Raw genomic sequence first — 71,188 nt, 5'->3', positions numbered from 1 at the left:
ACGGCCATTCTGAGAAGTACCCGCCCCTTGAAAAAAACCCACTAAATATTGATTACTCTGTTGTCTCCACTGAATCCATATAAGCCCTCGCCTTGCTTCCCTTTTCAAGTCAGCCTTTTGGAGAGGCTTAGTCCCCCACTGACTCCTTTTACTTGACTCAAGCAAAATAAAGCTTACTGAAGATAAAATTTGTCTTTCTCTTGTATTCTTACTCGGGAAAAGACAGGGACAGGGACCTTTTGTGTCAGATTGGCGATTGGTAACACTCCTAGATCAGCAGATGGGGAATACCTTGTCCAAGGGTGACACAGACACAAGGGACCCTTTACCAAGGTTCTGGAGGCCCTGATAAAGCCCTGAGATGCTAGACAGCATGTAGCACAAAGAAGGGCTGGCCTGAACATCCAGGCTCCCATTCTACCCCTGGAAAAATCACAGGCTTTGGCATCAGGCAGATCTGGGTTTGAATCCTGGCTCTGCCCCATCTCAGCTGTGTAACTGGGCAAATCACTTCCCCTTTCTGAACCTCAATTTTCTCATATGTCAAATGGGGACAATAATAGTACCTATCTGATGAAGTTGTTTTGACAATTCAGGGAGATAATTCAGGTAAAGCAGAGGTCACACATTGAATCTAGCCTACAGAAAGACTTCCTTTGGCTTTCACAATGCTTGAAAAATATCATCTAACATTTAAAAATAACACAAAAGTCTACAGCGATGGTGAAAAGCAAAAATTCCTTCTAGTTGTCAGGGACAAGACAGGGAGACTTGTTATCATGGCTCCAACATTATGCTGGAGACCTAGGTAGAGCAATAATGCAAGAAAAACAAGTGGCAAGAGGATCATAACAGATTATATAATAGCAACGATGCTGGATTCAAGATAAATGTATAAAAGTCTACTGTGTTCCTATACTCCAGAAGCAGTTAGGGAATGTAATGAGAAACTGGGAGGTTTCACATAAAAATCTGAATTTCTGACTTCAGTTGAAAAAGGGGGTATCTAGCACAGTGAGGCAGCAGTAGGTTGAGCTGTGCTAGGCCAGGTCCTTTAGATGGACATAGGCATTCTGGATGGTGGTAGTCCCTACTCTTCTCCACTGTCTCCCTGACATTACAGCTGAGTGTCAGTTGCTATTCACTGTACTTATGTTGGTTTATTTTAGAATAGAGAAATATTTCTAATTTCCCATGTGTTATGGATTGAACTGTGTCCCCCTAAAATATATGTTGTAAATCCTAACCTCTGTGCCTGTGGTTATAATCCCATTTGGACTGAGTTGTCTTTGTTAATGAGACAGGAGTAGTGTAGGGTGTGTCGAGTCAATCTCTTTTGAGATTGATAAGAGTTAAACACAAGCTAGCAAGGATAGATGGGGAAGAACAGAACAGATGCCCAAGAACAGAAGCTCAGAAGAAACAAGGACCTTCCTCCAGAGCTAACACAGAGAGAAAGCCTTCCCCCTAGCCTTCTGAACTGTGAGAAAATATATTTCTGTTTGTTAAAGCCACTCGTGGTATTTCTGTTATAGCAGCACTAGATAACTAAGACACTATGTCTATCAAAAGTGGGAAAACAAGATGGCCAGCAAGGGCCACGTGATTTTTCATGTTCCTGGCCCACTTTACTCATCCAACTTAGTGTCTGGACCCTGGGTGTTTGACTTCAGGAACCCTGTAAATACTGTTTCCTTTCCTTCCAGTCCTCAGTCTGTTTCTAAGCTAGCTGGCCTCCGTTTCCTTATCAGCAAATGAGGAAAGTTGAGTCATGGCTAACTTTATTAAGTGCCGACTACGTGCTGAGCCCTATGACCTATGCTTTATTACATGTCATTCAATCTTCAAGACAACCTTAGAGGCAAGTGCTTTCTTTTATCATGCTTATTTTACAGATGGGGAAACCAAGTCTCAAAGAGATGAAGTGACCTGCCCAAGGACTCACAGCCAGAATATCTGGAGCTCACATTCAGACTCAGGACTGACAGAGTCCAAAGCTCATGCTTTGCCTTAAACCAAACCAAAAACCAAACTCATTGCCGTCCAGTCGATTCTATCCCGTGGCTTTGTGTTAGGATCTCTGGAACTCTGGCTAGCTCCAATTGGCCGGGATTTCACTTGGAGCCATTTCTCCCAGGCTCCAATCACTGTTCTTCTTCTCACTCAACACCATTCTGGTCCAGGCCACCACCCTCTCTTGCATGGACGACTGCATCAGCCTTCTCTCTGGTCTCCCCGCTTTCTCCCTTCGCCCACCATGGTCCATTCTCTTGACAGTGGTTAAGGGATCTTTCTAGAGCCCATATCAGATCATGCCACTTTCCTGTTTAAAACCCTCTGGTGGCTTCCAATATCTCCCAGAATAAAATTCAAAAATTTCCCTGTAGCCCTCAAGGTTCTCCATGATCCTGCCCCCATCTATCTTTCTAGCGTCATCTCCTGCCATTCTCTCCCTCTGCTCCAGCCACACCTGCTGTTCCTATACCATATAAGCTAGTTCCTGCCACAGGACCTTTGCTCTTGCTGTTTCCTCTGTCTAAAATGTTCTTCCTTCAGATTTTCACATGGTCAGCTCCCTCCCTTCGTTTGCCTTTGTTCCAAAAGTCATTTTCTTCAGAGAGGCCTTCCCTGGCCAATCTGTCTAAAATAGCCCCTGCCCTCACCCTAACTCTCTCTAATTCCTTACTCTGCTTTATTTTAATTTATCGCCATTGACATCATATTAGACATTTCTTTATTGCCTGTTCTCCTAACTAAAAATAAAAGGCCTACAAGGTGTAAAACTAGTTCTACAGTGCATAGAGCTGTGCCTAGTGCACAGTAGGTGCTCAATTAATGTTGAATAAATGAATTACATCAGCAATCTGAGAAAACAAGGTTCCCTCTACCTGTCTCCTCCTCCCACCCCAGGGAGGCCAAGGGTGAATTTTCCCCGTTAAGAATCTGCTATGTAGGCTAAGAAATGGCTGACCCAGAGCCCTGGGAGGCAATGTCTGATATAAAATACACTTCGTTTGTTCAAATACAGAGCTGAGAATATCTGGGACAAATGCTGAAGGCTGTGGCCTGGAAGTCTCAGCTGACACAGCAGGTGTCCGTGTGGCTCAGGAGGACCGGTTGAACCAGTTTTATCTCTTGGTGAAGAAGGGGTGGAGGTACAGGTGCTCCCAACCCCCAAGGCTCCCAGCATGTTGACTCCCTGCCCTCCCTGCCCCCCCCCCTTACCCCCCATGGCTTCTTGTGAGACTAAATCAGGGAGGCCAGCTGATTCAGACTGAGGGTTGGAGGTGGCTCTCTAATTGCCAAGGGTGGCTGGTGTAGATCAGGCACAGAACTCTGAAGCAAGAACCGAAGAACCTGAGAAAGGTGAGTAGAGGGATGGGACAGACTGCACTGGAGGGGGTCCTGCACTTGAACTAATGATGAATTATAAAGTCTACTCCATACCCATTCAAGTGACCATGTGCAGATCATACAACAGGCAGTGTGCCCTAGAGGGCCACACAGCTTCCCATAAATAACTTGTGACCCCTGGGACTTCACCTTAGAGAAATCCACATTCCCACCCAGGCCACGGGGTAGTTACAAGGGTCCTTATAAGAGGGAAACAAGAGAGTCAGAGTCAGAGACTGGAAGATGCTACCCTTCTGGCTTTGAAGATGGAGGAAGGGGCCACAAGCCAAGAAATGCAGGCAACTTCTAGAAGCTAGGAAAGGCAAGGAAACAGATTCTACCCTAGGACCTCCAGAAAGTATGCAGCCCCCGCGAACAACTTGATTTTAGTCCAGTGAGACCCATGTCAGTTTTCTGACCCCTGGAACTGTAAGATAATAAACATGTTGTTTTCGGCCACTAAGTCTGTGGTAATTTGTTACAGCAGCAATAGGAAACTAATACACCTCGTCACCTGCCTTCTTGTCACCGCTGTAACCCCTCAGTTCATTTTTCCACATGGCAACTAAAAAACAAACCCATTGCTGTCAAGTTGATTCAGACTCGTGGCAACCCCATGTATGACTGTGTAGAACTGCTTCAATGGGTTTTCTTGGTTGTAATCTTTTTTTATTATTACTTTTTTTTCCAATTTCTTTCTTTTTCTTTTTTGTAGTTTAGATGAAGGTTTACAGAATAAACTAGTTCTCATCAAACAGTACACACATTTTTCTTCGACATTGGTTAACAACCCCACGACATGTCAATAATCTCCCTTCTCAACCCTGGGTTCCCTATTACCAGCTTTCCTGTTCCCTCCTGCCTTCCAGTCCCTGTTCCAGGGCCGGTGCACCCCTTTAGTCTTGTTTTGTTCCATGGGCCTGTTCAATCTTTGGCTGAAAGGTGAACCTCAGGAGTGACCTTATTACTGAGCTGAAAGGGTGTCCAGGAGCCATATTCTCAGGGTTTCTCCAGTCTCTGTCAGGCCAGCAAGTCTGATCTTTCTTTTTGAGATAGAATTTGTTCTGCATTTTTCTGCAGCTCTGTCTGGGACCCTCTATTGTGATCTGTGTCAGAGCAGTCAGTGGCGATAACCGGACACTATCTAGTTGTACTGGACTCAATCTTGTGGAGGCCGTGGTAGATGTGGTCCATTAGTCCTTTGGACTAATCTTTCCCTTGTATCTTTAGTTTTCTTCATTCTTTCTTGCTCCGAAGAACTCAGTCTGTAGGTTCTCTTTTTACTCTTTTGGTGAAGTCTTTTGAAGGGGTGAGACCAGTGGAGTATTCTAGATGGCCGCTCACAGTCTTTTAAGACCCCAGACACTGCTCACCAAAGTAGAATGTAGAACATTTTCTTTATAAACTATGTTATGCCAATTGAGCTAGATGTTCCCTGAGACCAAGGTTCCCACAGCCCTCAGCCCAGCAATTCAGTCCCTCAGGGAATTTGGGTCTGTCTATGGAGCCTCCATGACCTTGCCTTGTACAGTTGTGCTGGCTTCCCCAGTATTGTGTACTATCTTACCCTTCACCAAGTTTCTACTTATCTATTGTCTATTAAGTGTTTTTTCATTCCTGCCCTTTCCCTCCCCTTCCTTGTAACCATCAAAGATTGTTTCTTTTTGTATGTAAACCTTTTCATGAGTTTTTACATTAGTGGTCTCATACAATATTTGTCCTTTTGTGATTGACTTATTTCACTCAGCATAACGCCCTCCAGATTCATTGATGTTATGAGGTGCTTCACAGATTCATCGTTGTTCTTTATCGCTGTGTAATACTCCATTGTGTGTACATACCACAGTTTGTTTATCCATTCATCTGTTGATAGGCATCTAAGTTGTTTCCATCTTTTTGCTATTGTGAACAATGCTGCAATGAACATGGGCGTGCATATGTCTATTCGTGTGATGACTCATTTCTCCAGGATATATTCCTAGGAGTGGGATTGCTGGAACATATGGTATTTTTATTTCTAGCTTTCTAAGGAAGCGCCATATATATTTTTCCAAAATGGTTTTATCATTTTGCATTCCCAGCAGCAGTGCATAAGAGTTCCAGTCTCCCTGCAGTCTCTCCAGCATTTGTTATTTCCTGTTGTATTGATTCGGGCCAGTAATGCCGGGGTGAGATGGTATCTCATTGTGGTTTTGATTTTCATTTCTCTAATGGCTAGAGATCATGAGCATGTGTCTGCTGGCTGCTTAAATGTCTTCTTTGGTGAAGCGCCTGTTCATTTCCTTTGCCCGTTTTTTAACTGGATTGTCTTTTTGTTGTAGAGGTGTTGGATTTTCTTGTAGATTTTAGAGATTAGGTCTTTGTCTAATTTGTAATAGCCAAAATTTTTTCCTGTCTGTAGGTTTTCTTTTTACTCTTTTGGTGAAGTCTTTTGATGAAAAAAAAAAAACAAAACACTTTTTTTTTTTTGATGAGCATAAGTGTTTAATTTTTAGAAGATTCCAGTTATCTAGAGTATCTTCTAAAGCTTGTATGTTGTTGGTTGGGTTGGTATCCTGTTAATATTATGTATTAGGGCCTCTAGCATTGATCCTATTTGTTCTTCTCTGAACTTCATGGTTTTTGGCTTTATATTTAGGTCTTTGATCCATTTTGAGTTAGTTTTTGTATATGGTGTGAGATATGGGTCCTGTTTCTTTTTTTTTTGCAGATGGACATCCAGTTTTGCCAGCACCATTTGTTGAAAAGACTGTTTTTTCCCCATTTTATGGACTTTGGACCCTTGTCGAAGATCAGGTGACCATAGATGGATGGGTTTACATCTGGGTTCTCAATTCTGCTCCATTGGTCAATGTATCTGTTGTTGTACCAGTAGCAGGCTGTTTTGACTACTGTAGCTATATAGTAGGTTCTGAGGTCAGGTAGTGCAAGTCCTACTTATTCTTCTTCTTCAGTAGTGCTTTACTTATCTGGGATTTCTTCCCTTTCCATATAAAGTTAATGATATGTTTTTCCATCTCTCGAAAGAATGTTGTTGGTATTTGGATTTGTATTGCATTGTATTTGTAAATTGCTTTGGGTAGGATTGTCATTTTCACAATGTTGAGTCTACCTATCCATAAGCATGGTATGTTTTTCCGTTTACGTAGACCTGTTTTGATTTCTTGCAGTAGTGTTTTGTAGTTTTCCTTGTATAGGTCTTTTATATCCCTGGTTAGATTTATTCCTAAGTCTTTGTTTTTGTTTTTAGGAGCTATTATAAATGGTATTGTTTTCCTGATTTCCTTTTCATCATTCTCTTTATTGGTGTATAGGAATCCAACTGATTTTTGTATGTTTATCTTCTATCTTGCTACTTTGCTGAATCTTTCTATTAGTTCCAGTATTTTTCTCGTGGAGTCTTTTGGTTTTCTAGGTATAGTATCCTATTATCCGCAAATAGGAAGAGTTTAACTTCTTCATTACCAATTTGGATGCCCTTTATTTCTTTTTCTTGCCTTGTTGCTCTAGCTAGGACTTCCAACACAATGTTAAATAGGAGTGGTGAGAAAGGGCATCCTTGTCTTGTTCCTGTTCTCAGGTAGAATGGTTTCAGCCTCTCTCCCTTAAAAATGATGTTGGCCCTTGGTTTTGTATATATGCCCTTTATTATGTTGAGAAATTTTCCTTCTATAACTATTTTATTGAGAGTTTTTTATCAGGAATGGGTGTTGGACTTTGTCAAATGCCTTTTCTGTGTTGATTGAGATGATCATGTGATTCTTTTCTTTCTTTTTATTCATGTGGTAAGTGAATTACATTAATTGATTTTCTAATGTTGAACCATCCTTGCATACCTGGTATGAATCCTACTTGGTCATAGTGTATTATTTTTTTGATATGATGCTGAATTCTGTTGGCTAGAATTTTGTTGAGAATTTTTGCGTCTGTATTCATGAAAGATATTGGTCTGTAATTTTCTTTTTTGTGGCGTCTTTGCCTGGTTTTGGTATCAGGGTTATGCTGGCTTCCTAGAATGAATTTGGAAGTATCACTTCCTTTTCTATGTTCTGAAATAATTTGAGTAGTACTGGTGTAAGCTGCTCTCTGAATGTTTGGTAGAATTCTCCAGTAAAGACATCTGGGCCAGGGCTTTTTGTTCTTGGGAGTTTTTTTTTTTATTACCTTTTCAATCTCTCCTCTTGTTATGGGCCTATTCAGATTTTCAACATCATTTTGAGTTAGTTTGGGTAGGTGGTGTGTTTCTAGAAATTTGTCCATTTCCTCTAGGTTTTCGTTGGTTGTACTCTTTATGGAAGCAAATTGCCAGACCTTTCTCCCATGGTGCTGCTGGGTGGGTTCAAACCACAAACCTTTAGGCTATTAGTTGAGTGCAAGCCATTTATGTTACCCAGGGACCTTATGTGGCAACCAGAGGAGGTCCTTTTAAAAATGTATGTCAGATATAGGCACTGCACTGCTCAAACCCCTCCAATGGCTCCCCATGTCTCTCAGAATAAAAGCTGAAGTCCTTTCAGTATCCCTCAAGGGCCTACATCATGGGTCATGATCCTCCTGTCATGTCCCTGCCCTCTTTCTTCCCAACTCCCCTGACTCCCTCCAATCCAGCCACACTGGCATCCCTCAAGCACACCAGGTGCCGTTCAGCATTAGAGAATTTCTTTGGGTGGCCTATACCCTCTACCTGCCACACTCTTCCCCCAGATACCCACATGGGTCCTTCCCACTTCTCCTTCAAGTCTTTTCATAATAACTAAGGTTTTATTTATTCAGCTTTTCTTGGCATGTTGCATAAACATATGGCTTTAACCATGTGAATATGTGATTTTTAACCACGTGACTTTGGGCAGTTCCTACTTCTGTGGGTTTCAGTTTCCTCAACTATAAAATAGGGGGTGGTGTAGTAATACTTACTTAGTGGGACTGTGATGGATGGAGACAGGATGAGATTTCATATGCAAAGGTAATCTGCAGACAAAAAAATACATTCTTCTATTGCTGTTCTAACCAGAGGTTTTTTTTTTTTTTAATTAACTTTTATTAAGCTTCAAGTGAACGTTTACAAATCCAATCAGTCTGTCACATATAAGTTTACATACATCTCACTCTCTACTCCCACTTGCCCTCCCCCTCTTGAGTCAGCCCTTTCAGTCTCTCCTTTCGTGACAATTTTGCCGGCTTCCCTCTCTCTCTATCCTCCCATCCCCTCTCCAGACAAGAGTTGCCAAGACAATCTCAAGTGTCCACCTTATATAATTAGCTCACTCTTCATCAGTGTCTCTCTCCCACCCGCTGACCAGTCCCTTTCATGTCTGATGAGTTGTCTTCGGGGATGGTTCCTGTCCTGTGCCAACAGAAGGTCTGGGGACCATGGCCGCCGGGATTCCTCTAGTCTCAGTCAGACCATTAAGTTTGGTCTTTTTATGAGAATTTGGGCCTGTATCCCACTGATCTCCTGCTCCCTCAGGGGTCCTCTGCTGTGCTCCCTGTCAGGGCAGTCATCTATTGTGGCCGGGCACCAACTAGTTCTTCTGGTCTCAGGATGATGTAGGTCTCTGGTTCATGTGGCCCTTTCTGTTTCTTGGGCTCTTAGTTGTCGTGTGGCCTTGGTGTTCTTCATTTTCCTTTGCTCCAGGTGGGTTGAGACCAATTGATGCATCTTAGATGGCCGCTTGTTAGCATTTAAGAACCCAGACACCACATTTCAAAGTGGGATGCAGAATGATTTCATAATAGAATTATTTTGCCAATTGACTTAGAAGTCCCCGCAAACCATGTTCCCCAGACCCCCGTCCTTGCTCCGCTGACCTTTGAAGCATTCATTTTATCCCGGAAACTTCTTTGCTTTTGGTCCAGTCCAATTGAGCTGACCTTCCATGTATTGAGTGTTGTCTTTCCCTTCACCTAAAGCAGTTCTTATCTACTGATTAATCAATAAAAAACCCTCTCCCTCCCTCCCTTCCTCCCCCCCTCGTAACCACAAAAGTATGTGTTCTTCTCAGGTTTACTATTTCTCAAGATCTTATAATAGTGGTCTTATACAATATTTGTCCTTTTGCCTCTGACTTATTTCGCTCAGCATAATGCCCTCCAGTTTCCTCCATGTTATGAAATGTTTCACATAATCGTCACTGTTCTTTATCGATGCGTAGTATTCCATTGTGTGAATATACCACAATTTATTTACCCATTTATCCGTTGATGGACACCTTAGTTGCTTCCAACTTTTTGCTATAGTAAACAGAGCTGCAATAAACATGGGTGTGCATATATCTGTTTGTGTGAAGGCTCTTGTATCTCTAGGGTATATTCCGAGGAGTGGGATTTCTGGGTTGTATGGTAGTTCTATTTCTAACTGTTTAAGATAATGCCAGATAGATTTCCAAAGTGGTTGTACCATTTTACATTCCCACCAGCAGTGTATGAGAGTTCCAATCTCTCGGCAGCCTCTCCAACATTTATTATTTTGTGTTTTTTGGATTAATGCCAGCCCTGCTGGTGTGAGATGGAATCTCATCGTAGTTTTAATTTGCATTTCTCTAATGGCTAATGATCGGGAGCATTTTCTCATGTATCTGTTGGCTGCCTGAATATCTTCTTTAGTGAAATGTGTGTTCATATCCTTTGCCCACTTCTTGATTGGGTTGTTTGTCTTTTTGTGGTTGAGTTTTGACAGAATCATGTAGATTTTAGAGATCAGGCGCTGGTCTGAGATGTCATAGCTGAAAATTCTTTCCCAGTCTGTAGGTGGTCTTTTTACTCTTTTGGTGAAGTCTTTAGATGAGCATAGGTGTTTGATTTTTAGGAGCTCCCAGTTATCGGGTTTCTCTTCATCATTTTTGGTAATGTTTTGTATTCTGTTTATGCCTTGTATTAGGGCTCCTAGGGTTGTCCCAATTTTTTCTTCCATGATCTTTATCGTTTTAGTCTTTATGTTTAGGTCTTTGATCCACTTGGAGTTAGTTTTTGTGCATGGTGTAAGGTATGGGTCCTGTTTCATTTTTTTGCAAATGGATATCCAGTTATGCCAGCACCATTTGTTAAAAAGGCTATCTTTTCCCCAATTAATTGACACTGGTCCTTTGTCAAATATCAGCTGCTCATACGTGGATGGATCTATGTCTGGGTTCTCAATTCTGTTCCATTGGTCTATGTGCCTGTTGTTGTACCAGTACCAGGCAGTTTTGACTACTGTGGCGGTATAATAGGTTCTGAAATCAGGTAGAGTGAGGCCTCCCACTTTCTTCTTCTTTTTCAGTAGTGCTTTGCTTATCCGGGGCTTCTTTCCCTTCCATATGAAATTGGTGATTTGTTTCTCTATCCCCTTAAAATATGACGTTGGAATTTGGATCGGAAGTGCGTTAAATGTATAGATGGCTTTTGGTAGAATAGACATTTTTACTATGTTAAGTCTTCCTATCCATGAGCAAGGTATGTTTTTCCACTTAAGTATGTCCTTTTGAATTTCTTGTAGTAGAGCTTTGTAGTTTTCTTTGTATAGGTCTTTTACATACTTGGTAAGATTTATTCCTAAGTATCTTATCTTCTTGGGGGCTACTGTGAATGGTATTGATTTGGTTATTTCCTCTTCGGTGTTCTTTTTGTTGACGTAGAGGAATCCAATTGATTTTTGTATGTTTATTTTATAACCTGAGACTCTGCGAAATTCTTCTATTAGTTTCAGTAGTTTTCTGGAGGATTCCTTAGGGTTTTCTGTGTATATAATCATGTCATCTGCAAATAGTGATAACTTTACTTCCTCCTTGCCAATCCGGATACCTTTTATTTCTTTGTCTAGCCTAATTGCCCTGGCTAGGACTTCCAGCACGATGTTGAATAAGAGCGGTGATAAAGGGCATCCTTGTCTGGTTCCCGTTCTCAAGGGAAATGCTTTCAGGTTCTCTCCATTTAGAGTGATATTGGCTGTTGGCTTTGCATAGATGCCCTTTATTGTGTTGAGGAATTTTCCTTCAATTCCTATTTTGGTAAGAGTTTTTATCATGAATGGGTGTTGGACTTTGTCAAATGCCTTTTCTGCATCAATTGATAAGATCATGTGGTTTTTATCTTTTGTTTTATTTATGTGATGGATTACATTAATGGTTTTTCTAATATTAAACCAGCCTTGCATACCTGGTATAAATCCCACTTGATCATGGTGAATTATTTTTTTGATTTGTTGTTGGATTCTATTGGCTAGAATTTTGTTGAGGGTTTTTGCATCTATGTTCATGAGGGATATAGGTCTATAATTTTCTTTTTTTGTAATGTCTTTACCTGGTTTTGGTATCAGGGAGATGGTGGCTTCATAGAATGAGTTGGTAGTATTCCGTCATTTTCTATGCTTTGGAAGACCTTCAGAAGTAGTGGTGTTAACTCTTCTCTGAAAGTTTGGTAGAACTCTGCAGTGAAGCCATACGGGCCAGGGCTTTTTTTTGTTGGGAGTTTTTTGATTACCGTTTCAATCTCTTTTTTTGTTATGGGTCTATTTAGTTGTTCTACTTCTGAATGTGTTAGTTTAGGTAGGTAGTGTTTTTCCAGGAATTCATCCATTTCTTCTAGGTTTTCAAATTTGTTAGAGTACAATTTTTCATAATAATCTGAAATGATTCTTTTAATTTCATTTGGTTCTGTTGTGATGTGGTCCTTCTCGTTTCTTATTCGGGTTATTTGTTTCCTTTCCTGTATTTCTTTAGTCAGTCTAGCCAATGGTTTATCAATTTTGTTAATTTTTTCAAAGAACCAGCTTTTGGCTTTGTTAATTCTTTGAATTGTTTTTCTGTTCTCTAATTCATTTAGTTCAGCTCTAATTTTTATTATTTGTTTTCTTCTGGTGCCTGATGGATTCTTTTGTTGCTCAGTTTCCATTTGTTCAAGTTGTAGGGACAGTTCTCTGATTTTGGCTCTTTCTTCTTTTTGTATGTGTGCATTTATCGATATAAATTGGCCTCTGAGCACTGCTTTTGCTGTGTCCCAGAGGTTTTGATAGGAAGTATTTTCATTCTCGTTGCTTTCTATGAATTTCCTTATTCCCTCCTTGATGTCTTCTATAACCCAGTCTTTTTTCAGGAGGGTATTGTTCATTTTCCAAGTATTTGATTTCTTCTCCCTAGTTTTTCTGTTATTGATCTCTAGTTTTATTGCCTTGTGGTCTGAGAAGATGCTTTGTAATATTTCGATGTTTTGGACTCTGCAAAGGTTTGTTTTATGACCTAATATGTGGTCTATTCTAGAGAATGTTCCATGTGCGCTAGAAAAAAAAAGTATATTTTGCAGCAGTTGGGTGGAGAGTTCTGTATAAGTCAATGAGGTCAAGTTGGTTGATAGTTGTAATTAGGTCTTCCGTGTCTCTATTGAGCTTCTTACTGGATGTCCTGTCCTTCTCCGAAAGTGGTGTGTTGAAGTCTCCTACTATAATTGTGGAGGTATCTATCTCACTTCTCAATTCTGTTAAAATTTGATTGATGTATCTTGCAGCCCTGTCATTGGGTGCATAAATATTTAATATGGTTATGTCTTCCTGATCAATTGTCCCTTTTATCATTATATAGTGTCCTTTTTTATCCTTTGTGGTGGATTTAAGTCTAAAGTCTATTTTGTCAGAAATCAATATTGCTACTCTTCTTCTTTTTTGCTTATTGTTTGCTTGATATATTTTTTTCCATCCTTTGAGTTTTAGTTTGTTTGTGTCTCTAAGTCTAAGGTGTGTCTCTTATAGGCAGCATATAGATGGATCGTGTTTCTTTATCCAGTCTGTGACTCTCTGTCTCTTTATTGGTGCATTTAGTCCATTTACATTCAGCGTAATTATAGATAAATAAGTTTTTAGTGCTGTCATTTTGATGCCTTTTTATGTGTGTTGTTGACAATTTCATTTTTCCACATACATTTTTGTGCTGAGGCGTTTTTCTTAGTAAATTGTGAGATCCTCATTTTCATAGTGTTTGACTTTATGTTAGTTAAGTCGTTAACGTTTTTCTTGGCTTTTATCTTGAGTTATAGAGTTGTTATACCTTTTTGTGGTTACCTTATTATTTACCCGTATTTTTCTAAGTAAAAACCTAACTTGTATTGTTCTATATCGCCTTGTATCACTCTCCATATGGCAGTTCAATGCCTCTTGTATTTAGTCCCTCTTTTTGATTATTGAGATCTTTTACCTATTGACTTCCATGATTCCCTGTTACGTGTATTTTTTTTTTAGTTAATCTTAATTTGTTTGTTTTTGTGATTTCCCTATTTGAGTTGATATCAGGACGCTCTGTTTTGTGAACTTGTGTTGTGCTGATATCTGATATTATTGGTTCTCTGACCAAACAATATCCTTTAGTATTTCTTGTAGCTTTGGTTTGGTTTTTGCAAATTCTCTAAACTTGTGTTTATCTGTAAATATCTTAATTTTGCCTTCATATTTCAGAGAGAGTTTTGCTGGATGTATGATCCTTGGCTGGCAGTTTTTCTCCTTCAGTGTTCTGTATATGTCGTCCCATTCCCTTCTTGCCTGCATGGTTTCTGCTGAGTAGTCTGAACTTATTCTTATTGATTCTCCCTTGAAGGAAACCTTTCTTTTCTCCCTGGCTGCTTTTAAAATTTTCTGTTTATCTTTGGTTTTGGTGAGTTTGATGATAATATGTCTTGGTGTTTTTCTTTTTGTATCAATCTTAAATGGGGTTCGATGAGCATCTTGGATAGATATCCTTTCGTCTTTCATGATGTCAGGGAAGTTTTCTGTCAGGAGTTCTTCAACTATTTTCTCTGTGTTTTCTATCCCCACTCCCTGTTCTGGGACTCCAATCACCCGCAGGTTATCCTTCTTGATAGAGTCCCACATGATTCTTAGGGTTTCTTCATTTTTTTTAATTCTTTTATCTGATTTTTTTTCAGCTATGTTGGTGTTGATTCCCTGGTCCTCCAGATGTCCCAGTCTGCATTCTAATTGCTCGAGTCTGCTCCTCTGACTTCCTATTGCGTTGTCTAATTCTGTAATTTTATTGTTAATCTTTTGGATTTCTACATGCTGTCTCTCTATGGATTCTTGCAACTTATTAATTTTTCGACTATGTTCTTGAATAAACTTTTTGAGTTCTTCAGTTTTATCAGTGTGTTCCTTGGCTTTTTCTGCAGTTTGCCTTATTTCATTTGTGATGTCTTGAAGCATTCTGTAAATTAGATTTTTATATTCTGTATCTGATAATTCCAGGATTGTATCTTCATTTGGGAAAGATTTTGATTCTTTTGTTTGGGAGGTTGGAGAAGCTGTCATGGTCTGCTTCTTTAAGTGGTTTGATATGGATTGTTGTCTCCGAGCCATCACTGGGAAACTAGCTTTTCCAGAAAATCCGCTAAAAAAAAAATGCAGTCAGATCCCTATCAGAGTTCTCCCTCTGGCTCAGGCTATTCGGATGTTAATGAAGCCGCCTGGGGAGGGTGGGGTAGGGAACAGAGAGATAGGAGAGTAGCACCTGAGAGTATAGCCAGAGTTGCTTGTCTTGCTTGGAATGACTATTATATCTGAGATTCCCACGGGGCACGTCGCCTATGTGTGCTGGCTGTGTGGAGATTGCCCCCGGGGGGTCTGGCCCGCTGGAGTCATGGTCAGATCCTCCGCTTCCAGCCCCATGCCCAGCGTCAAGGCTCCCCTGCTAGGACAGTGCACTCTCGACTCCAAAATCTGTCGCTGCCTCCTGGGGACTTCTCATCCCTCCAGCCACGTTGCCGTGCCGCCCCCATGAACAAGTTGGGCCCCCTCCCGGAGTTAGTTCAGGTGGGTGGAGCAGCTCCCCGTGCTTGTGCCGTGACTGAGTGTTCCGGCTGGGATGCTGTTCTCCCCACTCCAATACCAGTCGCTGCCTCCCGGGTACTTCTCCCACCTACTGCGTCCCACTCCGCCCACGCGAAACCGGCTGGGCCCCTTCCCGGGGTTAGTTCAGGGGGGTGGAGCAGCTCTCCGTGTTTATGCCGTACCCGCGTCCAGTCCAAATCCCGGCGGGACGGTTCCCCGGCTGGGACACTGCTCTCTCCGTTCCAAGACCAGTCGCTGCCTCCCGGGGACCTCTCCCACCGGCTGCGTCACACGCCTCCCGCGGAACCGGCTGGTTCCCCTCCTGCGGATAGTTCAGGGGGGTGGAGCAGCTCTCCGTGTTTATGCCGTACCTGCGTCCAGTCCAAATCCCGGCGGGATGGTTCCCCGGCTGGGACGCTGCTCTCCCCGTTCCAAGACCAGTCACTGCCTCCCAGGGACTTCTCCTACCGGCTGCGTCCCACGCCGCCCGCGGAACGGCTGGTCCCCCTCCTGGGGTTAGTTCAGGGGGGTGGAGCAGCTCTCTGTGCTTGTGCCGTACCTGACTGGTACGCTGGCTCCAGGCTCTGAAAACAATCGCTGCTTCCCCGTATTAGTTCGTTCTCCGTCTCTAAATCTGTGTTTGTTGTTCAGGGTTCGTAGATTGTTATGTATGTGATCGATTCACTTGTTTTTCCATGTCTTTGTTGTAAGAGGGATCCGAGGTAGCGTCTGCCTAGTCCGCCATCTTGGCTCTGCCTCTCCAGAGGTGTTTTTTAAAAAATGAGGCATAACATGTGTTTATTAAAGTGCGTAAGGTATGTAAAGACATTGATCTTCATATAAAGCCTGTTAAATTTTCATATGTATACACACTTAGATGAATACTGCTCATCCTGATATGGAACCTTTCCCGCACCCTGTAATGGGCTCCTACCTGCTCTGTATCACCCCTGGCCAAAAAAAAACAAACAAACTCATTGTCCTTCGGTCGATTCTAACGCATAGCGAGCCTATAGAGCAGAGTAGAACTGCCCCACAGGGTTTCCAAGGAGCAGCTGGTGGATTTGAACTGCTGACCTTTTGGTTAGCAGCTGAACATTTAACCACTGTGACACCAGGGCTCCATTGCCCCTGGAGGTCACCATTATTTGGCTCCTATCACCGTAGATTGGAGCCCTGGTGGCACAGGGGTTAAGAGCTTGGCTGCTAACCAAAAGGTTGGCAGTTCAAATCCACCAGCCGCTCCTTGGGAACCCCATGGGGCAGTTCCACGGTGTCCTATAGGGTCACTATGAGTCAAGATCGACTCGACAGCAACAGGTTTTGTTTTGGTTGATTTATCACTATAGATTAGTTTTGTTTGTTCTTGGGCTTTGTACAAATGGAATCGCACAGGCTTTTGTGTCTGGTTTCTTTCACTCAGTATAATATTTGTGAGTTATCCAATTTTTTGCTTCTATTGATGGCTCATTCTTGTTTTTCTTTTTTACTGTGTAGTATTCTCTCACAAAGAAGCCCTGGTTGTGCAGCAGTTAAGTGCTCAGCTGGTAACTGAAAGGTTGGCAGTTCAAACACACCCAACAGCTTCATGGAAGAAAGACCTGGCTATCTGTTCCTCTAAAGATTATAGCCTAGAAAACCCTTTGGGGGTTCTACTCTGTCACATGGAGTTTTTGTGAGTCGAAAATGGATTCGATGGCTCCTAACAACAAATTTCTCACAGAGTTTTTTTATATATACACTTTATTTTTTAGAGTAGTTTTAGGTTTACAGAAAAATTGCCCAGAAAGTATAGAGTTCTCATATACCCACACTCCAGGGTGTATATAGTTTCTCTTATCATCAACATCTTGCATTAATTAAAAAAAAAAAAAACCCATTAATTAGTGTGGTATATTTGTTACAACTGATAGACCAAAATATTAGTATATTACTCTTAACTAAAGTCCATGGTTTAGTTAGAGTCTACTCTTTGTATTGTATAGTTCAATGGGTTTTGACAAATGCATAACTCTCACAGAGGTTTTAGTGAGCTACTACTAAAAAAAAAACTACTAGCTGGTCAAGATTTGAAAAGATGGTGCATCTGCCCAAGAAATTAGAAAAATGAAGGCCAGGGAAGTCCAGGTTTCTCCAATGTTGAGACAATCCACCCTGTGAATCTCTGCCAAGGCAATTGAGTCCTCAGCCAGCGTGCTAGCTACCTTGCCCATGTGTCACCATTCCCCATCCTAACCCTTGGCAGACATCACAAATTGAACTCAGCACTTTTTTTTTTGCAAGGAGTGCTGATGTGGCCTCAGTGTCCTAATCCTTCTCAGCCCAGCAGTTCAGATGGCCACCACCAATCACTTAGAGTTAGTATTTAAGACTAGATCTGATTTTTCTGCTATCATAGCCCCTAAATGTTTTCTAGGCTTCCAGAGTTATGACATGAAGAGCTCTGTTGTCATTCTTCGTTGGGCAGGTGGTGGTGAGGTCTACAGAGTCTGCCTTGATTGAAGCCTCCTTATTTTTTATTTCCATAAAGACATCACAGTGTTGGCCCAGTTACAGAAAAAACACACAACTGTGACTTATGTTTTACAATTCATGCTGCTGTGAATTCTTGACAGTTCTAGCATGTCTCTCACATTTGAAATTTTCTTCCAGTCTGGAAAGTTGGGTGAAATGAACTCTCTCCATCCTCTGGGCATGGCTACCTACCTGTATGTGTAGGCTGGGGTTGTGGCAGAATAAAAAGTGAACAACAGCACTGAAGACATGGTTTTTGTCCATGTGTAGATCACCCTTTCTCCACTTCTGGAGGAGGAGACAAGACTCCTCTTTGTGAAATAATAGAGAAAAAGTCCAGTTAGACATTCGTTTATTTTAAACTATTCTCAAGCAACTTCATATATCTGAAAGGCCCAGGAAGGATGAAAAAGACCTTTGAGTATCCATGTTTTTCTTTGTTAAAGAGCACTTCAGGTCCTCACTCAGAGCTTGTTTACTCTGTTTTCTCACGAGGCTAACAAATGAGAAAGATTAGAAGCAGCAAATTAAAAGTATAGGCTACTCTAAGTAGCTTCACTGCTAATGGATAGAGGAGTCCCGAGAGCAAAGGACAAGGAAAAACAATGAAATGTGATCCTGCACCCAGCTGGGTCTGTTTTCTTTGGGAGCAAAGAATCCCCAACATTTCTGTTACTTTTGAAAGTTTTGGGTTTTACCCTGGTTTGATTATTATCGTGCATAATCACGGTCCAGAAGACCTAGGAACTAAATACACTTTTTTGAGCACCTACTATGTGCCAGGCATAGGTGGTTCAGTAGTAAAATTCTTGCCTCCCATGCTGGAGACCCAGGTTTGATCCCTGACCAGTGCACCTCATGTGCAGCCATTACTCATTCTCAGGGGTGGCTCACATATTGCTATGAGGCTGCTTGATGGCAGCTAACAACAATAACTGTGTACCAGGCCTATGTTGAGTAAGCACTTTATATTCAATATCTTGTTTAAGCTTTGAGGTGGTCCTATTATTATCACCACCCCCTTCCCCAGTTTACATTCCCATTTAAGGGAGGCACACAGAATAGGGGAAGTGACTTGCTCAAGTAAGTAGTCAAGGTAGATTTTGAACCTTTGATGTCTAACTCCAGAGCCCAGGCTCTTAGCCTTTACTAGGTTTCAAAGAACCTGTCAGATAAGTGAGGAGTACAACTACAACAAAAAGACAACTCAGTCCAAAAACAGGCAAAGGACCTGAACAGACATTTCACCAAGGAATATATTCAAGCACATGAAAGGGTGCTCAAAGTCTTTAGCAATTCCAAAACCTAACCCACTGCCATAGAGTCAATTCCAACTTATTGAGACTCATACGACAGACAGAATAGAAGTGCCCCATAGGGTTTCCAGGGCTGTAAATCTTTACGGAAGCAGACTGCCCCATCTTTCTCCCATGGAGTGGCTGGTGGGTTCGAACCACCAACCTTTTGTTTAGCAGCTGAGAACTTTAACCACTGTGCCACAGAGCTCCTCCTTTAGAATTAACAACCAAAACCAAATCTATTGCAGTTGAGTCAATTCCAACTCATAGTGACCCTACAGGACAGAGTAGAACTTCCTCATAGGGTTTCCAAGGAGTGCCTGGTAGATTCAAACTGCCGACCTTTTGATTAGCAGCCATCCCTCTTAACCACTACACCACACCACCAGGGTTTCCCCTTTAGAATTAGGAGATACAAATCAAAACCACAGTGATAGAATGGCAGTGATAGAAAACAAAAAACTTGGAAAATACTAGGTGTTGGCGAGGTTGTGGAGAAACAGGAACCCTCATCCATTGCTGGTGGGATTGTAAACTGGTACAGCCACTGTGGAAAACAGTTTGGCAGTTCCTGAAAAAGCTGAACATAGAACTACCATGTTGTTGTTTTTAGGTGTTGTTGGGTCAGTATGCTGAGTGAAGTCAGTCAGACACAAAAGGGCTAATACTGTATGATATCACTTATATGAAATAAGCAATTATATGAAATAAGCAATTATAAAGAAACCATAGTAATTAGCGTTACCAGGGGTGGGAGCGAGGAGAAAAATGGGTTTTTTTGCTTAGAATGTATAGAATTTATGTTAATACTAGTGGGGTATTCTGGAACAAGATAGCAAGAACGGTTGCACGGCTTGCAGAATGTAATCAATGTCACTGAAGTGTACATGTATAAGTTGACGAAATAGTTTTGTTGTATGTATATTGCTGTATTAAAAAAAAAAAAAAAGGAGTACAAAGGCATTTTAAGTAGAGAGAACAGCTTATGCAAAAGTGGGGCTAGACTTTGAATTAGCCTAGCCAGTCACTGAATTTCTCTTGAGCCTTGGTTTCCTCATCTATAAGGTAGGAACGGTATTATCTGCCATAGGTGTGTTGTGAGAATTAAATGTGATAATGCTTTGCACAATCCTTGGATCGTAGAATGTGCACAATGTTAATTACTGTTATTATTATTTTTTCATTGCTCTTATTTTTTTTTCTTATTTTTAATACTGCTTTTTCTCTTCCTCCTACCCCTACAGAGCGTATCCCAAGGAGACTACATTTCCCAGCACGCCACCTCGCCCTTTGACCCTAGTTAGACCAGAAAGGCGCGCCGCCGAGCGCCTCAAGCCGGAAGACTATAGTCTCCCGGCATGCAGCTCGCCTCCTTCCATTAGATTTGAGGCGCAGTCGGCGCGTTGCCCGCCGGAAGTTGTAGTCAGCGGCGCGTTGTCCTGACGCCAGACGGGCGGGGCTTGGGGGCCTGTAGGAGGTGGCGCGGCCGGGCCCAGCTGCGGGGCGGAGGCGGCGGAGAGGCCTGCGCAAGCAGGGAGCGGCGGGGCTGGGAGCGGGCGCCGGAGCCGAGCCGAGCCGAGCCGGAGCGGGCGGCGCAGGCCGGCGCGGCGAGTAGCAACCATGTCGGTGTTCGGGAAGCTGTTCGGGACCGGAGGGGGTAAGGCCGGCAAGGGCGGCCCGACCCCCCAAGAGGCCATCCAGCGGCTGCGGGACACGGAGGAGATGCTCAGCAAGAAGCAGGAGTTCCTGGAGAAGAAGATCGAGCAGGAGCTGACCGCAGCCAAGAAGCACGGCACCAAAAACAAGCGCGGTGAGGCGGCCCATCCCTCTCAGGCTCCCTGGGCCCCGACTCCACCCTCGAAGGACTCGAGTCTGGGTCCGCCAGGCCCTGGAACTCTCCCTTGTCAGACTCCGCTTGTTCCTTTCTGGGTCCGAGGCAGCTCACTGTCAGTGTCTCCTCGAGCCCCGGGCTCCCTCCACCATCAGGCTTTCTCATTCCAATCCTCTGTCTTCGCTCTCTCCTCACCCCGCCAGGCCCCCTCAGACCCTGTTTTCGCAATACTTTCTTCCGCCCTCGCTCTGTTACTGCTTTCTCTTACGCCTTTTCCTCCTCCCTCTGGTCCGCCCTCCTCTTGCCAGTTTCTGCCTCCGCCTCTTCCCCGGTTCATCTGTGTCCCCGATTCTGATACTTGTGTCTTTCCTAGTTTCATCCCCCCTCCACCCCCGCGCCTCCATGGGGCGCATGAGCTTCCCTTGGCCTCTCCTTATTCCCCTGCCTCAGAATTCTCCGTGAAAGCCTCCTTGATGGAGAGAAGCCTCCAGGGGAGATAAGACCCCCCCTGGTTCTCGCTCTGCCACCGACTTGTTGAGTGAACTTCAACAAGTTGCTCTTCCTCTTGGGGCCTCAGTTTCCCCATCCCTCAGCCTGGGTTTGGCCTCCATGAGGCGTAGGGTGTCTTCCAGCTCTGTGATTCACTTCTTTTTGCATAATAACCTGGCCTTATCAGAGTTTCCCTGAGCGCAAACCTTCACCTGGTGACTCACTGTCATCCCTCCCAGCCAGAAATAAGGACTTCATCCTCCATTCGTCCCCGCCCCCTCCCAGGTCCCCACTACTGGGACTTCGACGCATGATCATGTTACTTCCTGTTGTTTTATGACTTTCTGGACAGGTGCTTTGTGTTTTTCTTAAGTGAAGTGAATGTGAAAATGCTTTACTAACTGTAAAGCAAACCAATCGTGCTGTGCCCTGAGAGGGACAGTGGTGAGAGGGATTTAGAAGCCTTTGAAACAAGAATTTAGCTCAAAAGTCTGCTAGTCACTAGCTGTGTTTCCTTGAAAAGTTAATTTGCCTCTCTATACAGAAGATCATGGATTGACAGTGCCCAGCACATTGTCGTTGGTGCACATAGTAGGGGCTAAGTAGACGTTTCCTTCCTTCTAACAGAATACATTCTGAGGATGCTGCACTGCTCATAAAAACAAAACAAAACAAAACCCAGTGTCCTCGAGTCGATTACGACTCATAGCGACCCTATAGGACAGGGTACAACTGCCCCATAGAGTTTCCAAGGAGCGCCTGGCGGATTCGTACTGCTGACCCTTTGGTTAGCAGCCATAGCACTTAACCACTATGCCACCAGGGTTTCCATCACATACTGCTGATAGTCAGCAAATATTCTGGAAATTCTTTTTGAGTGCCTACTGTGCGCATTGTATTCCCGGGGTGAACAAAACATAGCCTCCACCCTGATGGGGGAGAAGACAACAGACAGGAAAATAAACAAATGAAGAAAATATTGTCTGGTGATGATAAGTGCTTAAAAAAAAAGAAAAAAAAAAGATCTATTGGGGAGTGATGGGATGGGCAGGGGTGCTACTTTAGTGTTCAGGAAGGCCTCTTTGAAAAGGTAAAGTTTGAGCTGAGCCTTGAGAAGGAACCACCTCTGCAAAAATCTGCAGGAGCAGCCTTCCTGGCGGGGCTAACAGCGTATGAAAAGGCCCAGAGGTTGGCTTTTTTTTAAGAAGCGGAAAGATTATCCCTGTGCTGGAATGTAGTAATTGAAAGGGAATGTGATATAAAATAAGGGAGGGGGATAGGCCTTGACATTCCTAATAAAGAATTTGGAATTTATTCCGAGTGGATAGAAAGCTATTAGAGGGTGTTACACTAGAGTGTGTCTTAATCACTGTTAGTTTTAAAAACATTATCTGACTGCTCTGTGGAGAGTGGGCATCAGGTTTTGGTGAGAGGGAGCAGGGAGACCAGTGAGGAGGCAGTTGCAATCATCTCTTTGTGGCCTGGGCTCTGGTCTTGGTCCTGGAAACTGAAAGCGGGATTGTATTTTGCTGTCTCTATCTTTTTTTTCTGATGACTGTCCCTCAGTTAGGATCCTCTATTGTTGATGGTAACTAGAGTCATATTGTTTTTTATCAGTCTGCATTTTGGAAGGCTTTGCCCATTGCAGGGTGGTGGAGGTGGGTGTCAGTTTACCCATATTCTACCTGAGAGGGCAGTTCTCCTGTGATCTTTGGGTCAGAGCTAGTGTAGTTTCTTCCGTTTTAGAGGTGATTGAATTGACTTTCAAGAGGCTTGGAGAGAGGCTGCCAGCAGACTGGAGGGCCAAGACACTCAATTTTAATAGACTTTGCTGAAAGCAGTCTATTGTCTTGAGTTTGCCTTCGAGAACAGGAGCTACTATAACCTGCCCTTCTTTTTACAGTCCTCTGGGAAATGTCTTATCTGCTTATTGGTATAGTGTTATGCGGTGTTAACACCACCACATACCATTCATTTAGTCACTTACTGACTCACCACCGTGCTGGGACCTTGGGAGTCAGAGATGAAAATACACTGTGTTTGCCCTCCAGGAACTCAAGACTGGAAGTGTGTGGGTGTGTATGTGGGAGGGAGAAATAATAACAGTAGTCAGTGCTGAAGTATGAGTGTGTACATGGAGCTGTAAAAGACCTCTTTAAAGTGTTAAAAAGCAAAGATGCCACTTTGAGGACTAAGGCGTGCCTGACCCAAGCCATAGTATTTTCAATTGCCTCATGTGCATGGGAAAGCTGGGCAATGAATAAGGAAGACTGAAGAAGAATTGATGCCTTTGAATTATGGTCTTGATGAGGAATATTGAATTTACCATGGGCTGCCAGAAGAACAAACAAATCTGTCTTGGAAGAAGTACAGCCAGAATGCTCCTTAGAAGTGAGGATGGTGAGACTTTGTCTCACGTACTTTGGAGATATTTTCAGGAGGGACCAGTCCCTGGAGAACGGACTAGAGAGTCAGAGAAAAAGTGGAAGACCTTCAATGAGATGGATTGACACAGTAGCTGTAACAGTGGGCTCAAACATGACAATGATTGTGAGGATGGCACAGGATTGGGCAGCGTTTCATCCTGTTGTACATAGGGTCGCTATGAGTCGGAACCGACTTGACAGCACCCACCTAACAGCAGCAAACCAACACATGGGGCTGAGGCTGCGGAGGAGGAGGTTCCTGTTTGGAGAGGGAAAGCAAGGATGTGAGGTAGGTGAGCAAGGAGTTTGGTGGTTGGGAAGCAGCAAGAGTGTCTTGGGGCTGGAGCCTGTGGGGTGGGGCAGGAGAGAGAGAAACTGGGAGGTGGCCTGTAGCCTTGATGTGGAGATAGCAAGGAGCCATTGGCAGTCTTTAAAGCAGAAAAGGCATAAATATCCACTTGAATTTTCAAAAAAGCACTCCAGCAGCAGCATAAAGGAAGTAGTGTAGACCAACCAGAAGGGACTGGAGGCAGGAATCCAGTAAGGGACAAGGATAGAATCTCACAGACCTGAATTTGAGCTGTAGCTCTATTACTAGCTATGTGCCTTGGGCAGGTGACTTGGTGCTTCTGATTCCTTCTCTACCAGTTGGGGTACTAGTATCTTTCTTAGAGGATTAAAATATGTTACACATGCAGAGCTCTTAGCACAGTGCCTGCTGTATGGTATGTGATTGATAAATGCTTGCCATTATCATTATTAAAAGGAGACTTGGAATTACTAGGAGACTTGCAGTTATTAAGATGGAAACCAAGGGCCTAGAATAGACAGACTGAAAATTAGAAGAGAGGTAATACACATCAGAGACTTTTCTGAAGAAGAGTCCAAGAGACTTGGTGATTTATTGGATTTGTGGGAGTTGGCAGGATGAAGGAGAGGGAGGAGTTGCAGATGACTCCCAGGTTTACAGCTGGGTGGATGGTGATGCCATTAACCAAGTTGAGCAACTCAGGAGGAGGAGCAATACTTCATAATTGTATAGTCATTTGAAGTTGGTAAAGCTCTTTTTGTGTGTGTGAGCCTCATGCAGATACTAAGACCGGATGTGACAGTCATGTTCATTGCTGTTTCCCCAGCACTTAGCCCAGGGCCTGGCACATAGTTAGTAGTCCATAATATTTATTAAATGAATGAAAACAATCTTGCACGTTCTGTTATTCCCACTGTACAGAGAAGAGAATGAGGCTCCAGGGGCTTGGTTCACAGACCGGTTCTCCTGGTGAAGGCATCATGGCCTTCATCATCACTTGACTCATTAAATGCCCACTTGTGTAAGGTGCGGTGCTGTGTGTGGGAAAAGGAAGTGAGATAGCCCTGCCCCATGGAGAGTGTAGCGAAATGTGGATGCTTTCTTTGTGGAAAGATCATGAGATGCGCTTTGAAACAAACCTTTGAGGTTGGAGAAAATTATTTGCAGTGCACAGATGTGTCCTAGGCAGTGATTTTGGTTAGAGGCCTAGAGCGGAACTTAGATTGCAAGCCTTTTCCTGGTTTCTTTTTCTTTAGACGTATGTTTACTCTCAAGCGTGTGGCAGGCACTTACCGTGTCCTAGGTCCTGTGCCAGGAGCTGTGTGTACAAAGATGACCCAGACATGGTCGCTGCCCTCTGAGAGACCTAAATGCTGCCACAATTCTTGTCTATAAAGTAGAAATAACCCACATTTCACATGGCTGTGGTGAGGATTAAGGAGCCCTGGTGGCACAGTGGCTAAACACTCTGCTGCTAACTGAAGGGCTGACCAATTTGAAGCCACCAGCCACTCAGAGGGAAGATGTGGCAATCTGCTTCCGTAAAGATTGCAGCCTTGGAAACCCTATGGGGCAATTCTCCCCTGTCCTATAGGGTCACTATGAGTCAGAATGGACTCGACGGCACAAAACAATAAGAACGTGGTGAGGATTCTCTAGATAATATATGAAAGAATGTGGCACATTGTGGATATTGAGTAATATAGAAGTAATCCACATTTCTTTTCTGATAAAGTCATTGTTCATCAGACTTCTTTGGTTCATCAGAATGAAGAAGTTCTCTAGGTGGAAACTAGGATTGTGTCTGAGTGAACTGATTTAGATCTCTTTGGCACCTTTCTAAACTGTGGTACCCTGTTGGTTTTCTTCTTAAGATGATCAAGTATCAGTGGTTCTTTTCTTTTTAAGGCATTGTATCTACCCTAGGTGGTTCAGCATTCCCTTTCTTCCTGTTTTAATAGCGATGAAAACAATTTGTAGAAAGGATCATATTTTAGTTTAACAAGAGAATTGTATCACTTATTTTGAATGAGATTGGAAAATGGAGACTGGGAATCTCAGATCCTCTCTACTGGTACATTTATGTTGGATTTATGGATGCCCGTCAGTTCATTTACGGGTTAATTTAGGTTCAGCTGAAAATGTCTGATGGATGCAGAGAGGCCAGGTGCTCACGGGAAATATATCTTCATTAAGTTCTGCTCATTGCTGGAGCCAGGGTGGCTCTCTTATGTTTAATAAAGTTGCTCTAAAATGTTAGCATGTGGGAAGACATCTTAATGAGTTAAATTTATAGTTAACGTGGCCTTTCAGTTCTCTGGAACCAAGGTGTCAGGTTGAAAAGCATAGCGTTTTAATGGTGCATATGCCAGCTGAATCTCCTGTCCCAGAGGCCCAGGGATGGAAGAAAATCGGAAACCTACCCAGGGAACTGAGCAGTGGGAATTTCCCTTGGTGATGCTTAAGTTTCTTATTTGAAGAAATGGTTGGCCAGACTGGGTTTGGTTTACTTCTTAAGACAGATGGAGTATCAGAGTGGCCCTGTCCAAACATGCTGGTGCCTTGGATTCAAATGACAAAATCCTTTTTTTGCCCCATTTGGCAGGGAGATTAAATATTTTCAGGTGCTTGCCAGAGTAGGTTTATAATGTGATTTGAAATTCAAGACAGGTTATGTTTGGAAGTTTAAATGTGAGAACCTTTGAACTGGACTGTTCTGCTGGAGGAAAATTTTAGTTGTTCAGAGTTGGGTTTGAGTGTGGAGTGCAGGGTCCTGGAGGACAGCCTGGGAAGATGTGTACAAGCCATATCTCTGCTGCGGCAGAAAGCCAGGACCCAATTTGCTCACAGCGGTCCAGAGCCCTGAGTAGAGCCAGGGCTGCCTGGGAGGAGAGGCAGAGCTTTTGGGGACTTGAGGGAATTCCTTTGGGTTCTCTTGCCCAGAATTGTTTTCGCACCATGCCGCTCTCTTTAAAAGGGTGTGAGAGAGGATATTTAAAAACAACAGCAACAATTTTAGATTGGTCATTTTGAGGAAATTTGAGCATTACAACAGGAATAAATAACTAAACCCAGCTGGATATAGTACTGGCCTATTTTTTAAGGTGTTCGAGTCAAATCAGCAGACCTTTACTGTGTTCTTCCTACGAGGAAGGCAGCCTGATGGTGTAGACAAAGAATTTCAAGTTTGAATGCCAGCTCCACCACTCACCGATAGAATATTGGCAGTTACTCATTCTCTCTGAGTCTCAATCTCCCCAGCTGTAAAAGGGGAATAATAATACTTACTTCATAGGGTTGTTGGAAGGTTATGGAGTAAGTCGATGTATTTAAAGTACCTAGCAGAAAACCCAGCACATAGGAAGGACGTAAATGTTTCCTTGGTTTCCCAAGTGTAGTCTTAGGCACAGTAAGGGGTATAAAGATGATTAGGACACTCGCTGCCTTTGCCCTGCAAGGGCTCACAGTTCAGTGAGGAAGACACACTCGTACAAGTAGCTATGATAAAAGGCAAGCCGTTTTAAGTGTACAAATGAAGTGTTCGAGCAGAATACAGCAAGAAGAGATGAATTCATCTCTGAAGGTTGGCAAGCGCATCTCACCCAGCTACTTACCCAGCGCCCAAGCTCCCTCTGCGGTATTCCTGCCGAGCGATTAACGTCTGCTTGAACCCCTCTGCGGACAGGATTTGTATTAGGTGCTCTGTCCTCCGCTCTACGTCTTAGTCTGTCTTTGGACCGCTCCAGTGTAAAACGACCTTTCTTATTTGGAATTGAGATTTGTCTCCTGTAGTACTTTTTAGTACTTACCTCTGCTGCAGGTCTATGCGGTAGCTTCTTTGAGAAGCAGCTTGGGCTTGGGGAAAGAATGTGGAATTTGGAGCCGAGTGGCCTGGGGCAAATCCCAGCCCTGATTTTAGACAATTGTGAATTGTGTTTCTTCTTTTGGGAAAACAGGTTGCTAATTCTGCCTCTTGACGCCACAGAGAACAGGTCTAATACCCCTTTGACGTGACAGACCAGAGACTATAGTACTTATGTCTCGAATCTGTACCTCTCTAGGACAGAGATTCTCTGTCATTGCCTGGTATTTCTGTTCCTTCCTTGTTAATCTCCTCTGTTACGTACTTCTGTTCATCAGTGTTGCTCTTAAGGTGTGGAGTGGACAGAGCGGAAAATTCCAGCCAAGGTCTGGGCCAACCCCTTTGCTTAGGAATTAACTTAATTCTTTGTGTTCTCTGGCCCTGACAACCCCATATCATTGAGACGGATTCTTTTTGAGAATTACACTTCACTTTTTCCTTTTATTAGTAAAGGAACGAGCATCTAGGAACCCCTAAAGTTTGTTTGGCCCTTCTTAAGGAGTCTTAGCTGAAGGATTGAATGGCTTAAGTTCTTAACAAGAGCACCCGGCTAGCTTGATTCTCCCATAGCTAATATTTCTAGTGTTACCTCTTCCCTCTTCCTTATATGGCAAAGCTAGCTAAAGGGCTTATGTGAGGGATGCAGGAAAGCTGTACATCTGTTTGGTTGTGGCTGTTTAGCTCAAGAGGCTAGTGGTATGGTATAGTGGAAAAGGCACTGGATTTGGAGTCAGAAGAAGACCTGAGTTCCTGACCCACCTCTGCCACTTGCCAGTTTTGTGATCATGGGCAAGTCTTTTCATGCCTCTGATCATTATCTTCTTCAGCTACAAAATCAGGAAGCAGTTTTTAATGTTCAACCTTGTATATGCGTACAAAGTGGAGTCTGTGGCATTATCTGGGAAGTTGTTAGAAATGCAGATTCTCAGGCCCCATCCAGACTTCCTGAATCAGATCCTGCACTTTTATAAGATCCCCAGGTGGCTTGTATGCACATTAAAGTTTGAGAGACACCTCTTTATCTGTGTTGTAAGGATTAAATGAGAATGTTGAGTGTTTTTCATATGTCCACACAAGTATTTATCCCTGGACACTCAAGGTTGCTGTCTCCTTGGTCAGTTGGCTCTTTTTCTGCTCGAAGATTGAATGCTTCACTCAACTCAACTTATTCCCAAATCCCGTTGCTTACCTCCAAGTCTGATGGGCCCACAGAATGAGGATGGTTCAGTAGAAATCTGTCTTCACCCCTTGAAAAAGAACTTGAAGCACATGTTCTGTTGATGGGGTAGCAGTCCTCTTCATTAGAGAGGCACGTCATCTGGATAACTGATGATCATTCAGTCGTCGTTGATGAGGTTGTCAGGCATCAGCAATGCCACGATAAGTTAGGCATGATTCTGACCCCAAGAGAGCACCACTGCCTGGTGAGAGGGCCAGTCGGTAAAGAAGGAATTTCCACCCAGTAAGACTTTAGTATAGAGTCTCTATAAGACTTTAGTATAGAGTGTTATAAGAACACTAGGAATTAACTGCCACTGGGAATGGAATTAGTAAATGATTAAAAAAAAAAAAAAACAACTTTTACCAGCAGAAGTTATTTTTCCAGTGATTTTTTTGTTTGTTTGTTTAATTTCTTTGTGTCTGTTTCCTATTTAATTTCTGTGGCATTCATACTGTCCTGTCCCACCACTTTCCTGTATCAGGAAGAACAGTTGTTGGCTGAGCCATCTGAAATACTGTGTAGATTTCCAGGCAGTGAAAGAGACACAGCCTGGCCCAATGGATCCTGCAGTTGAACCAGATCCTTGGCTTTCATAGAGCGGGAAAAAAAAGAAGAAAAAATTCACAATTAAATAGCACATATATTTTCTCACTTGAGTTTTACAACTATCCTACGTATTCCTTTCAGGAGCTATGGATAGACAAAGTAAAACTAGAAAATGCAAGGAGCTTCTTAGCTGAGGGAGACAGGATTTTACGGGATGATGAAGCGAGACAGACAACTTGATTTCGCCTTTGTCTTTGGTTCCTGAGTGATAACCCTTGGAATATCCCTAGTATTCAAAGTATCTGTCTTCTAAAACAGCCAGGCAACACTTGAAAATGTGTGCAAGTGAGTGGGGGCCAAATCAGCTGCCTTCAGGAAGGGAGGGGACATGATTTAATCAGTCTTGCGTATTTAATGATTTGATCACTCATGACTATGCACTGAGACCCCAATCACGATTATGCAATGGAGTCAGTAAAAGGTCCTGAACATGAAATTAGTTGGGGCTTCCTGGTTGATGAAAGACCTTGATGTAGTGGGAGGGTGGTGATGCATCAGGATGTGGAGGCCCTGCGCCAAGAATGCTCCCAGATCTCACCTATGGGTCTCTTTGTTTATATCATTTTTTGGTTGTAATAAATGGGTAACTATAAGTATAGATACTGTCTGTATTCTGTGAGCTGTGAGGAATTAACAAACTCACTAGGAGGCAATAAGAGCCAGCAGGGACTGGTGTCTGTCTATTTGGCAGTCAGAAGGACTGAGTCTTTCTAACTTGTGAACTCTGAACCAGCTCTGGGTGGCTGCTGAAGGTCAGAAAAAGACTGCCCAGCAGTCATCCTGAAGGACGGTCTTCCTAACTTGTGCGTTCTGACCTGACTTGGGGTGGCCAGGATCAGAGAAGGGCTGCATGGGCAGCCAATCTGAAGGACAGAGTCCTTCTAACTTATAAACTCCAGCCCAGCTCTGGGTAGCTAAAGGTTGGAGAGAGTGTGCCACTTGGGCAGCTGGCGAGGAGGGTGGAGATGTGAGAAGGTAAGGCTACATCCATTTCCAGGTGGGATCTGAATTTATGCTGATTCTTACCATACAGGTAGCATTAAAGGTGGAATTTGTCCACTGTGCCCCTTGCTTAGTAGAGAATCAGCACAGAAAATTCTATCAAACCTGCCCTATTTGATTCTGTAAAATGACGTTTTCCTGGATCTTGGCGTGATGGTGAATTTTTGAGCAGGGATTCCTAATCAGGTTAAAATTTACCAAAGAGCATTTTCTTCTCTTTTTTACCCTCAAAAGAAGTGGGCATCAGGCACCAGGATGCTCAAGGCACTAGGCCTGGTGCTTGCTACAACCTGCCGAGGAAAGGTTCCTCCCATTAAGCAGCCAGAGCAGTTGACTTTGCTTAGAGCCAGGAGGCCCTGTGAATCCTGAAGCATGAGTTCAGTCATTCACCTCATCAGTGTTTTCTGCCTGATGATCCTCCTCTCAGGAGCCTGTATTCCTGGTAGGAGGATGAATCTAGGACAGGAGTAACTAAAGCCCAAAATTGGTTGTATGTGCCCCTAAATGGAGCTCGATGGAGCACAAAGATGGGAGCAGTCACCTCAGTTTAGGGTTTGGGGTGACAGTGAGAACTCCTGAGTTATGCCTTGAATAAGGGGTAGGCAGCTCTGGGGTGAGGTGGGAATTGGCTGTAAACACACGTTTTGTCTATGACATCACCTCAGATCTGTAGTTACAACTAGAAGTTGCAAAAGAACCTTTGCTTTCACCCGGCTGTGTTGAATACAAAGAAATGTATTTGAGAAAACGAAACTAGGGATTTTGAAACAGATGAGGATATTGTGGACTATTTGAGGACTCTGTTGTTGCAATCCCAAGTTTTTTTTTTTTTTTTTGTCTTAGTGGTACACAGACAAAGCAAAAAACCAAACCCATTGCTGTTGAGTTAAGTCTGACTCATAGGGACCCAATAGGACAGAGTAGGACTGCTGCACAGAGTTTCCAAGGAGTACCTGGTGTATTTGAACTGCTGACCTTTTGGTTAGCAGCCATAGTTCTTAACCACTATGCCACCAGGTTTTCCATATACAGTTGCATTTAATTTCAGGTAAACCAAAAAACCAAGCCCATTGTCATCAAGTCGATTCCGACTCATAGCAACCCTATAGGTCAGAGTAGAACTGCCCCATAGAGGTTCCAAGGAGCGCCTGGTGGATTTGAACTGCCAACCTTTTAGGTTAGCAGCCCGTAGCACTTAACCACCATGCCACTAGGGTTTCCTAATTTCAGGTACCTCATTTTAAAGGAAGGTAGTTGGAAACTTTTGACTCATTATTATAGGTTTTTAATAAGTATGTGTTGATTAGCTGTGTGCCAGGTACTGTCTAGTTGTTGGGTAAATGCAGGTGAAGACAGGTCATTGCCTCTGAGGAGCTCATAACCTAGCTGGAGTAACAGGAAAGTAGATAATCAGGGAACAGTGTGGTTTGTTCTAGAAGTGTATGTAGAATTCAAAGTCCATGGTATGCTGTGGAGGAGGCCGAAACTTAGCCTGGTGTGTGTATGTGTGCTTCACTGAAGAGACCTTGAAAATCTGTGCTTTATTACATAGTTATTTTGGAGAGTAACAGAATGTTAGAGCAGAAAGAAAATCAAGATGTACGAGTGCTTGAAATTTTGAATTAATACAAGGATTTTTGGGAAAGAAAATGCTGGAACGTGAAAATATATGTAGAACTTTTTAAAAGCTTTCTTTAGTTGAATCAGAAGCCACTTTGGGGAACATAGGGGTCAGTGTTTAACTTCATTTAATCATAAAATAATTAGCTATGGGATGCTAAATTTATAGTATAGTTTATTCTGATAATTATTACACATTTGCTTTATACTTGTCTTATCTTCTACAAAGAGAAGTAGGAAGTAATAAACATGAGAAGTGAATTCTTTCCTCTCTGCCCAAGCAGGAACTGTTCTTTGTTTGTAATCTTTATAAGATCCAATAGCTGTAAAAACAAAAATAAGACTTGTACATGTGTGTGGCCTGCCTGCATAAATTTGAAGAGGAGTTGCTACCCAGACCAGTCCACCCAAGAGAGGCATTTACTTTCTGTGGCTCCCCATTAGGATGTGAATTTGATTGGCTTGGTGTCCCAGAGTTAGACTTGGGGACATTGACTGGCAGAGCTCACCAATGGCTGATATTTAAAACTTGAATGATTGCTAGTTTCTTACTTCTCTACCAGGTGGATCAGTCGCATTCCCAGAGCATTTTCTGTCTTTAGAATCTTGCACACAGGAGGCAAGTTGTCGCAGTTTGGTTGGTGAGTCTGGCATTAGATTTGGGCGTTGAGCTGTAGTAAGCTCTGTTAGCCTTCTGTGGCCGTCTACAGACCTGTAGTAAGCTCTGTTAGCCTTCTGTGGCCGTCTACAGACCTGTAGTAAGCTCTGTTAGCCTTCTGTGGCCGTCTACAGAACTGTAGTAAGCTCTGTTAGCCTTCTGTGGCTGTCTACAGAGCTGTAGTAAGCTCTGTTAGCCTTCTGTGGCAGAGACTGCAGGGTTTGAGGTTGCAGATAGGCCTTCTCATGCTTAGATTTTAGAAGTAATTTTGGAGGTATAAAGGACAGACCCACTACCCATCTGTCAGTTTGTTGTACGCTAGTGGCTTACTGTTGCTGTGGTGCTGGAAACTATGGCACTGGTGCTTCTTCCTTCCTCCCTCCCTCATTCCCTTCCTGCTTCCCTTTTTTCCTTCCTCCTTCCCTCCCTTTCATTTCTCTGTCTGATAGATAGCAACTTAGCTAACTTAAGTAATTTTCATTATTCTAAAGCAGTTATATTTAAAAGTGAAAACAATTTTTCAGGAGAAAAATTTTTAGAAAATGAAAGCATTCCTTCCATCCTGGGAAGTGCCATGAACTTTACAGACTTTATCAGAAACATTATGAGAAAGCTGAGGTTCAGATGACTTCAAGTCACTGGGCCAACCCAGCTCAGTGCCTTGGAAATCCTGAGGTGGGCTTGTCCCAGTGGGTTCTGGTGTCTTCTCACACGGCCAAGGCTCCATCTCCTTGAGTGCTCATAAATGATCAATGGACAGAATCCTGTCATTGGAAGCTCATTTTTTATAACATTCTCTCCATGGTGTGAGCACCTGTTAAAATTCTGCAGAGGAATACTTCATATTTGTACGGGGTTTTACAGCTTCCAAAGCATTTTCGCATACGTGTTCTTGTTTCTTCTGCATTTTGTGAAGGAGGAAACTAAGGCACAGAGCAATTAAGTGATTTCTCTGGGTGGCACAATTGGTTAAACACTCAGCTGCTAACCAAAAGGTTGGAGGTTCAAGTCCACCTAGAGTTGCCTCCGAAGAAAGGCCTAGCATTCTGTTTCTGAAAAATCAGCCATTGAAGACCCTGTAGAGCACAGTTCTACTCTGACACACACAGGGTTGTCATGAATTAGAATCGACTCAATGGCAGCTGGTAGTTTTTTGGTTTCTAGGGGCAGAGTCAGAGCTAGAACACTTCAGACTCTTAAGTCTCGTTCTTTCATGCCACATTGTGTTGCCACCCTGGCTCCTTCCAATCTCAGATTCCCTTGCAAGACTCAGCAGAGCTATGTATCAGTAGTGGGTGCAGGTCAGGCTTAGGAGGACAAAGGTTGGGAGTCCTTAGAGTGATTGGATCGTGTTATACACAGTGGGACCAGTCCCAGAGAGGAGGCAGAGAAACAGTTCATACTACCTGGAATGGTTTGAGAGCCTTTATTCACTTGTATTTATTCATTCAAGGAGCTTTGGTGGCACAGTGATTAGAACTCATCAGCTACTCTGTGGGATAAAATACCTGGCAATCTGCTCCCAAAAAGATTACAGCCTGGGAAACCCTATGGGCAGTTCTGTTCTGTCATAGGGTTGCTGTGAGTCAGAATCAACTTGATGACACACAACAGTTCATTCACAGCCAGCTATGACATCAGCATCATGCATTTCCCAGCTTGGTTTCCATTTCTTTTACCACAATAATCTCATTTCATCAGTGGCCTCTAGAGCAGGGTTTCTCAGCCTTGATACTATTAACATTTCGGACTGGATAATTCTTTGTTGTTAGGGGCTATCCTGTGCATTGCAGGATGTTTTGTGGCATCTCTGATCTCTACTAACTAGATATTCATAGTACCTGCCCTTATTTTTTTTTAATTTTTATTGTGCTTTAAGTGAAAGTTTACGAATCAAGTCAGTCTCTCATACAAAAGCTTGCTTATAGACCTTGCTATATACTCCTAGTTGCTCTCCCTTTAGTGAGACAGCGCACTCCTTCTCTCCACCCTGTACTTCCGTGTTCATTCAGCCAGGTTCTGTCCCCCGTGGCTTTCACATCTCCCCTCCAAACAGGAGCTGCCCACATAGTCTCATGTGTCTACTTGATCCAAGAGGCTCACTCCTCACCAGTATCATTTTCTATCTTATAGTCCAGTCCAATCCATGTCTGAAGAGTTGGGTTTGGGAATGGTTCCTGTCTTGGGCTAACAGAAGGTCTGGGGACCGTGACCTCCAGGGTCCTTCTAGTCTCAGTCAGATCATTAAGTCTGGTCTTTTTATGAGAATTTGGGGTCTGCATCCCACTGTTCTGCTCATCAGTGATTCTCTGTTGTGTTCCCTGTCACGGCACTCAGCGGTTGTAGCCGGGCACCATCTAGTTCTTCTGGTCTCAGGCTGATGTAGTCTCTGATTTATGTGGCCCTTTCTGTCTCTTGGAAACCCTGGTGGCTTAGTGGTTAAGTGCGACGGCTACTAACCAGAAGGTCGGCAGTTCAGATCCACCAGGCACTACTTGGAAGCTCTATGAGGCAGTTCTACCCTGTCCTAGAGGGTCGCTTTGAGTCTGAATCAACTCGATGGCAGTGGGTTGTTGGGTTCTGTCTCTTGGGCTCATAATTGCATTGTGTCTTTGGTGTTCTTCATTCCCCTTTGCTCCAAGTGGGTTGAGACCAGCTGATGCATCTTAGATAGCCACTTGTTAGCGTTTAAGACTCTCCAAAATGGAATGCAGAATGTTTTCTTAATAGATTTTATTATGCCAATTGACCAAGATGTCCCCTGAAACCATGAGTACCTGCCCTTCTTTCACCAATTGTGACCACCAAAATGTCTCCAGGTATTGCTTAATGTCCCTGGGAAGCAAAAACACCTTGGGTGGAGAACCTCTGCTCTAGAGCTTGTCAGACCTTGGCAGGTACAGCTCTAGAGCTTCAGAGGCTGGCCTAAGGGATACGAGGTCATAACCAGCATTGCTGGGAGGACTGGTGGGTACTTTTAATCCTACCTTTTTGTTGTCCTGCTGAGGAAACTGAGGCCTAGAGACTTAGCTCATGTCTGCCCAGCTCTGTTCCCTGGAAGTCTGGCTAGAGCTGGGACCCAGACCCAGGTCTCCTCCCACCCACCCATCCCGGGCTTTTTCGTCAACCCAGAGGTTTCTAGCCTTTTCATATTGGAATTTTCTAATTTCTAAGTTTCTAATTCCAAAAATGTCAAGGACTGTCACATACCCATTAATTGAGAAAATACATATTTATAAAAATTTCACTGTATTTAGACATGCTTTTTTATGTTATCATTCCCTTCCTTACACCAGTATTTACTGAGCTTGCTATTCTGTGTCCTTATACTAGGACTGTGTCTGATACAAGTGTGAGTAGATGTGCAAATGTTAGTTGTTTTTGTTATTGTGTGGTATATTCAGTGCACAGGCCGTGCTTGGTGGGCACATTCACAGAGCACTGGAATGATAACTGTGAGCCCTGTGGGCTCACAACCCACAGGGTGGGAACCAATTGATGCATTGCACCATGAGATTTCGGAGGACAGCAGGCTTGGAACTCTAGGCTTTTCTTGAAGCCGTGAACTGTCTGCACACTTGAAATGGAAATCTCCACACTCTATGGAAATAAACGCCAACAAGCTACCCAGAGTCCTCAGTGCAGCTCTCAACAGCTATACACTAGGGCATTTGTGATAAAAGAAGAGGCATTTGGCTGGAAACAAGCTGTAAGTTTCTAGCATTAGCTGGTAAATGGTGCATGGGTCTAAAGGGAGTTTAAAATAATGGCCTTGAACTTGAGAATCTGTGTTTCCAGAACCTCTCATCTCGAAGCTCTCAGCTTCTCTGACAAGAACCATTATTCTTGTTTCAGACGTAAATGGCAGAGAGGCCAGGCCACACAAGTGGTTCCTGAAAGAGCCAAGTGCTCCCAGATTTAGGCGCTGGAACTCCGGGTTGGCATCTGGGGATGGGCCTATTTGTTTCTGTCACTTGATGTTGAGAAAAGGAAAATCATTAGATTCATTTCTGCCCAATTCAGCAAACATTTCAGTGCCCACTGTGAAAGACCCCATGTGAAGGGACTGTATGGGGCACAGATGAACAGGTCACAAAGTTCTTATCCTCCAGGAGCACCCAGTCTGGCAAGGGCTTGTGAGAAAGCCAGCCACCCAATGCAAAACTATCCTTAATATAAAGTACACTGTCGTTGGTACTCAGTCCAAATGTGGTAGGAACGAAGGGGAAGAGCGGAAGGAATTCCAATTGGGAGACTCGGGGATAGTGCCAGGGAGGAGAGGGGTCTGAGCTGGGCCTTGACGGATAAGCAGGATTTGGTGGCGGGGGCGGGGGGGGGGGGGGAGGCAGGCGGGGTGGATTCCAGGCAGAGGGGATTTGGGAGCCAAGGTGCAGAGATTAGTGTAAGTGGTGTTTGTACGTGGATGGGGGTGGATTTCAGGGTGTGGGTGAGGGGTAGTGGTGGCTCAGGTGGGGTGAGGGTTGGGCCTAACTGAGGAGGCCCCGAAGGCCGAGCCGAGGAATTGTGTTAGGCTGTATTAGTGAAATGCATACTTTCTGCCTCTACAGCGCAGTTGGCTGGGGCAGGTGGCACTCTTCCTGGCACCCCTCCAGTTGAGTTTCCCGTTGGCAGGCTTCCTACTCACTACTTCCCGAGGGAGTGAGGCGAGTAGAGGGGCAGTTCCCCTATAAGGGAGGACCCGTGGGTCTCCACCACCTTTCTCTCCTTACTTCTCTCTGGTTCCCCTTTGCCTTGTCCGAAGCCTGGCACATCCTAGGCAGCTGGGTAGGGGGCAGAACAGCAATTTTCTCCACTCTCAGCGTATCTGAGGTTACGTGCTGAAGGTAAACAGGCAAATCTTCCCTGCTTAAACTAGCCGGGCCCAACATCGTTTATTATCACGTCCTTGGCTGCCTCATATTATGCATTTCACTCCCAGCTTCCTGGCTCGCTTGCTCAATTCCAGGAGAGAACTAGTTACTTTCCTTGGCTGATGTCAAGGACCTCTTTTCTGAAACCATACATTTCACGTTCAGCCTGGACTGTAGTTGCTATTCCATTCACAAAAATCTGAGAACCGTTCTCTTTTTCCCTGCTGTTAGCTTTCCTATCCCACGAGTGCTCCCTCCGTTGCCAGTGCTCCCTCCGTTGCCAGAAGCGGGAAGCAGAGCCCTGCGCATCCAGCTTCTAGCTCTGACTCTGTCACTGTTTAGGCAAGTACCTTTACATCTCTGGGCCTTTGTTTCCTCAACAATAAAATGAGATGGTTGGATTAAATGAGTGCTACGATTCCTTCCTGCTCTAACATTCTCTGAGCCAACAAGTGCCATATTACAGTAACCTTCCTGGAGCCAGGTGTTGCTGCAAGTAGTTTTGCTGCATAAAAAGATGGCGTGGCTCAGCATTCATCTTGGCTGTTAAAAGCTTGTGTACGTCCCTGCTCATTGTAAAAGTCCAGGGCAGCCATAGGCTGTTTTGTAGAAGGTGCTAGGCATTTTTCCATTTTGATTCCTTGTTCAGAGACCACAGCTGAATAATGGTTTTTAGCTGCTTCCCTGAGCCTCAGTCCAGGAGAGCGGCACAGAGGCCGGAGGGCAACTCTCTTGTTTGGATCAGTAGCCTGGCTCTGACTTTACTGCTCGCCTTTTGGCAAATCAGAGGCACAGATTTCTGCTGGAGGCTGAGCAGGCTTAAGCCTTGTTGCACAAAAAGCCAGTACTGACCGGTTAAGCACCCTGGAGGTGTGACAGGACCTGACTTCCTCACTGACCCACCTCTGGGGCCATGGGATGCAGGGCATTTGTCGCCTCTGTGAGGGTAGTGAAGAAAGGGGCTATCTGCTGAGGGCTGGCTTGACTGGAGCAATTTTAATTAAACCTGCTCTTTAGGATGGCGACTGAGGAGACAAAAAACGATATGGGGCGTGTTGGGGCTCCTCTTGTGTGCTTAGTGGAAGTCCTGGCTCTACCAGGAGCAGCTCAGCGTCTTAGGAATATGGAAAACATTTACCCTCCTGACTCTAAATTAGAACCGTTAAAACCTCAAGTCCCTTCTAGTGCCCATTAACAGTTCTTTCCCTTTCATTAACTTCCGTAACACATTCCTGTCTCCTTAGCAGCTCTGGAAGATCACAGAACTTTAGAGCTTATCTTGACTACACAGGAGAGAAATCCCAGGCCTCGTAAGGTTAGGTGGCCTGTGGTTAGTGACAGCTTATAGAAGGTAAAGCTGGGCTAGAACCCATGGCTCCCGTCTCCTCATTCCAGTGAGTTCTTCTGCTGCCTCACTGCTTCTTGGCAGGCCAGACACTGGCGGCATGTTCCCAACCCTGCCAGAATGGTTTTGAAAATGAGATTAAAGCTGCCATGCAGAAAGCCAGCTGACAGGAGAGATGGAGCAAACAGTTGCTATTTTAGGGGTTGTTTTCCTTTGAGTTATAACTGGCTGTTTGCGGTCTGGTGGGCTGGCTCGGCCTGGGTGGAGAATCACAAACGCCAGCATCTTGTCCCTGCTACATTCTTGACTTTCTGTGTGACAGGCTGAGCAAGGTCTTATCTTCCTTGCGTCACAGATTTCTCCTGTGCAAGGGATTGGAATATTTGCCACTTTTAGCCCATTTTACAGGCCTCTGGAGAAGATTAGGAAGTCTGTAGAGAGACCTGGGAGAAAGTTGGTATATAAATACCAGTTTTTGGTGTTTCTTGATTTTCTTTCTTTCTTTTTTTTTTTTTTAATTGAGTTATAACTTATTTATAGTAAAGCAGACAAGTCTTAAGTGTCAGCTTAGTGAGTTTTTACAAATGTACATACCTGTGTAACCACCATCCAGATCACCCTGTCAGTCTTGGTGATTTTTATAGCAGCTCAGGACTAAAGGAGAGAGCAGTATTTGTTTATCCTGGCCCCTTTAATAATCCCAGAGCCCATCATAATTCTTCTGTTATTCATTCGACATGTTTCTTTTCCTTTTTAAAAAAATAATTCATTGTGTTTTCAGTGAAGGTTTACAAGCAGTTTAGGTTCCCATTCAATAATTTCTATACAGATTGTTCAGTGACATTGGTTATTTGCCTCACAGTATGTGAATGTTCTCGGTATTCAACATACGTTTCTTCAACACCTGGTAGTGCAGGGTGCTGTCTCGGGTTTACAACCCATTAGGGTTTATGACTAAGATCCAGGGTAGAAAGTGAGAAGTGCTGTGAGCGGAAATTTGGTGGAGAGAGGCTGCCTCTTGCCTGGGAGAGGGGCGTGGGATGTGTGTATTTATGCAGACACGAACTTTTCCCCAGTCCTCTCAGTGTCCAGAGATACAGGAATGAATTTAGGAACTTCAGCCCCTTTCTCAGCCAGTTCTTTTCATTTTTATACCATATTGGGTACTTGGAGAGGTCCAGGCCCACAGCTACCCAGCTGAAATCTGCTTCTGGAGTGTTGGCTCAGCATTGCCTTCTCCCCTGGGAAGCAGGAGTGATACAGGCAGTATGGAGGAAAGCAAGAGGCACTTCCCTCCCCCTCTTTGGCCTCTAGGCTCCAAGGAGCTGACTTTTCTCTCTTGGGACTTTAAGACTCATACAACCACAAGCCTTCTGAGGGTTAATTTTGGCCCGAATTTCTCTGTCCTCTTTGACAGTTTAAAACATCATTTTTTCTATTTCTTAAGCAAAAAACAGACCCAAGAAGGACTTTTCTGATCTTTTTCATATGTGAGAAACAAGTTTTTTTTGTTTTGTTTTTTTAATTGCTAAGAAAAGCATATGGCTCAGTTGCTAGTAGGAAGGAGGGATAGTGTGTCCAGAGTGGAAGCAAGGTGATCTCTGTCTTTAAAGAGTCCCTTCCCAAGGCTGTCAAGATCAGCACCTAAGGTAGGGTCAGCATGAAGAAAGAGGCAATCTCCTAGGACATCTGAACTTAAAGAACTACATCCTAGTACATGTTTAGGTTCTATGAGTTACTATGTTTTGGGAATATGAGGGGCTTGAGAGATCATCTGGATCTGTCCCCTGCCCCCTTTTACAGATGAGTCATGAAACTAAGACCTTGATTTGACCTGCACCGGCTGGCAGCAGAGCTGGAACCAGAGGCAGGTCTCATGTCTGGTAGAACATGAAGACGTTCCGGAAGCTTGGCTGGGAAAGGGTGATGGTGAAGAGGAAGTTGAATGGAGTGGCAGGGTCATTGGATGGTTCCTCCAACACTTGGAACCAGGAAGAGCAAGGTGCTGAGGTGGGAGAGAGGTAGAAGTGGGGAGGCAGGGAAGATTATTGAGGCTGTCAATCACCTGAGGGGAGGGCTCTGGAGTCCCTCAGCTAGGTGGTATGGGGATTACTGTGGGCAGGATTAAGGATTTTAATGGCTGGAGAATCTTCAGTTCTTAATGTCCTTATCTTTTTGTTTTCTTGCTGCCTACATGGGGACCCTTGGTATTGTTTCCTTGGTAGGAAGCCTGCTTTCTGACATTCCTTTATATTCTTTTCTAAGCAATCCGATTATAATCTAGCACTGTTGTGTATCATTCAAGGGAACAGAGATTATTTCCCCTTCAGTGTTTCTGATAATTCTGTGCAGTTTGGAGTGAGTCCTCCCGTTCTTCTCACATACCTGGTTGTAAGCTACAGCGTTGAGCAGGAAAGACCATATAGCAAACTCATGAACCACATGTTTTTACTTTTGAGGACTTTTTGGAGGCAAGACTAATTATTGAGCAGAAGGGTGCTTAAGTTTGGCTTTTGCCATTGAGTAGTTATTTGACCTCTCTGAGCTTGTCATCTGTAAAATGGGGGTAATAATAATAAGCATTGTGGAGTCAGACAGACTGGGTGTGAATTCAGGCTACATCACTTGCTAACTGCAATCTTGGAGAAGTTACTTAACTTTTCTAAACTTCAGCTTCCACTGTTTTGCCATATTGAAAGGCAGAAGGGAGTGAAGGTGTATTGAGCACTTACTATCAGGTTTTGGGCTACACATATGCTGCCTTGTTTTTTCCCTGTGGTCCAGTGAGATACAGATACTCCTCATTTACACATGTGGGCAGTGAGGCTCAGAGAACCCAGGTGTTAAGTCGTGGGAAGGGCCTTTTAGGAGTGACTATTAAGGGGACTTTTTTTTTTTCCATATAGATTCAGATTCAACTAATATTTGCCAAGCCTTTCCCAGGTAATGTAGTTCATGCCAGGATTATTTTATTATTGTCTTAGCACCATTGTATGTTGTTGTGTGCCGTTGAGTTGATTACAACGCATAGCGACCCTATAGGACAGAGTAGAACTGCACCATAGGGTTTCCTAGGTTGCAGTTTTTATGGTAGCAGATCACCAGGTCTTTTCTCCTGCAGAACCACTGTGGGTTCGAATAGCTGACCTTTCGGTTAGCAGCCAAGTGCTTGACCATTGCACCACCAGGGCTCCTTATAGGTGAGGAAATTAAAGCTCAGGGCTCACCCAAGGTCATATAGATTGTAAATGATGGAGCCAGATAGTGGACACAGGTCTGCCTGAATCCCACCTCATGGTGCCTCAGGATTACCTGGCTGTGGCCCACTTGTTTCAAGCAGTTGTTAAAAATTAATTCCATCCCAGCATTAGAATTTAGCTGGGCCCAGGAAATTAATTGTAATGGTATTTGACCTGAATCACAAAATAATAAAAGGTATGGGGGTTGGGATAAGGAAGGGCTTTCCTAGCCATTACTAGCATGTCTGCTCAAAAGCTTCACCAAGAACAGAAATACAGAACTGCTGTTAATTTCTGCTATGTTCCCAGGAGCCTGGAGCCTGGAAGATTCCTCATTTGTTCTGTCATTGATGCTGGGAGGTAGAGCAGCGGGGATCTCTTGATTTCATAAATAAAATGAGGCCTGGCAAGGATAAAAGTCTCAGTAGAGCTCTCCCAAAGTTAGGAGGATCTCGGAATGTCATTGGGATTTTTAGACCATTGAGTGAGTTTTAAAACTTTTTTTATCAGGTAGACTTCAAATAAAATCTTACCTGGAGAAGCAGTGAATTCAGTTTAAGTACTTGTTGCTTGGCAGAAAATGGTTAGTGTTTGAAGAACCTCTAAGACATTTTTCTCAAGCCAAGAGGCCCTTGAAAACACTTGGCTGAGTCAGAGTGACTGACCAGACCATAGGCATTGCTTCCTCCTTGTTCATTCAAATGACATGTGGGCTTGAACACCCAATCTTTGCCAGGGACTGGGTGTCTTCACTGTTCACAGGAGTTTCACTGCACTGGTTGGGGCCAACCGTTAGAGTATTGTATTCATGCTTTGAAGAAGCTTTCAGCAAGGGATGGTGTGGGAACACGAAGGAGAAAGGTTCTATCTAGCCCAGCCTGGGGAGAGTAGGGCAATCAGTGAAGGCATCCTAGGGAAGCTGCCACCTGGATAGCCCTGCAAGCCAAGCCCAGTGGGAGCTAGCCAGGTGAAGAGTGAGAAGAGCGTCTCTGGGGAGAACTGGTAGCAGCCCAGTCCAGGGAGGCTGCAAAGAAGGAGCACCTGTACAGGGTTTTCTGGACAGGGGAGTGGAATGTTAAGGTCTGTGCTTTAGAAAGACCATTTGTGACAAATGGAGAAGGGACCAGAGGGGGCAACCCACACACCCATCCACACACCCTCTCCCCGTCCCTCCCTTCCCCAGCGCACACAGCCCAACCCATAACCTTATGCTCAAGTACCCAACACAGTCCTCTTGCCCCCAGGAACACACATCCAGCCGACCCCACACAGGGAACAGACCTACCCTGGACACAGCCCTCTTGCGTCTGGGTCCTGATTACCCCAGCTGCTGGAAGGAGCCTTCTCTCAGTGTTTGGAAGAGCTAGAGCCTTCAGCTTTGGCTGTGGCTTCCAGAGTCCCTGAGGAGGGAGAGGCTGAAGCTGCCTTCCATGCCCCAGCCTTGGGCCAGGTCTGTCAGTATGGGGGAGGGGTGGCAAATGACAGTAGGGAAGGAGGCTGGAAATGCTGATAACCCAGCTCCTCAGGGAGATGAGTTAGAAATAGTGGCAAATTCCCCCTATTGCTGGTTTCTAAGAGGGGTGTGTGTGTGTGTGTGTGTGTGTACAGGCTCCCACCGTACCCCCTGACCTAGGTGGACTGGGCAGGGGGTATGTAAAGGAAGAAATGGCCACATCCTCTTGAGGGTACCCTTTTGGCCTAAGGTACTGAGAACCTTCATCGTATACATCTCCTCATCATGGGACAGGATCTGTGACTGGTAACAAGGGGAAGAGGGAGGTTCCCAGCTGATTCCTTCCTGAGGTAGGCTGACCTTATGTTATATCATCCAAACTGGGATATTTTTGAGAGTGAAAGGGGGTGTCATTCATAATTACTCTCTGTCTTAGTTATCTAGTGCTGGTATAACAGAAATACCACAAGGGCGTGGCTTTAACAAACAAAAATTTACCTTCTTATAGTTTAGGAGGCTAGAAGTTTAAATTCAGGGTGCCAGCTCTAGGGAAAGTCTTTCTCTCTCTATTGGCTCTGCAAGAAGGTTCTAGTCTCTTCTGAGCTGCTTCTGGGTGATTTTCATGTGCCTTGGCCTCTCTCTTCCCCCGTTTCTGCTTGCCTAATCTGCTCTTTTTATCTTTTGTAAGAGAGTGACTCAAAACACATCCTACACTAATCCTGCCTCATTAACATAACAGAAAACTCATTCTCAAATGGGATTACAACCACAGGCATAGAGGTTAGATTTATAACACGTATTTTGGGGGCACACGATTCAATCTATAACACTCTGGAACAGCGGGTTTAAACTGGGACTGTCCCAAGTCAACCAGGATGTATGGTCATCCTGCTGAGAGCTTGGAGGGAAACAACCCAGCAGAAAAGGTGCTGAGTGTGAAGAGTAAAAAAAAAAAAAGCAATTCTGTTGTTAGTTCCCTGGAGGCAGGAATATCCATGCAGAGATGCTTGTAGTAAAGGCATAGGGGAAGTTGGGGGCAGGACTGGGAGGTGGAAATTGAGAGTAAGGAGGAGACCTGCCGAATTTGGTGAACCAATCAAGAACCCCTGGTAGGTGCCCATCAGGGGCCCTGGCTTTGAGAATGTATTACTCTGTCTCCTTTTTCTCTAGCTCCCTAGTTTTTAACTCTGGGGTGGGGGTGGTGGGCAGATCATGAACCCTTTTGAAAATCCAGTAAGTGCTATTTTATCAGAAAACTACATGTACAGAACATGTGAAATATTTCCTGCTGTGTCAGGGATTCACAGATCCTAGGCTGAGAAACCCTACTCTATAGCTTTCTCTCCTGTTTCTGTTTACCTCATTTCTTGAATCCGCCGGTTTGGTTTTAGTTGCAGGTCATACCATTTTACTCTGAGGGGGTGGGTATTGACTCACATGACTGGGAGGGGCAGGGTGGAGCTGGTTTCTCTTTCTGTGTGTTGACATCATTTTATACTGACTTTTCCATGAGTCTGGGCCATGGCTGCAGGCTGCCTGGGTCCTGGGGGGAAAAGCCTCTACCTCCCTCTCTCCTATACCCTATTTTTCTCCTAGCTCCATTAGAAAAATCCTAGAGAAAGATTCAGATTAGCTGTTTAGGTCATGTGCTCATGACTAGACCAGTCACCATAATGGGGGGTGGGAGGTGTCACTCTGGCTCAGCTTGGATCACATGTCTACTCCCCCCTTTGGCTGTTTGCAAAGGCTTGGAGTTTGAGGGGGTTAATCAGTTGCCCCTGCACTTTCCTCCTTCTCCCTGGCAGCCCTTGCTGCTCCTGCTCATCCATTCTTTCCTTCCCCCAGCTGGGCTTGCTGGGAAGGGCAGGAGACCTGGGTTCCGGTTCTAGGCTCACCCCCCGCCAGGCTTCTGTCCAGCAGGTGTTCACTGAGCACCTATTCTGAGCCTGTACCTTCCCAGGCCTTAGTTTCCTTGTCTGTACAAACAAAAAGTTTGGATTAACTCTCCAAGGATGTGTTTGTCCAGCCAACCACCCTTCATCAAGCACCTACTATGTACCAAGGATACCAAGGTAAGTAGGACACGGTCTCTGCCCTCCAGGAGCTCCCATTTCTAGTTAAATTACAGAAAGTGTGACAATAGAGATTTGAAATAGGGTTCTAGGACTCTGAGGTTTGTGCCCCCATTTTTTGTGGACCAGGGTAAGATCACCTCTCCCCAGAAAAGCACTAGTTCCTGTGGCTCCAGTTGCCTTCCATTCCTTGCTGACATTTTGGCAGGGAGGGTGTTTTCTCTCTCCATCCTCCTCATCATGTCACCCTGATTCTTAAAGGGGAAAAGGCTGGTTGGGTTTTCCTTCTTGCTTTACTTTCTAAAAGGCACACATACTGGAAGTGTTCCCTGCTGCCATTTCCCCCTCCCTACGACCCACAGACAACCATAGCCCCCAGACCTCTATTTTCATCTCATCTCAGTTGCCAGGCTGCTGCTATGCCTGCTCAGGCAGAAGGGGGCTCTTGTTGGCATAGGTTCAGCTGGAAGCGGACAAAGAAAAGCCAATCAGAAAGAAACACTGCATCCCAGTCTGGGAACGGAAACCAAAGGCAGGCTGTGTTTCCCCGCTGTCCCAACCAGAAACCTGATCATACACAGCAAGCCTGGCCAACAGCATCAAGCCTGGTACCTAGCAGGTAGGGGGAGGTGCTCAGTCAATACCTTGGCTCCACTGGGTGAGGCCAGACCACAGTTAAATGTCACTAGTACATGTTTGCTATCTTACATGTAACTGCGTTTCCATGTCTGGGGTTGGGGAAGAAATTGGCTATTTTATTTAAGTTACTTTTTTATTTGTTTTGATTAGATAGTCATGTAAATGGTAGAGTATTTAAAAGGTGTCTTCCCCTGCCCCAGCCACTCAGTGCTCTCCCCAGTTATAAGGTACAGAGGTAGTCTCTGCATTGATAAACATAAACTTATAGATTCTCCTTCCAAAAACATGCATGATTGGTAACAATTAGGTTACCTTGGAGCCTTGTGCTCTTTGCAGTGTTGTAAGAAGTGATATAGTTTAGAACTACTGAGAAGTCCCTGAACTTCGCCACCTTCATCATATGGCTTTAGAGAACAATAATTTAAATTTCAGGCCTCACAGAAAGATCTGGTGAGAATGGTTTCTATCCCCCTACCCCATCTTCCCCCTACCCCATCTTCTCTCCCGAATCTCTGCCCTGGAAGGGCATCTTGACTACCTCGTTGCCCAAGCCAGGAACCTGGAAGTCACTCTTGCCTCCCTCTGCTTCTCTTACCCTGCACATTCCAAAGGGTGATACAGGCCTATGGAGTCTTCCCTACTGGTGTCTCTCAAACTCATCCTCTCCTGGTCTCACTGTGCTGTGACCATAGTTCAGGCTTTAGAAATCCAGACCCCCTGGATTATTGCCATGGTTGTCAGTCCTTTCTCTCCACAGCAGCCTGAGGGGTCTTTCTGAAATGCAAATCTGATCAAGTTCCTGTCCTGCTTAGAATCTTTCAATGGCCTCCCACTGACCCTGGGATAAAGTCCAGCAGCTCCTTAACAAGGCGCACAAATCTATTCTTGAGCTTTTCTCTTTTCTCACTCCCTCCCCAATTTTCTCAGGACTCTCTGTTCTTCCTGCTTAGGATATGTCCCTCCTGGCTATCATCCTCTAAAAACTGTGATAACTTCCAAAGGTTAGGTACGCTTGCTCTGGGCTCCCGTAGTACCCTGCACTTACCTCTGTTGTATCCCATTGTCCATCTCCCTGCTGCTCTGTGAGCTCCTTGAGCCTTGAGACTGTATCATTTTTGTCCCTGGCTCCCTAGCAAAATGTCATGAGCAAGGCATAATTACTCATATTGTAGAAGGAGCATGGATTTGGGTCTTTCAAAGAATTTGTCCGTTTCATCTAAGTTGTCAAATTTATTGGCATGACGTTCTTAATATCCTCTTGTTATCTTTTTAATGTTCATGGAATCTGTAGTGGTGTCACATGTCTCATTCTGGATATTACTGGAAATCTTTTTTTCCTGCTCAGTCTGGCTTAGAAGTTCAATATTGATTTTCTCAAAGGGCCAAATTTTTATTTCATTGTCTTTCTCTATTGTTGCTGTTTTCTATTCTGCTGATTTTTGCTTTGATCTTTATTCTGTTTCTTCTGCTTACTTTGGGGTTCACTGGTTCTTCTTTTTCTGGTTTCTTAAGATGGAAGCTGAGGTCATTGATTTGAGACCTTTCTTCCTTTCTAGGACAGGTATCTAGTGCTACAAATTTTTCCCTAAATACTGCATTAGTGGCATCCCACAAATTTTGAAATGTTAACCTTTTCATTTTATTTCTTCTTTGACCCATGGGTTACTTAAAACTGGGGGGGGCGGGGACGGGGAACCAGTTGCTGTCAAGTAGATTCCAACTCATGGCAATCCCATGGTGTCAGAGTGGAACTGTGCTCCACAGGGTTTTCAGTGGCTGGTTTTTCAGAAGTAGATTGCCAAGCCTTTCTTCCGAGATACCTCTGGGTGAACTCAAACCGCCAGCCTTTTGGTTAGCAGCCAAGCATGTTAACCATTTATACCACCTAGAGACTCTATGGGTTATATAGAAGTGTGTTATTTAGTGTCCAAATATTTGGAGATTTTCCAGAGATTTTCTGTTTATGATTTAATTCTGTTTTGGTCAGAGGATATACTTTGTACAGTAAAACCTGAAAAAGCTATAACCTGTATAAGGTGGAAACCTGTCAGAGAAGGAAAGCTCAAATATTTTCCACTAAATAGAGAGCAATAAAAAGTGATGACTGCACCCTGTCAAAGGTGGAAAATTTGTAAAACTAGAAAAAAAAAAAAAAAGCAGTTCTGTTGAGTTCCAGCTCCCAGTTGTTTTTTTTTTTTTAAATTTTTATTGTGGTTTAAGTGAAAGTTTACAAATCAAGTCAGTCTCTCATACAAAAATTTATATACACCTTGCTATATACTCATAATTTCTCTCCCCCTAATGAAACACCACACTTCTTCCCTCCACTCTCTTTTTGTGTCCATTCGGCCAGCTTCTGACCCCCTCTGCCCTCTCATCTCCCCTCCAGACAGGAGATTCTCATGTGTCTACTTGATCCAAGAAGCACGTTCTTCACCAGTATCATTTTCTATCCCATTGTCCAGTCCAATCCCTGTCCGAAGAGTTGGCTTTGGGAATGGTTCCTGTCTTGGGCTAATAGAAGGTCTGGGGACCATGACCACTGGGGTCCTTCTAGTCTCAGTCAGACCATTAAGTCTGGTCTTTTTATGAGACTTTGGGGTCTGCATCCCACTGCTCTCTTGATCCCTCAGGGGTTCTCTGTTGTGTCCCCTGCCAGGGCAGTCATTGAGTCATTGGTTGTAGCCGGGCACCATCTAGTTCTTCAGGTCTCAGGCTGATGTAGTCTCTGGTTTATGTGGCCCTTTCTGTCTCTTGGGCTCACAATTACCTTGTGTCTTTGGTGTTGAATCCTTTTAAATTTATTGAGACTTGTATTGTGGCCCAGAATATGGCCCATCTTGGTAAACGTTCTGTGTGCAGTTGAACAGAATGAGTATTCTGCTTTGGTGGTGGAGTGTTCTAAAAATGCTATTTAGACCAAGTTTGTGGTTATACTATTCAAGTCTTTTATATACTTACTGATTTTCTGCCTACTTGTTCTATCAATTGTTGAGAGAGGAGTATTGAAATCTGACTATAATTGCAATTCTGTCAGTTTTTGCTTCATGTATTTTGAAATTCTGTTATTAGGTATGTAAATGTTACTATTGTTATAACCTCCTGATAAATTGACCCCTTTATCATTATGAAATTTCCTACTTTACCCCTTGTAATATTCTTTTTCCAATATTAATTGATATCACTTTGATACTAACTGATTAGTCAATATAGCTTTCTTTTGATTATTGTAATCACTTTTCCATCTTTTTAATCTATTTAAAGTGTTCCTTGTTGGCAGCACATAGTTGTTTTTTTCCAATCCAGTCAGACAGTTTTTGCCTTTTAATTGGGGTGTTTAGAAAGTTACATTTAATATGATTATTGATAGGGCTAGGTTTAAATCTGCCATCTTGCTCTTTTTTTCTACTTGTCCCATCTGTTGTCTGTTCACCTTTTTTTGTTGTTGTTGTTTTCTGCCTTCTTTTCGATTATTTTTATGATTCCATTTTACCTCCTTTATTGGCTTATTAGCTAATATTTTAGTATTTGCTTTAGGGTTTGCAGTTATACCCCTTTAACTTATTGTAGTCTGCTTTCAAATGGTATTAATACCACCTCACATATAGTATACAAATCTTGCAATAGTATATTTTCATTTTCTCCTCCTGGTCTGTGTGTTATTGTCATGTTTTACTTTTGCATATGTTGTAAACCCCATATTACATTATTGTTTTATTTAAAGAGATTTAAATAATATAAAAAGTCATTTATTTACCCATGTACTTATGATTTCTGGTGCTTTTCATACCTCTGCATAGATCTATACTTTCATTTGGCATTATTTTCCTTTTGCCTGAAAGACTTCCTTTAAAATATTTTGCAGTATGGGTCTGCTGCTGATGAATTTTTTCCAGCTTTATTTTGTCTTTATTTTTAAAAGAGTTCACTGGGTTTAGAATTATAGGTTTTTTTTTTTTTTTCAGTACTTTAAAAATGTTGTTCCACTGTCTTCTCCCTAGCATTGTTGCCTACCAGAAATCTGTCATTCTTGTGTTTGTTTCTCTGTATGTAATGTGTGTTTTTTTCTCTGATTGCTTTTAGGATTTTCCTTTTATCACAGGTTTTGAGCAGTTCACTATGATGTGCTTTTGTGTAGTTTTCTCCGTTTCTTGTGCTTAGGGTCTGTTAAGCTTCTTGGATTTTTGGGTGTACAGTTTTTATTAACTTGGAAAAATTTTGGCTGTTATTTCTTGAAATATTTCTTCATTTGCTGCTCCGTCTTCCTTTTAGGGACTCCAATTACATGTATATTAGGCTGTTTGAATTTACCCCTTCACTGATACTCTGTTAATTTTTGATATTCTTTTTTCTCTCTGTTTCATTGTGGATAGTTTCTATTGCTATGTTTTTCAAGTTTACTTATCTTTTCTTCTACAATGTCTGATCTACTGTTAGTCTCATCCAATATTTTTAATCTCTAGGACTTTTCTTGGGGTCTTTTTTTAATGTTCAATGTCACTCCTTAACTTTTTGAACATATGGAATATAGTTATAACTGTTTTAATGTCTTTGCTATTTCTAGCATTTATATTATGGGTTAGTTGCAATTGATTGATTTTGCTCCTCATTATGGGTAGTATTTACCCACTTCTTTTTATGCCTGGCAATTTTTGATTGGATACCAGATATTGTAAATTTTATGTTGTTGGGTGCTGAATATTTCTGTATTCCTGTCAATATTCTTTAGCTTTGTTCTAAGCACATTTAACTTTTTTTTTTTTTTGGTAGTAGTTGTCCTTTTGGGTTTTGCTTTAAGATTTGTTAGGTGTGTTTATCTAGTATAAAAAAAAAACCAAACTCATTGCCGTTGAGTCTATTCCGACTCATAGCGACCCTATAGGTCAGTGTAGAACTGCCCCACAGAGTTGCGAAGGAGTACCTGGTGGATTTGAACTGCTGACCCTTTGGTTAGCCATCACAGCACTTAACCACTACACCACCAGGGTTTCCTTATCTAGCATAGGGCTGGTTATTCCCTACTATTGAGATAAGACCCTTCTGAATACCTAATACCCCCGTGAATTATGAGGTTTTCCAGTCTGGCTGAGGGACAGGCACTATAACTGGTCCCGTATGAGCACTTGATTCTGTTCTCTCTAATCCTTTTGAGTGGTTCTTTCCTCAATCTTGGATGGTTTCTTCACACACATGCACTGATCTGCTGCATACATGAGGGAGACCCTCTGCAAATCTCCAGAGTTCTGTCTCTGTGCAGCTCTCTTCTCTTTGGTACTCTCCTGCAAACTCTAGCTGCTTTGGTCTCCCTAGAACTCAGAAAGTCTGCTGGGCTCTGCCTGGGTTTCCCCTTGTCTTAGTCATCTAGTGCTGCTACAACAGAAATACCACAAGTGGATGATTCTAACAAAGAGAAATTTATTCTCTCACAGTCCACTTGGTTACAGGTCCGAATTCAGGGCACCAGCTCCAGGGGAAGGCTTTCTGTCTCTGTTGGCTCTGGAGGAAGGTCCTTGTCATCAGTCTTCCCCCGGTCTGGGAGCATCTCAGCACAGGAACCTCAGGTCCAAAGGACATGCTCTGCTCTTGGCATTGCTTTCTTGGTGGTATGAGGCCCCCATGTCTCTTTGCCCCCCTCTTCTCTTTATATCTCAAAAGACGTTGGTTTAAGACACTATCTAATCTTGTAGATCTCATCAATATAACTGCCACTAATCCACCTTATTACATCATAGCAATAGGATTTACAACACATAGGGAAATCATGTTAGATGATAAAATGATAAGCGATCATACAATACTGGGAATCATGACCTAGCCAAGTTGACAGATACTTTCAGGGGATACAGTTCAATCCATGACACGCTCCTTGGACCATGGCCTGGAAAACTTAAAGCTATAAGCTGGGACCTTCATATGGCTCATCTTGTTTGTTTTCCATCTCTCAGGGATCACTTTCATTTTTGACCTGATGTCTAGTGTCTTGAAAACTATTGTTACATATATTTCATCTGATTTTTAGCTATTTTTAATAGGAGAGTAAATCTGGTTCCTACCATTTTATCTTGGCTGGAAGCTCAAGAAGTATGGATTTGAATCCTGATTCTGCCAGTTATTCACAAGCTTTGAAAGCTTAGCAAGTTACTTAATCTCTTCAGGTCTCAAGTCTCCTTATCTGTAAAATGGAGCTAATAAAATGAGTTTTTATCGTGAGGATTAAATGAAAAAAATAAAATGCAAAGCTTTGAAAAGATGTCAGCTCAGGTTGGTATGTGAGCAAAGAAGAGCCCAGCACTAAGTACTGAGCTCCAACCATTAGGAGCTGAAAAGCAGAAGGAAAGGATCTAGAAAAAAAGGCCAAGAAGGAATGGTTGTGGGGGCACGGGAGCCAAGTCAGGGTATTCTCAAGGCTGGCAGGCAAGAGGAAGTCAGTAGTGCCAGAGTTTGTAAGGAGATGAAGGAGGGTGAGGGCATCTGGGGTCACATTCTAACTGCAGTTACTTCTCCCTGGATGACATTTGTGGCTAAGATCTGATCTGAGTACTCACGTCTGTGCCCAGCTACAGCAGCTGAGTTCAGAAGCTGGAGACTGATCCTTCTAGCTCAGTTTGTGAAACTAGTTAAAAGAGAGACTGCTAATTTCATTGGACAAGAAAAACTGGATTATGTGAAATACTCAGGAAATGGAGTGTATTGATGTTAACTACATTTTTAGGATCACACAGATCAGTCAGAAAAAGAAAAAGTCTTTCGTGTTTGTCTCAATCCAGTTGCTAGAAATCTCAGAACTTTACAAGTTCATGTATTGTTAGAGCTGGGAGAAGTTCTTAGAGGGAACATTATGTCCCCCTTTCTCATGTCCTACCAAAGCCCTATGAAGTGAGGAACCTGGCTCTGTAACATAACTTGGTCATGGCAGAGTTAGAACTAGAAGTCAGATCCAGTATCACAGGACGCATGTTGCAGGTTTTGTCTAGACACAAGTCTCCCCTGAAGTAGGAGCACCATGCGAGGGGGTAGGGTGCCTGGCTTAGATTCCTCCTTGCCCATTTATTACCTCTAGCTGTGTGACTTTGAGCAAGTTGTAGAATCTTTGTGATTTCAGTTGTCTCTCTTTAAGTTGGGCATAACCGTAACTGCCTGAAGGCAAGAGATTGTGCCAGATAACTCCTAATAGTTTCTCCAGGCCGGAAGATTGATGTCAGGCATTATAATTACAAGTACTTACAGGAGTTGTCAGGACATGTAAATGAGTAATGTGACCAGGTATAAGATGATGGGTGGGCAGCATTGGGCACCGAGGTGAACTGGAGAAGAGCATGTGCCCATCAAAAAGGGATGGATTGTTGCCAGGCAGAGTGCGGGCTCAGTGTTGCCATTAATCTGTTTTGCAAAAAAAAACCCAGAAATCTGGATTTCTGTGTGAAATATGTAACATTTAGACTTATATATGAGGACATGTCTTAGTTAAGACATGAGACAATTAAGACATGTCTGTGGGTTGCACGGGCTCTCAGTTTGAACCTCTGATAGTTGTTTAAATGAAATTCTGCAGCCTGGCTGGTACAGGAAAAAACCTTGGCCTTGGATCTCAAAACATAGGCTGTCTGAATGTGGCCCCCAATAACCAAGGGCAAGTCATTTTCCTTCCCATGACCCTAGTTCCTCTATCCTGGCCTTGAGTTACCCTTACCACCAAGAGCTCCTTGCCAGCTGCCTGCTGTGTCTGGGAAGTGAAACACCCCCTCTTCTGCAGCAGAGCCGTGGCAGCCATCAGCTGCCCTTTAGGGAGCAGGAGGAGGCAGCCACACAGGCCTTTGCACTGTTCCCTGGGTGGCCTGACTCCCCATGGCCATTTTCTCTTCCTCCCTATACCTCCAGGCTACTCCTGCTGGCCCACCCTGGAACAGTCTGCTACTTACCCTGTCCCTTGGGTCACTGCTACCTCCCTCCAGCTGTAGTTACAGAGAGGGTTTCAGGCATACTGCCCCTAAAAACAAACCCCTAGACCCTTTTGTTTAAAGTTCTGTGTATCTCAATGGGGGTAACATAGAGGAAAAAAGTGGACAAGTGACAGAAGTTTGAAAAACCTTGCCCAGTTCTTGTTGCATTATAGTCCCTGGGCCTTCCAAGAGTATAGAAGAAAGATCATTTCAGGTCCTGAGGAAAGATCTGGAGGCCATTATGGGTGGCAGAACAGAGAGCACTGAGCCCACTGGCCTCAGAAGAAATTACAGGAAAAGTTGGGCATTATTGAGTGCTCCCTCCCTTCTCCCTGTCTCAGTGCTATTAGGGGTACAGAGATGATTCTACCCTTGAAGAGCTTGTGGTATAGGGAAGACACAGGGCAGGCATGAGGGAAGAAGAAGTTTATGTTTTTAACCCTTTCAAGACCCTGTTCTGCTTTGATTTTTTGTTTGTTTCTGTGTGTTTTCATCAATGGGAGCATGCTGAATCATGGATTGTGTTTTTTTTTTTTTTTTAATATGGATTTTGAGAAATATTACTTGGAAATACATGGATCCGACAAACCTTGGGGGGTTCCCAGGTGCCAGGATCGGTGGGTGCCCATCTGTCCCACTGGTCATGGGCGGCAGGATGTATTGCAACACGTACACAAAAAAACCCAAACCAAACCCACCAGGGCTCCCTGACTATCACAAGGAAACTGTAAATATGTTTACAAGGCTTTTCGAGCTGTGCAACAGCCAAAAGAGACAAAATTTTTACCCAGTCACACTTCCTGAACGCACTGCTTCATATATTTAAGGCTGATAGCCCAACTAGTTTGTTTCAATGAACATTTCTTTCTCCTTTCATTGTTACACAACTCCCCACTGGAGGGCAGCAAATACTTTTCGTGGGAAAAGTAGAGTCCCAAGAAACCTGAGAGCCGGTAAAAGTGAGAGGGATACCTTATGTCTCATGAATCATAAAAGGATTCTCACTGCATCCTCCATGGCTATGTAAACTTGTTAATTTAAGTGCAGAGGGGGTGATAAAATGGTTGAATTTTATCACATGTGCTTTTAACCAATTTAAAATATACTAGAGAGTTTTTTCCCTCCCATCAAAGGCTTTAACTGCCTACCCTCGTGGATTACCAGTTAGATGAGATTTTCTGGGCACACTGAGCTGTGGCCTGGATGTCTTTCATACTGGACTGAGTTAGTCCTGTGAGCACAGGAGGCTAACAGTTTGCTGGGCTTAGGCAGAAGCAGACCCAGTTGCTTGCTTGGTGCATGGAAGACGTCCCTCCAAAGAGTCAGAATGTACCCTTTGTAGATGGACATCCTGACTTAAATCCCAGGCCTGCTACTGCCTAACTCTTTTGAGGTGAGCAGGTGATACTCTTTAAGCCTTAATTTCTTTATCTGTCAAATGGGGCTAATAATAATACCTACCTCATAGGATTGTTGGGAGGAGGCAGTGAGCACGTAAAGCACCAGTCATGGTGAGTAGCACCCAGGAAGCCGTTAATAAATGTTAGCTGTTATATATTTTATTTTTCTCCATTGTGCCACAACTGTATGCACTTTCTTGGAGAGACACATTGGGCTCAGGGGTATACCTATCTATATACAGGGACAGGAAGATATGGAGATACCCTAGAGAGAATGTCAGACACAGGCAATGAGAAAGAGAGGCAGAAGGGGGAAAGAAACAGGCAAGATGGAAAAATGCTCACGTGTATCAAGTGTAATCATAGAGCTTATCTTTCTCATCTGTCTTCTGGTAGTGATATCACTCCTATTCTGCATCTGATGAAATATAGTCAGAGAGGTGAAATAACTTAACCCTGGCCGTTGTCAGGGCCATGATTCTGACCCAGGCTTCTGACACCAAGCCTCATGTGCTTTTCTCTGTGCCCCAGTGATGGTGGCTGTCAGCCAGAAGAAAAGGATGATAAAGCTTGCATTGGCTACATGATCAAGTTGGTTTTAAATGTGTTTTTCCCAAGCTGTGTTTTGCAGATTTTTTCGGGGGGGGGGGTTGTGCTATTAAACCTATTAAAGTATTAAAGTAGGTTCTGAGAAGTCCTGCAGTTAGTAATGTCAGTGATCAACATTTACTGAGCACTTACGGCATGCCAGGCACTGTGCCTGTATCTCATTTTAATGAAGTGGGTTTATTATCTGAGGGTTAGTGAGGTTAAGTAATTTGACTAGGGTCACTTACTGGTGGAGCTGAAACTTGCATCTGGGCAATTTGACTCCATAAATGTCCACTGTAACTCGGTGTGACCCAGCATTTCTCAAACTTGTTTGACTGTGGAGCTATCTTATCATGCCTTTACCTGCCTTCCACAGAACACACTTTGGTGCTGTTTAAATGACTTTGGAGCAGTTTGATATTCTGTTATGCTGCTAATTATGGGGCTTGTTTCATCTTTGTCCCTGTTAAGGAGATAAGGGGCTTCTTTCTTTCTCTCTAGAATTTTCCCCTTGAAGCAAGTACTGTACTCCCTGTGTGCTTGCTGATGAAGTCAGCAGGGTTTCAGACTCGGCTTTCCTGGTCATACACAAGTACTTATTTCACCGTCTCTAAATGGAGCGTATTAGCTCCAGGCCACGGAGAGCAAATTAGAGGAACAGGGAGATACATCACAGAGAAGGAAGCTGCTCTGAAAAATGCTGTCTGCACCTCTAGCCTGAACTCTCCAGCTGTGTGGAAATACATGCAGCAATGTCAGGGACAGCATTCCAAGGCTTTTGTAGGATGAGGCTCTCTTTTCTGGGGCAAGTGACGATGGACACAAAACAGCCTCTGTTTTGCTCTCTGAAACCAGTATTTCCCAAGGGAGTCTGATGTCACCGTACTGTACCTGTCACCTTTATACAGGGCAGGAACCCTGTCTTCTGAAACTGCAGACAGGATCAACAGCACTTGTTTGGGGAATGTGCTCTACAACCAGGCAGATTAGTACCTCTTTTTCTTTCTTTTTCCTTTTTGCTCTAACTGGGGGCCTAGGGGGGGGGAAATTGGGTAGCTTTTGGGTTCTTTTGTGTGTCAGCACGAGCTTTTAAATGGAGTTTGCAAAGGGCAGTGTTTGGAAATTTAACTGGGTGAAAGAGCGTTAGGCAGGCTATTTTCCTTATGGGGGGGGGGAACTGCTGGTTCATTTATAGCCACTTAATTTGGAGGTAACAGAGTTGAGGTGGTGGAAAGAGCCCTGGGCTGGAGACCCTAGTTCTAGTCCTGATTCTTCCTCTCTCTTTGGGATCCTGGCAAGGTGTGTTGTCTTCCTGGGCTTCATTTTTCTCAGTTATCTAATGAGAGGGGTGGGCTTTAGTACGTCTGAGAATCCTTTGAGCCTTTACCTCTCTTGATGCCAAGATTGTGACTCTTATTTAGTCGACATTTGGACGGATCTCTGATGCCATGTGGTGCAAAGATGATTACTGGTAACGGTCCCCACAGGACGATGAGCTTCTTTGACCTTGGTGGTAAACTTTGTTTTTACTTTGGGTATTTTTCTTGCTTACAAGCTTAGGGCATATGACAGATGAGTGGCATGAGGGCCAGATGTTGTTCTCCTGCCGGAAGGTACCCTGACTGACTGAGGTTTACTCATGTGCAGAATGAGCAAGGAGCATCTGAATGGTTGCTGGAGGCTGGCAAAGCGGGCGCCCTACCAGCAGTAGCCCTGCTGGGACCAGGCTGCTGAGGGTTCTTCAGAATTCTCACTTAGGCTGGAGCCCTGGTGTTGCATTGTGTGTTAAGTATCTTCTGGAGTGTGTTTGTGTTTGCTGTGTAGTTCACGCTGAGAGAGAGAAAACAGCATCACTCTTCTCCTTCCCCCCTCAGCCGGTACACCTTTGGCTAGATGAATTCAAATGTAGAATCTTGGGTCTGAAAGGACTGTAGATACCTGTTGCCATCAAGTTGATTCCAACTCATAGTGACCCTGTAGGACAGAGTACAACAGCCCTGTAGGGTTTCCAAGGCTGTAATCTTTACAGAAGCAAACTGCCACAGCTTTCTCCTGCAGAGCGGCTTGTGGGTTCGAACCACTGACCTTTTGGTTAGCAGTTGAGTGCTTAAGCACTGTGCCACCAGGGCCCCTAACATTCATTTAGTGAGAGCATATTACTGAGCCCTCCTTCTGCCCAGTGCCTGAACCCCTCAGTAATAGTAATGGGTGTACCCAGTTATCATGTCTTAGCACCTATTGAGATGCCCTGGGCTACTTGCCCCTGCATCGAATGCCGTCAACAACTCTTCAAAGAGAAATCAATCTGCTTTTGCCTAGGAGAAAGGAACATCCTATCTAGTTGCATTAAACTGATGTGTTCTCTGAAAATGGTTTCTTCATGGGCACTAACAGATGCCTTGCAGAAGGAGTTTCCAGTTCTGGGGGAACTGTTGGTCTCTCTGCTTCTTAGGGTATCTCTTCTGTATCTTTCCTATAGCTGTTTAGCTGTAGGAGAATAGCTGTTTAGAGGGTCTAATGAAGCAACTGTCTGGAGACCAATGTTTATTTCAACATGGTTGGAGTTGTTTTTGCTTCGGCTTTCAGAGCCAGTAAAGCTGGTTATTAGATTCTGTAATTGCTGCTGTAATTACTCTCTGGAAACCAGCAAAGGCTTAATTAAATATGGAGATTCCGAGGACTATTTTTTTTCCATCTAAAAGCAACCTTTTAAACTTCTCTTGGCCTGGATTAGGTTTCAAATTTTAAAGCCATCGTGTTTGTGAATGAGCCCCGGGGCTCTTTGGCAGAAAAGGGATTTCTCTGGATTCCTGTTCTTTGAATATTTGGTTTGTTTACATGAGCTCCTGGTTAACCCAGTACTTTTTTTAATCCAATCATCAGGAATTTGGGACATGTAAGGCAAGCTATTAAGAACCAGTATGTATTTATGCAAATGTTGGGCTTGGCTCTTTGGACTTGGGCTACATCTAGACACAGATTTCAGTGGTCAGAAATGAGGGTGAGATGGAGGAGGTTTTATTTCAAGTTAACAGTTTGCAGGAAGAGTGGGTGTTTTACTTGCTGAAACTCTCAGATTCCAAAGTCCTTAGTTTGCCCAAAGTCATACCTAACCACGGTGCCATACATTTGTAAGATCCAGGATGGCTCAAGTACTGTTAGTTAATATTTATGTTTACATATTCATGTAGCCCAAATGCTGACCCCATGTCTGTTTTCAGGGTTACATTACTCATGAACCATGTTTGGTGGTTTCTAAAGAGGAAAATTAATGGTGTATGCTTTCCCTTCAGCTAGTTGAGAAATACATACAGGAGTGAGATCAGAGTAAAAAAATCAACCATCCCTGCCAGGGTCCATCCTGCAAGGAGTCTGGAGTTCACTGCAGGGAGGGGAGGAGACTATGTGAGCCCTGCAGGTAGGCGGGGGTACCTCTGGAGGGCCAGGCCTTTTGCTCAGGACTTTTTCCCAGTCTCAGCGCTGGGACACGTTATGGTGAGAATGGAGGGAAGGGCAAGTGCTTATAGAAGTTCCTATTTTATGGGCCAAGAGGAATGTAGGGAAGGGATGCTGCCAAATGCTTGTTCTAGCCTAGCCAGTGTTTCAACGAGAAGTTATCATTTCCTGTCTGAGTCAGAGGTGCATAGGAAATAAAATACAGATGCACCCACATAAGGAAGCCCCGATAGAATATATGACAAACTTACACAACTGATGAAATTGGAGATTCAATTTAATATATATAAAGCACTTGCTGTGTACCAGTCATTGTGCTGGATGTTGGCCTGCAAAGATGAATAATATAACTGTTATATCGCTCACAGAGGGACTCTCGCTTACATCCCTGGTATATGGGGTGTTTGCTTCCAGATCATTATTGCTTGGAGTATTTTAGAAGTCGGGTGGAGGTCAGAGAAATTTAGGGTTGGCATACCAGGACTCATTGCCAATTGAAAGTGTCTTAGAGAAAAAGATAAAGTAGTTCTGAATCTGTTACGGTAATAGGGAAATAACAGATATAGTCCTGAAAATTACAATGTAGTTGCTGTGCTGGGCTGTGAGTGGTGTTGCTTTACGCTTCGGACAGCTGGGGAACACCTGGGTAAGGGTCTTCCCTTACGGAACAGTGGTGCCTGGATCACTTGTTTGCCTGGCCTGAGAAGACTTGAGAATCACTTGGTGATTAGGGTGTATCTGGGTCAGTAGTAGAGCAACAGAGCACCAAGAAAGTCACAGAGGAAGGCAACCAGAGGGAAGCGACTCTCCCACCTTATCTTCACCTTGGCATGATTCTTGATGGCAAGGGCGATTGTTTACAGCTGGTACGAGGACTCTCAGGACCTGGGTTCGTGGCAAGAATCCCCGTCTCCTGCCTTCCACAGGACCTTACAGGCCACATCAAACCACGGGAAGGCTTTGTCTTGTGAGCAGAGGAACTATTAAGGGCCTTTAAGCAAGAGAATGAATGACATAGTTGAATTTGCACCACCTCTTCTGTGTTCCCACAGTCCCCTGGATACTCCCCACTGGACTGGATGACCCTTCCAGGATCCCTTTTTTCATCAAGTGGGAGGCGGTGTAAGCATTCTTAGAGTGGCTGGGTTTGGACTTTGGAGTTCCACACCTGGTTTGTATCCTCTCTGTGCTGCTTACCATCAGGGTGCCCTGGGCCAAGTTACATAACCTTTCTCAACCTCAGGTTCTTCATCTGTTAAAAGGAGGTGTTTTCTTACCTTGAAGGGTTGCTGTTATAAGATACAGTGTGCATGATCTAGTGTTAGGAGATGGCAAGGGTGTTCAGAAAGGGACTTGGGGACCCCTGGGCATGACTGCAGGATGGATTTATTGATTGATTTCTTCAGGCCATTCACACCAGAAGAGAAATAATAGATTAAGTGGCCTTTCAGATTTTAGTGAGGCACATTTTATTGTTCTTCAGATTTTTTGCAAGTTCTCTTTAATAACCTCCTTTGTCCTTTGGCTGGGGAATTTTTCCTGGTTGTTTTATCTGCTGCTGTTGGAGGAACTGTGGACTGCTTACAAGTAGGCCAAGGCCATTTCCCTTGAAAGGTTCTCAGGACAGAATCCTAGGCTAACAGATTGTGAGTGGAAGGAGCATGGGACCCATACATGTGACATATGGAGAAACCACAGCCTGTGGGGGAGGTGATTTACTGTGACTTACAGCCTACGGGAAATGGCTCTGGTTGGGAGCTCTGGGACTGGGAACGTGTGGTGGGGGTATGTGTGTGTGCAAGTGTGCCTGCATGTTGGTTTTGAGGTTACAGCTATCCAGGCCCAAGTCGGGGGACTGGGCAGCTTCCCTGACGCAGCCTAGCCCAGCCTAGCCATTCCTTCGCCAGAGTCTGTGCTGAGCCTGAATAAATTTACAGAAGTTACTGGATCCGAGGGCATGAACATCAATATGGCTCTTGCTGTGTGTCGCCATATACTTTTCAGAAGCATTATAGCAATTTACAGAGCTGTCAGCTGTGTGTGAGGTAGCTGTTTGACCCCAGATGATTTAGTATCTGATACAGTCATCACTTAGTATCTTTAAAACTTAGGATAAAATGGTACTTTAAAGTTATTCTGTAATAATTAGGGCCGCCATTTTTGGTTGTCCCCTGTTTAATGTTGTGCTAGGTGTTTACATACAGTATCTCTTTTAAGCCTTACAATGAATTAGAGAAGCTAAGTAGCTTACCTAAGCCTGTGAACTGCAGTTTGAACCTTAAGGCAGTTTGACTTCAAAGCACATGCTCTCTCTGGGTGCCTGTCCATGGTGGGTGGGTGGGTGGGTGTGTGTGTATGTTTGAACTCTTGCTTATATGCTCGTGTACTAGCTACATTTTAGGGATATGTGAATTTTCTTAGGAAATTAATGTGCTCTTTGTATTGAATAAATTACCAACCTTCTGTTACAGTAGGCTACAACTGAGGTGCATCCCATACAGTTGGGGAGAAGGCTCAAGTAAACTCTTGGACATTATCTGTGTCTGGTCTGGGCTTCTGAAACCCTGTTTTATCCTATATACAGCTGCCCTCCAGGCACTCAAGCGCAAGAAGAGGTATGAGAAGCAGCTGGCGCAGATTGATGGCACACTGTCAACCATCGAGTTCCAGCGGGAGGCCCTGGAGAATGCCAACACCAACACTGAGGTGCTCAAGAACATGGGCTACGCTGCCAGGGCCATGAAGGCTGCTCACGACAACATGTATGTGGCTGGTGGAGGGGGGAACCTCCATGATAGGGAATCGCCAGCCTATCGTGCAGGCCCTGGGAGGCCTCATGCTCAGGCCATGGCCTTAGATGGGCCCCTTGACTTTCCCATTCAAGCACCAGAGTTTGTTTTAATATGCATTCTTTTTTGGAATTCCTTCTAAAATGGATTATGTACCTTGCTGCCTTCAGAAACAGATTTCGATGGAATGAAATGTAATTCAGGGTTATTGTAATGAGCATAGAATTTCAAGCTGGAAGGGTCCTTAAAAGGTCCTTTTCACCCAGGCCTCTGATTATGAAGGTAGGGAAGCCTAGTCCCAGAGAGGGAAGTGATTGCCCTGGTTTGCATGTGAGTTTAGACAGAGCTGGGACTAGAATCAGTGCCTGTGACTTTTTTCTGATGCCATCAGGGGCTCTGAAATGTGTGGTACATCAGAGGGCTTCAGGTTGCTCAGTTCTTCCATCTTCTTTTGATGGAATTTTCAGCTTCCTCCCTTGCTCTCTGGCTTCGGCTGTCATATTGCCAATGTTCTTGCCCCCAGCAGTCTTTCCTCCTCTGTGTGACTCCTTTTCATTTGAAGTAGCCTAAGAAACTAGATAGCCAAGCTTGTTAGAACTGTAATTAAAGAAAGAGTACCTAGGCTCTGAATGAGGGCTTACTCCATGCACAGAATTCTGTATTGTTTTAGTGCTTGGTATTAACAGCATATATTTGGGAGTGTTTGGAGCCTGTTTTGTTTCCATTTGGGTATTCAGCCATGCTCTTGTACAGGGGTTGGCGAACTAGAGCCTGTGGCCTATTTTTGTCAATAAAGTTTTATTGAGACAAAGTCATGTTCATTTACGTATTGCCTATGCCTGCTTTTGGGCTACAACAGTAGATTGAGTTTGTGTCAGGGACCATTGACCCACAAATGCTTAAATGTTTACCTTATGACCCTTTGTAGAAGAAGTTTGCTGATCCCTACTCTACAAATGTGAGGTTGAAGAAGTAGCTGTCAGATAAGTGAGGTGCTCTCTGAGGGTGGATGTTTATTGGACTGACCTCCTTAAGTGAAGTCCATGTCCATCTTGCTTCTGGATTCTCCAAGATGCCTAGCACTGAGCACATCCCAGTAAAGACTGTGTGTTTTGAAGCATATATGTAATAAGTGTATGTTTACAGGCCTGATAGTGTGTATAAAATAATTCTGCATATTTGCCTTTCCTTTGGGGCCTAGTAGGGGAAGTGTAAGTAGATTTGAGTATGTGGGAAGGGCTCCTGGGCTCAAAGAAGAGCTATCAGCCCAGGAGTTAAAGTCCTATGGTCTCATCTGACGTGTTTATTAACTTGCATGTGAGACCTTGACGTTTTTATTAACGTCTTTGTGAAGCCTAACTTTGCTAACTAAGCCTTATTTCCTCAGGGTGTTGGACTAGGTAATGTCTAAGGACCCTTCTATCGCCTTGATTTTGTGAGTCTCTATTTTAAAGGAAACAAAAAAAGCTCCAAATAATATTTTAGAAGGAGGCAATAATGACAGAGAAGCTATTCCTCACAGGGAATAATTGTAGGAGACTGGGCTTGCAAAGCAGATCGTGCGGAGCGAGGTTGCTCCTCCTGCCTTACGGACTGTTTACGCAGACTGATTGACCAGTAAGACATCTGTCCGTTTCATTTAAAGGGACATCGATAAAGTCGATGAGTTAATGCAGGACATTGCTGACCAGCAAGAACTTGCAGAGGAGATCTCAACGGCTATTTCAAAACCTGTAGGGTTTGGAGAAGAGTTTGATGAGGTGAGTGGCTTCGTATAGATCATGTACCTTCACAGACAACACCCGGGCTGCCTTGTCGTGCCATTAGAGGCTCTCAGGCAGGGAGGATATGGTTTAGAAATCACCAGTTCTTGTCCTTCCAGAGACTTGGACAGAGACAAGGCATGGTATTAACCCCCTGAATTCTGGATTTTGAGGGATGTTTTCATCATTTGGGGTAGACACTTACCTGGAGTAAGAGAAGCTTCATTGAGATCCCTCAGCAGGCTTCAGGTCAATAATTTGCTGCAACAAGTAGTTACCCTGTACCTTTCCATGGTAGATCTTGGGCTCAGAGCTGGGGGCTGCAGAGGTGACCATGCCCTGGAGAAGCTTACAGGATTTGCCCTCAGACAACCCTGACATGTAGTAAATGTGAAGCCAAGGAAGGGACATTGGAATCTGACCCCTGAGGGATCTACATGGATCTCAGCCACCTGCCAATTTCTGCTGTAGCAGTTTGGCACGTTCAGTCTCTTAGATTTTTCAAATACAGTTACAGCCCCTGTTGAAGTTACTTCATTATGCCTTAACCTTGAGTCCACTGGAGGTTAGCTTGTCTGCCCTGCACTGAATTCTTTGTGCTCGCTAACTCCCACTGTATAACTGAGAAGACAGCTGGGGGAGCTTACCATTGGCTCTCAACACCAGGGTTTTCATATTTTCAGTCTGCAGTTTGATGGAAAATCAAGTTAATTTCAAATCCGCAAACGTGCCTGAGCACCTACTCTGCATGCTCAGCTCCGAGATAAAGACATAGGAATGAAAAACACACTCCCTTCTCTCTAGATGCTCACAATCTGCTACAGGACAGCAGACGCCTCTCCCCAAACCTTGTCAGATTAAAACCAACCTGGGTTCGCGTTCAGACGCTGCCATCATATAGTAGGTGCCCTGGGCAAGTTGCCTATCCTTCCTGGGTCTCATTTTCCCCTTTGTAAAACAAGGGGGCAAGATCAGATAATTTCAGAGGCCCTGTCTATAAAGGTATATATAAATAATTGCTCGATATTATGTTACGTTCACCAGTAGAAGCATGTTTAGGGTGTTTGAGCCACCGAGTTCATCTTCCCCTCTGACCTTCTCACAGGGACGTCTGTGTGTCCACTGAGCCATCAGGTCTGAGGCACCACTGCAGGGGCTGGGTTCCCAGAGATGTCTGTCTCACTCTCACTCTGTGTTTCCTTTCACCAGGACGAGCTCATGGCGGAGTTAGAGGAACTGGAACAGGAGGAACTAGACAAGAATTTGCTGGAAATCAGTGGACCCGAAACAGTCCCTCTACCAAATGTTCCTTCTATAGCCCTACCGTCAAAACCAAGTGAGCACTTCTTATCTAAAGTCATGATGCCACATAGTAGGTAATCTTGTGGTCAGTTGGCTTCCATTTGGGTCCTGAGTTTGCTTGGGGTTGACAACCAGGTGGGATCTGTTGTGATGCCATGGAGACAATGCTACCTGCCCTTTCTTAGCTTCTCTCTAGAAAAGAGTTTCTTAAGTTTGACACTATTGACATTTGGGGTCAGATAATTCTATGTTGGGGTGGGGGGGCTGTTCTGTGCATTGCAGGATGTTTAGTGGCACTAAATGCCAGTAGCGTACCCCCCTTCTCCGATGCGACAACTGAAAATGTCTCCCCAAAAAACCACACCCACTGTCGTTGAGTCAATTCTGACTCATACTGATCCTATAGGACAGAGTAGAACTATGCCACAGGATTTCCTAGGCTGTAAATCTTCATGGAAGCAGACTGCCATATCTTTCTCCCGTGGAGTGGCTGGTGGGTTCGAACCGCCAACCTTTCTGTTAGCAGCCAAGTACTTTAACCACCATGCCACCATGGCTCCTCGAAAGTGTCTCCAGATATTGCCAAACATTCTGGGGTGGGGAGGAGATGGTGGAGGGGTGTATGCAAACTCACTGTCGGGTAGCTCTCGCCCCTTTATCCTGTGTTGTGCATACCTGTAAAGGCTACTGAGAGAAGGAAGTAGCTTTGGCTTTTTTAGAGACCTGGTACTATAAAGTGTTGACATCCTTCAATGATTAGCTAATAGTCTCACATTGTTGAAAATAACAGAGCTTTCATTTCCTTCTTCCTGTTCCTTCTCACCTTCCCCCTCAATATTTCATGCCTGGGTAGAAGTATTCCACACAGGAGAGAGCCCTGTGCCCAGGCTATAGTCATCTCATTCTCCCATGTATAAAGGTTAAATAGCCCCCTCCAAGTAGAGTCAGCAGCCAGGAGCAGTATGTAGGCAAAGGCTGTGGACAAGCCACCTGGGGGTCCATAGAGGTGGTTTAAGCAATCTGGGGTGGAGTCTGGGTGGGTTGTCAAGGACAGGCTCTCTCTGGGGTTCTTCCCTCTTTCCCCACCCTCCCCAACCTCAGATGCTAAAGAAGTGAGCCCTCGCATAAATTCCACTGTTATGCCTGGCCCTGATGGGGGCAGAGGGCAGGTGCTGGGCTTAAAGTGTGCCTGGTTATCTGGCACAGAGAAGCAGAGTCCGTTGATGGCTCAGAGGTGGAGCCTGGCTGCAAGGGCAGGGCTGTTTTGTAGACACCGTGTAGCACAATGCTGGGCACCCTGCCAGAATGTGTTGAGAGCACCTCAGCCAGCCCTCCTGAATAAACTTTTCTTTCTTTACACAGCCAAGAAGAAGGAAGAGGAAGATGACGACATGAAGGAATTGGAGAACTGGGCTGGATCCATGTAACTGGTCCAGCCCCGGGCTAGGCCCAGACAGACTCTGGTGGCCTGCAGCAGCGGGCAGGCGCATGTGCGTGTGGGGCAGGCAGGACGTGGTGCAGACAGATTGCCATCGCTTTGAATCTCACTCCAAAGCAGCAGGGCCACATCACTGCTCACTCTGCATAGCATGGTCTGCACCCAGCGGGGCGGGCGGGGCGGGGGGCGGGCGGCGGGGTGGGAGGTGCCTGCTGTTTATAATGTTGAATTTCTGTAAAATAAACTGTTATTTGCAAATCCAACATCGAGCTTCTGGACTACACTAACTCCACTGCTGAATGCCCAATGGAAAAGGTTGACCGTGCGCAGTTGAAACGATCTGAAAATGTAGCCTCTGTCCTTTTAAGTCAGTTGACTTGTCTGTGGCACATCTCTTTGTAATGGTACTGGCAGAAGAGTCGTGTGTAAGAAGCCATAGGCTTTTCCGTGTCCTTAGCTGTAATGATACATCTGATCCTGATTTCTGCCAGAGCTGTATTTCTGCCCATCCCCTTTGTGCTGGCCCTTCTGTGTACCACTCTGGCCCACTCCTGGCTCCTAGTCCCTGTTCTTCTGGAGTTTGTGACACTGATTTGAAATGGATGGAATTCTCTTGAGAGCAAATGAGATTGTTAGAATTAAATTCCAGCTATATGTTTTTCTAACATAGCTCTAAGGTCTTTGTTGCTGTTTGTGATAACTGATAGATAACTCATTGAAAACATGTGCATACATTTATATTCAGATGAAATTATGGTTTGCACTGTCTATTAAATATCTCAATTAATTTTCATACTTTGCTGTTGTGTTCAATCAGTCTATCATTTACCTGTGAGAACTGACCCTTTCCAGGCCACCTTGGTGTCCAGTGGAGTCTGTGGAAACATGGAAGACTTGAGCGGGACATATATCAACAATTTGAACTAAAGAGTACAGCCTGTCTTACTAGAAATGTGCTCTGACGCTTGGAGGCCACAAGTCTGTCGCCCTTGCTTTGCTTGGGACCCTCTGGGTACAGTTCAGGAATGAGTTGGTTCTTATACAGCTCCAGGGTCTTCGTAATTCTTCTCTGTCAGTGTCCATGGGTTACCTTCAGCAGGTTCCTGTCAGCAGGAACCTTCACCTGTTGGAAGCCATGGTGCCCCCACTGGACAAGGCCCATGTGATGCATGGAAGAAAACAGCTTTTTCCATGGGTAGGAAGTACAGAGAATCTAGGGCACGGGCTAGTCTCAGGTGTGCTGTGACTTGCCATGTGACTTCGGTCCAGCCCCTTCCACTCTCTCCATTTTTCTTTAGTTCTGTACCTCACTGAGAATCTGATGAACACTGTGGACTCTGCTTCAGAAAAGTGGATCTGTGCACGTTCATCCCTGATCTGCATGCAAGTTGGCAGAATTGAGAGACCCCGCCCGCCCCACGTCTATCCTCAAACCTTGTCAGATTAAAACCAACCTGGCTTCACACTCAGATACTGCCATCACTCACTGGGTGAACTGGGCAAGTTGTCTGTACTTCCTGGGTCTCATTTTCCTGTTTGTAAAGCAAGGGGGCAGGACCAGATCATTTCAGAGGCCCTCTCTATAGAAAGCCACTTATTCCCTGATCGCCTTCCTGCGCTGCCACACAGACACTCAGAATTGGGACTTGATGACAGTGACTAGAGAATTCATAACGTGTGGAGTTTGGATCTGGCTTTTCTCAGCAGTTCCCTTTCCACCTCAAGAAGAATGTAGTGGCAACACTTATGCCAGCCTCCTCCTGCTCAGCATGCAGTTGGTGTGGTCCTTCCACTGGGTGTCACTTGGTGCGAGACATCGAAAGGGGCCTTCAGCTCTTCTCATCAGCTGCCCCAGGTGTTCTCACCCCAGCCCTGGGTGAGAACTCCCAGACCCAACCATCCAGCTCTGACAGGCCCAGAAACCAGGTCTGGTGCTCCCCTGAGAAATAGCTGCTTACTCCTGTTAGGGTGTGCCTTGTGCCATGACCTATGGGATACAGCGTTCAGTAACACCCAGTCCCTTTCTTGCTCTCAGGAGGCTCTCAGTTGGGCAGGAGAGAGAAGTTACCACATCAGGATTTCCTGTCTACAAGCAACAGAAGACTCAACTTCACTGGTGTAAGCCATGAAGATGTTTACTTAACTCATTCAAAAAGGATTCAAGAAATATTTATTGAACACCTACTGTGTGCAAGGCACTGCTCAAGGCATTGATAATGGACGCAACAGACTAAGTCTCTGCCCTCGAGGTGCTTATGTTCTACCAGTCTCAGAATACAAAATCCTTGGGAGAGGTGGCCTGTGGGTTTGAGGCTGCCATGTCCTCAAGAACCAGGTTCTTTGCACCTTTATGCTCTGCCAGCCTCAGCACACTGGCTTTTTTTCCTTAAGGCTTGCTGCCTCTTGGTCATGAGATGGCCTGTCATCACATCCAGGGTCAGGAAGCAGGAGGATCAGGACTTGCCAGCCTTTCACCTCTGCCCATTTTAACAAAAGGCAAACTTTTCCAAAAGACTCCATACAACTATATGTCTCATGGCCACTTCTTGCTACAAGGGAATCTGGGAAAGTGGCTACTGGACAAAGGGATTACCCAGACTGGCTGAGGCCTGGATACCTGGACAAAATCAGGTTTCTGTTAGCAAGGAAGAAGAGGGGATAGTTGCTGCTAGGTGGCACCAAGGGTGTCCACCACACAGGCAGACACCAAAAGCAGATGTGTGGTCAGGTAGTGCTACGAAAGTGTCTTCTGAAAAGTAGATTCGATCATGACACTTGTTCCTTTAAAGCCTGTCAATCTGCTTCCACCCTTGCCTCTTCTGTGGCTGGAGAACTGAAGGTGCATTGGAATTACCCAGGGAGCCTGGTAAAAATTCAGTCTCATGGGCTCTGTCCCCAGAGCTGGGTGAGGTCCAAGAATTTGCATTTTAACAAACTCCTTGGGTGATTCTGTCATAGGTGGGCCCACCCTCTGGAACACACAGGTCAACAGGAGCAAGTCCTCAGAATGGTGTTCGTGGCTCTTCCGTGACCTGGCCCCCATTTTCACCTCCCTGTGTCTCTCCCAAATTCTCATTATACAGAATTCCATGGTTCCCGGAACATGTGCTCTCGGCCTCCAAGTCTTCACACGGGCTCCAGTCATTGGCCATACTCTCCTGACACAGCTGGGCAAGTCCTCCTTCAGGGAGCTAGTACTTCCTCCTCTGGTGCCCACCTTCAGGCCCCACTGCTAATAAGTAAAGATGCAAATAAATTTCCTGTCCTACCAGGGCCATCCATTTATTCATTCGTTCAACATATATATTTTGAGCACCTCTGGGCCAGTTCTCGTGAAGCTCATGATTTGGTGGGAAAATTAGGCAGGCATAGCCATCCTCTTCACCATAATTGACCACCAACCAAAAAAACCAAGTCAGCTGCTGTCAAGTTGATTGTGACTCATGGCAACCCTACACGGCAGAGAAGAACTGTGCTCTATAGGGTTTTCAAGTCTGTGACGTTTTGTAACCTTTCAGTTAGTAGTTGAGCACTTAACATCTGTACCACCCAAAAACCAAAACCAAACCCGTTGCTGTTGAGTCGATTCCGACTCATAGTGACTCTATGGGACAGAGTAGAACTGCCCCATAGTTTTCCAAGGAGCGGCTGGTGGATTTGAACTGCTGACCTTTTGGTTAGCAGCCAAGCTCTTAACCACTGCACCACCGGGGCTCCTTGCACCACCCAGGGACTCCTAATTGCCACCAAAGGTTGGGTAATCAATGCAATAAAACCCAGACTACACGCCCAGAAAAGCTTACTGGATGAAGTAAGGGGTGATGAGTCCTCAGCAAGGGAAAAGATGTAAAAGATGGAGACATGAGGAGTGTGTTCA

General features: G+C 44.2%; 1 protein-coding gene across 1 annotated transcript; it reads left to right on the top strand.

Annotated features, from left to right (window-relative positions):
* The first annotated feature begins 20,454 nt into the window (after window positions 1-20,454).
* CHMP4B (charged multivesicular body protein 4B) lies at window positions 20,455-67,485 on the top strand. The gene is made up of 5 exons (XM_049869076.1): window positions 20,455-20,797; window positions 62,604-62,781; window positions 64,454-64,568; window positions 65,781-65,907; window positions 67,236-67,485. The coding sequence occupies exons 1-5, from the start codon at window positions 20,608-20,610 to the stop codon at window positions 67,298-67,300; spliced, it is 675 nt and encodes a 224-aa protein (XP_049725033.1). The 5' UTR covers window positions 20,455-20,607; the 3' UTR covers window positions 67,301-67,485.
* Window positions 67,486-71,188: the final 3,703 nt, after the last annotated feature.

Source organism: Elephas maximus, chromosome 25 (genome assembly GCF_024166365.1).
Source record: "Elephas maximus indicus isolate mEleMax1 chromosome 25, mEleMax1 primary haplotype, whole genome shotgun sequence".
Classification (NCBI taxonomy): Eukaryota; Metazoa; Chordata; class Mammalia; order Proboscidea; family Elephantidae; genus Elephas; species Elephas maximus.
This window is presented reverse-complemented; position numbering and strand designations above follow the sequence as displayed.

What these genes read in the sequence shown, in the direction of transcription:
- CHMP4B (XM_049869076.1), top strand. Translation starts at nt 20,608, where the DNA reads ATGTCGGTGTTCGGGAAGCTGTTCGGGACCGGAGGGGGTAAGGCCGGC. An exon ending in CGGCACCAAAAACAAGCGCG is followed by an intron (nt 20,798 to 62,603) that starts GTGAGGCGGCCC and finishes TCCTATATACAG; the next exon opens with CTGCCCTCCAGGCACTCAAG. An exon ending in AAGGCTGCTCACGACAACAT is followed by an intron (nt 62,782 to 64,453) that starts GTATGTGGCTGG and finishes TTTCATTTAAAG; the next exon opens with GGACATCGATAAAGTCGATG.